The sequence below is a fragment of the Papilio polytes genome, unplaced genomic scaffold, assembly GCF_000836215.1.
Source record: "Papilio polytes unplaced genomic scaffold, Ppol_1.0 DF823177.1, whole genome shotgun sequence".
NCBI lineage: Eukaryota > Metazoa > Arthropoda > Insecta > Lepidoptera > Papilionidae > Papilio > Papilio polytes.
The window spans coordinates 2907926-2977689 of NW_013526027.1; the positions used below are offsets into that span (position 1 = coordinate 2907926).

At 33.3% G+C, this 69764-nt stretch overlaps 7 protein-coding genes across 10 annotated transcripts; 4 read left to right on the forward strand and 3 right to left on the reverse strand.

Annotated features, from left to right (window-relative positions):
- Positions 1–12795: 12795 nt before the first annotated feature.
- LOC106105053 lies at positions 12796–23592 on the reverse strand. 3 transcript variants are annotated; one of them, XM_013285276.1, is made up of 8 exons: positions 23374–23592; positions 23030–23194; positions 22380–22613; positions 21814–21931; positions 21219–21332; positions 20288–20391; positions 19798–19893; positions 12796–12964 (listed from the first exon to the last, which is right to left on the reverse strand). In XM_013285276.1, the coding sequence occupies exons 1-8, from the start codon at positions 23502–23504 to the stop codon at positions 12892–12894; spliced, it is 1035 nt and encodes a 344-aa protein (XP_013140730.1). In that variant the 5' UTR covers positions 23505–23592; the 3' UTR covers positions 12796–12891. The 3 variants fall into 3 exon arrangements, with proteins under 3 accessions (XP_013140730.1, XP_013140729.1, XP_013140731.1); XM_013285275.1 differs by having other exon boundaries at positions 19798–19896; positions 23374–23591; XM_013285277.1 differs by having other exon boundaries at positions 19798–19896; positions 21859–21931; positions 23374–23590.
- A 385-nt stretch (positions 23593–23977) lies between these two features.
- LOC106105271 lies at positions 23978–26178 on the forward strand. The gene is made up of 4 exons (XM_013285566.1): positions 23978–24193; positions 24354–24983; positions 25101–25262; positions 25694–26178. The coding sequence occupies exons 1-4, from the start codon at positions 24160–24162 to the stop codon at positions 25852–25854; spliced, it is 987 nt and encodes a 328-aa protein (XP_013141020.1). The 5' UTR covers positions 23978–24159; the 3' UTR covers positions 25855–26178.
- Positions 26179–26642: 464 nt separating this feature from the next.
- On the reverse strand, positions 26643–27888 carry LOC106105273 (nucleoside diphosphate kinase 6). Its single transcript, XM_013285567.1, has 3 exons — positions 27579–27888; positions 27257–27417; positions 26643–27009 (listed from the first exon to the last, which is right to left on the reverse strand). The coding sequence occupies exons 1-3, from the start codon at positions 27785–27787 to the stop codon at positions 26864–26866; spliced, it is 516 nt and encodes a 171-aa protein (XP_013141021.1). The 5' UTR covers positions 27788–27888; the 3' UTR covers positions 26643–26863.
- A 115-nt stretch (positions 27889–28003) lies between these two features.
- On the forward strand, positions 28004–31379 carry LOC106105243 (U5 small nuclear ribonucleoprotein 40 kDa protein). The gene is made up of 6 exons (XM_013285523.1): positions 28004–28203; positions 28331–28457; positions 28570–28773; positions 29072–29314; positions 30136–30314; positions 30794–31379. The coding sequence occupies exons 1-6, from the start codon at positions 28087–28089 to the stop codon at positions 30971–30973; spliced, it is 1050 nt and encodes a 349-aa protein (XP_013140977.1). The 5' UTR covers positions 28004–28086; the 3' UTR covers positions 30974–31379.
- A 73-nt stretch (positions 31380–31452) lies between these two features.
- LOC106105244 (nucleoporin-like protein 2) lies at positions 31453–33269 on the reverse strand. The gene is made up of 3 exons (XM_013285524.1): positions 33057–33269; positions 32478–32710; positions 31453–32295 (listed from the first exon to the last, which is right to left on the reverse strand). Exons 1-3 carry the CDS (start codon positions 33148–33150, stop codon positions 31624–31626), a joined length of 999 nt encoding a protein of 332 aa, XP_013140978.1. The 5' UTR covers positions 33151–33269; the 3' UTR covers positions 31453–31623.
- Positions 33270–33617: 348 nt separating this feature from the next.
- On the forward strand, positions 33618–41220 carry LOC106105245 (stimulator of interferon genes protein-like). 2 transcript variants are annotated; one of them, XM_013285526.1, is made up of 8 exons: positions 33618–33691; positions 33957–34021; positions 35271–35321; positions 35654–35892; positions 36296–36571; positions 37875–38043; positions 38867–38980; positions 39499–41220. In XM_013285526.1, the coding sequence occupies exons 2-8, from the start codon at positions 33958–33960 to the stop codon at positions 39585–39587; spliced, it is 1002 nt and encodes a 333-aa protein (XP_013140980.1). In that variant the 5' UTR covers positions 33618–33691; position 33957; the 3' UTR covers positions 39588–41220. The 2 variants fall into 2 exon arrangements, with proteins under 2 accessions (XP_013140980.1, XP_013140979.1); XM_013285525.1 differs by having other exon boundaries at positions 33691–33780.
- Positions 41221–41573: 353 nt separating this feature from the next.
- Positions 41574–48072, forward strand: LOC106105191 (nucleolar pre-ribosomal-associated protein 1). Its single transcript, XM_013285454.1, has 3 exons — positions 41574–41870; positions 42110–46808; positions 47006–48072. The coding sequence occupies exons 1-3, from the start codon at positions 41669–41671 to the stop codon at positions 48012–48014; spliced, it is 5910 nt and encodes a 1969-aa protein (XP_013140908.1). The 5' UTR covers positions 41574–41668; the 3' UTR covers positions 48015–48072.
- Positions 48073–69764: the final 21692 nt, after the last annotated feature.

Consider the following 69764-nt stretch of genomic DNA (forward strand, 5'->3'; position numbering starts at 1 on the left):
ATGTCCCTTGTTCTTACTTGAACTCGATAGCACCCGATGGATCTTTTAACTGTAAACAATGCATTTTATAAAAGGTTTCCTTAACTTGCAAAGTTTTCTGACTTTTCTATATACCTTTAAAATATGCTAGCGGCTTAAAATCGCCCGGACGATTTTTTTAAACTGAAAAAATAACTTAGTTATACATGTGAACTCTATTTTCCCTTTAGCATATGTAACAATCACCTAAACTGAGAGTTTTAAATTGTTAATTTTAACATTTATTGGAATTTTCTGTTCAAAATCTACTAAGGGCACCATCATCATCAACTTGCCCTTATCCCTTACGGAGGGTAGGCACAGTACATGCTGCTCTTCCATACATCTCTATCAGCCGTCATATCTGAAACCACTCCTTTCTTAAGCATAATCTTTCACACAATCCATCCATACTTTCTTCGGTCTTCCTCTTCCTTTGTAGCCAGCCACATTCATTCTTAAAGTAACCATTTATATTCTTCTGAGTACAATTGGATTGAAGTATCTTAACGTCTTCATATCAATTCTGCTACATAAATTTCTTGAGAAAGATTGAAAAAAACAAAAGAAAGCTTTTCTTGAAAGCTTCTAAATAGACTTCATTGCTTTCAAATAAAGCGAATTCCCATAATAATAACGAGACATTGAAGAGCGGGAAATGTCTTTTGTAAAAGTGTTGGCCAATAAAACCCTCCCCTACCCTGCCTCGTGCCCCGCACTGAGCGTTCTGACGGAAGGGTAAGAATTCATGATATTCACGTAACAGTGGAGTTTTTATGTTTTTCGCATGAAGATTTTGTGAGATTTCCAATGCATTGTGGGAAATATATTCCATATGTTTTTGTTAAAGCGAAATATTATTTCTAGTGGCTTTTTGCGGATTTCTTTATTGTTATTGGGAATTGTTACTTTAATATGTGTATAGCTTTCTAAGTAAAATATTTGAAAGTAATAACTGAAATGCATAACTGAAGTCCATATCTTAATGTCATGCAAAATGTATGACAGACTAGCTTTCGCCCGCGACTCCGTCCGCGTAGAATTAAAAAAAAAAAAAAAAAGTGAGTAAGTAGCTTATGTGGTCTTCCAGACTATCCTCTACATTTATACCAAATTTCATCGAAATCTAGTGAACACTTTAGGCTACAAACTGTAACAAACATCCATCCATCCATCTAAAGTTTTGCATTTATAATATTAGTAAGAAGTAACATTAGTAAGATTGGGATATTAACTGTTTTATACCAGAAAACTAGCTGTTCCAGTGCGGCTTTATCCGCATGAAATGTCAAAATTCAAATGCACAAATGACAATTGCTGCCTTGAGCAGCAACTTATGGTCTCTTTCCCACATTAGGATTTTTACCCAAAATATTTACCTCCTAAGTTTAATGGCGTGAAAATATGTATATAGTCTAAAGCGTGACGTAAGTGTAGAACTATCCAAAAATATGCTGTAATTGCTGACATCTTAGGCAACAAAGAAGTGTGTCTTTACGCTTTATTATAAAAAGTTAAAAATTGTTCAGTTAACACGTGTTTTAACTCTTTGATCGCTGATTGGTATTATGGACATCCAAGTTATATTTCATCATAAATATGTACTTAATCATAGAGTTAATTCCAACCCATGAGTTAAGATAGAATGTATTCGTGCGAGACAGTTCGCGCCCCGACCTAACAATTTATGTTTCAAGGCTCACCGCTCAAAAGTTGCCAGAGAATTCCCAAACATGAATTATTAATGAAATTTCGTTTCGCCTCCTTTGAACCCATGAAATATTTATGGCCAAATAAATAATTATAAGATATTTCGAACCGTGAGGATGGTAGAGCGTCGGTGGCTCAGGACTTGTAATCTGCAATTCCTGGGTTCGAATCCCGAATTGTACCAATGTTTTTCGATTTCCGAATTTCGTGTACATTTTGACGTGAGCGGTGAAGGAAAATATCGTGGAACCTGCACATATCTGGGAAGAAATTCAAAGATGGATCAGCGTGGTTGACACCTAGTCACCCTTAAGTTTAGGGTTTGATGTGTCGTGAGATGATGGATGATGCTTTCTACCTCAAAGTATGAAATATGTGTAAGTGTTAGAGAAACACCCTTTTACCCTCAAAATAAATCGGTTTCCATGAATCTAATCGTGTAAAGTATTCATTGAGTCCTATACCGACATAAAAATTCATTGGAAAGCAATATTTAAGAAAACACTACCAACATAAAGGTATTACTCCTTGTTATCTTTCCCTATAGAAAGAAAATAGTTTGAAAACTCAATTCGGATAGTCAACAAATTTGAACTAACGCTCGGATAATTTCTGATTACTTTTCATAAAACAAGAATGTAAAATCCTTCTTTCAGTGCACGTGATTTTTAACATAACACGTAGAATAATATACTACGTGATTACTCCTTACGTTGATGCATAAATATAATCGTCTCCCCGTACTTAGAGCGTGCCAACACTTTTGACAACAGTTGTGCGATTTTCAATTGTTTCGCAGCCTATCCAACTGTTTAGTTGCACAATTAAAAATCGTGTAGTCTGCGCACCTCTGAGCTCATAGGAATCGAAGTGAGACTAAACAGTTCTGCGATAGTTTAATCAAACGTGTGCCCACGCTCTTATCCTAGAATTATCTTTTATCTAGAATATTCTATCTTCCATTATCTCTGTTACTCCCTTCTTTATCATGTCAACTATCTCCATCCGTCTCTTTATATACCTAACTCTACCGGTGTACCCACACTCATTAAAAATAACATATAAAGTAACGTTTTAATTTGTTTGGGAAAAAATTAAAGTAACATCATGATGAAAACAAATTTAACTTAAGTCGAACTTAACTGGCGTGCAAGGTAACTTACACAAAAGAAAAATGTAATAAATTCTAACCACAAAAGCGGCGTAATTAATTAAATAGAAAGGGAACGGTTCAAGTTAAACCGAGCGTCGACTTTTCGTAATTTAAACTTGTACCAGAACTTTACATCGGCTTTTCAACTTTAATAACTTAGAATATAATCTTACTGTTAGATAACGACCCATCATTTGCTAACTTAGAGGCTCATTTTCGGGTTAAATCATCTTTAATAATAATAATAATATATAATAATTTATTTAACTCATGTAACAGAATATTACACATATGATATTTACAAGAACAATACATATTATATTACATTACACACACACACATATAAAGAAAAAGGAGAAACTAAAATTAAAACGATCTTTAAAAATTGTAATAAAATCATTTAATCTATATCTATAATATTATTATAAAAAAGAAAGATTTGTATTTTTGTATTTTTGTTTGTATTCGGTTCAGGCAAAAACTACTGCGCCGATTTCAAAAAGTCTTTCACCATTAGAAAGGTTGTTTATCTGTGAGTAACATAGGCCATGATTTTATTTTTTTTTCCATGCAGGCGAAGTCGTGAGCAACATCTAGGTTTTATATAGAACTAGCTGATCCCGTGCGGCTTCATCCGCATGGAATTATAAAATTTTTGTTTTATTGTTTAAATTTGTCAAATCATCAAGAGCAAATGTCAAAATGATATGACATGACGAACCTTGACTAATGGGCTTCCTTGAGTTGGCAGCAACTGATGGTCTCTGCCCACATTAGGGTTTTTATTTAGAATATTTACCCCCTAAGTCGTGAAAATATATAGCCTAAAGCGGGACGTAAATGTAGGGCTTTTTATTTAAAAAATAATTTTTCTAAAATATGTTTAATTGCTGACATCTTAGGCAACAAAGAAGTGTGTTTTTACGCTTTATTATAATAGTATAGATAGTACAGATAGACTTACTTAAATAAAAAACAGGTAAATAACGTCTGGAACAGATGTATTCGGTAGTATAAAATTTTTGACCCTTATTTGTTGCGTGTTAAAAGACAATTTGGTTCCCTACCTTACGCACCAGCAGGTTGCTGTTATGGACAAAGTTAAATTACATTTCTAATTCTAACCCAAAGGTTAGTCACCTTAGATTAATGTAACCGGGAAATCGTTAACGACGCCAGTTTGAAATTTGGACAAAAAAATAATACAAACGTGTTGCAGCCAATAAAATATCGCAGACTAGTACACTGATAAAAATGCAATAAAACACGTAACTTACAATTTGCACAAACAATGCGTCAATTTGTTTGTCAAGGAAAATTACAAAAGAGCGGTGTACACGATTTGCAGGTAACATAGATAAGAGATAACGTACATAGTACGGTCATTTTGACATCTGCCGAAAACAGAAAATCGCTGACAAGGATCTTAACACCTGCAGAACCATGTTTCAGGTCGTTGACATTGTTAATTGTGATTTTTAATTTATAACCCTACGAGCTGTTGCCCGCGACTTCGTCCGCGTGGTATTAGAAAACATACAAAATATAAAAATTACAAAAAGCTACGTATCCCTCGGGAACCGAACATTTCTCGGGGATGAAGCTTATCCCATGTGTACTCCAGACTTTGTTGTATATCTGTGCCAAATTTCAATAAGATATGTTGAACCGTTGCAGAATGATCGAGTAAACATTAAAAAACTAAATTAATGAATCCCACGGGAACCGTAACTATTCCAGGTATAAAAGTAGCCTATGTGTTCTTCCAGACTATCCTCTAAACCTGTGCCAAATTTCATGGAGATCCGTTCAGCCGTTTAGGCTACAAACGCTAATAAACATCCATCCATCCATCCATCTAAACTTTCGCATTTATAATATTAGTAAGATAGTAAGATGTTTTGTGTAAAATATTACAAAAAAAGCAGTCCGTCATTTAAAAATTGGTGCCTGAATTCTTTGGTCCATCTAGTGGTTTTACAAATTACTTACAAAAAAAATAAACATCCTTGCTATCTTTATTAAGCTTCTGATTAAATATTAATTTGATAAAGTAGTGGTATTCCCTTTTAAAAGGGGAAAGGCATGCTCCAAAAAATAAGTTATCAAACATCGTAACTATGATAAAATGACATCCCTTAAGTAAATATACATGTCCAGTTCCAACTGACATCCAATAAAACTGGATATTAGAATATTTTATGTTCAGAACTAGGGCTGCCAGAAAACATCCATTTCATAACACTCACCCGAAGACGTCAATCGCAAACTATCATAGCAAAATATCTGGTCAAGTTAGTGGCAGCCCTATTCCAAACTCTAAGTTGTTTAATCTGCATAAATATTTCAGCAAAACCGCCAAGCGTTGGGAAAATATGGTATTTTTATGACCGCTATGTTTTATTGTCACATACGTTTTGGTTAGGGTACGAGACAATGAGACCCCTATAAAGAAGGAAGGGGTCATATTTATTCAGAAAAAGATATGTAGATAACAATCAATTTACAGAAAGACGTTAGTACTTAGGGTTTCCAATCATCATCATCCACTTGCCCTTATCCCTTATGGAGGGTCGGCACAGTATGTGCTGCTCTTCCATACATCTCTATCAGCCGTCATATCTGAATCCACTCCTTTCTTAAGCATATCTTCCTTCACACAATCCATCCATACTTTCTTCGGTCTTCCTCTTCCTTTGTAGCCATCCACATTCAATCTCAACACTTTCTGGTTTATGTCCCCATCATTTCGTCGCATTTCATACTTAGGGTTTCCAATGATTTAAAAAAATCGGTAGCATTTTTCATTGACATATTCAGTCTACTTATTGTTTCTTATACTTTACTAAGTATCTAAGCATTTATATCAAAATATATGGCTTTCTTTATTCCTTGCATTACAATGAGTGGGATGAATATATTTTCGTATGACTGTTTCACTATACAAACGCAAGATTTTATCTGTACTATACTAATATTATAAAGGGGAAAGATTTGTCTTATTGAATTTTTGTATGTATTCGATTCACGTAATAAGTTATGGGCCGATTTTAAAATTCCTTTCACCATTAGAAAGGTAATTTATCTGTGAGTAACATGGGCTATCTTTTTTTTTATTTCACCCGAACGAAATCGCGAGCAACAGCTAGTGTATCATATTTTACACATTCGTTTTAGAAATCGCCTAAGACGTCCTAATGTCACAGAGTAGACAAGCCTTAGTAAGTTATGTTATTTAAAGCGTAATTTATCAAAGTGGGACGCAGAAAATGTTTATAGTTCATTTAAGAAAGTCTTAAAATTGATGAGCAAATTCATAATATTTGCATTTCTTAAACCGCAGAACGAAGAGGGCGCTATAAAATATACTTTTAATTAACTCGGTGAGCTGAGGGCTCAAGGCCGAAAAACAAATTAATTCTCACAGTGTTGCCAGGTATTGAAACATACAATAACTTGGGTAAAATTATAAATATGTAAAGGAAATTAATGATTAACAATTACTGTTGTCAATTAAAAAGAAAAACATTAGCTCCCAATTTAAATTAAAAAAAAACACAAACTGAATTAAGCATACAAATTATAACAATAAATAACGCCTAATTAATTTTAGGTATGTTTCAATGTTAAAAGTAGCTGATTTTTTTTTTGTTAATTTTTATTGTAAATGGCAACACAAGCCTGGCCTTGGTGAACGAAGCGCCAATCGTCCGTTTCGTTCCCACTCACGTAGCCGCGTACAAAGCACAAATGGCGTGCTCTAACACATTTCATACTGTAATTATTTTTATCAGATGTACACACGAGGAACACAAACGCTTTGTTTTGTTGGAAAACTGATATGATTCAAATGAAGTTATCCAATTAAAAACTTAGGAGTATAATTCGGTTTAATTTCGTTGATTTTTTTTTTGGTATGACGGATTTTGAAGTTTTTCTAACATAACCTAACACTGTTAGTACTTTAGTGTCATCATTGCCTAGGTCGTTTTTAGCTCATTTTTCATTTGAATAGAAGCAGGGCTTATAAATTCCTTATGAGTAATATTTTTTTTACATTCTACGTAACACTTAACACTAATGAAAACCGAAATAGTCGATAACTCCGTTTAGGTTAGTTAAGTCGTATCTTAATTAATACAGGCACCGAATTCGAGCACATTTAGTGCAAATTGAAATATCGCGGTCGAACGCGGGCCACATATTAAATTATGGAGTCCATTCATTGCCCGCCGCAACGCCGTAACCGAAATGCGAAGTAATCAACTTTAAGGTCGAGCTCACGTTGCATGAACTGAGCGGGTACGTATACTAAGTTATTCATATAATATACATAGCTGTATCAAAAGGATTCTACGTAACCCTGATACTTATATCTTCAATATCCATAGATGTAGCTGGTTAAGAGTCCCTTTAATTCACAGAAAATAACACTAGTTAGCCAAGCTAGATATATTAGTTTTATAACCTAACTTTTATAGTTTAAGATAGCGATTTAAAAAGTGTAGTATTTTTTCTGATAGAGGAAATCCAAGACACTATATTGGATAGTATATTTATCTGTACAAAATTATAAAGAGGAAAGATTCGTATGTTTATATGTAACGAGTAAACTCAAAATCGAACGGAAGAAAAACTTGGACTGGTTTATAAAAAAAATTACTATTAGAAAACTTGAGTAACATAAGATTGTTATTTGTTAAAGTAAGCAAAAACTACATTTAAATAAATTGAATAATATTCTATAAAAATTAATTTCTATTAAATTATTTTACAATCCGCTTCTCTTGTCAATAAATGGTATACCTTTAACAATTCCCTCACCATTAAATTACTACGTAGCACCATTAATATAATTTCGTAATACATTACAAGTTTGCTTCGGGCGAATATTAAAACGGAATAACAAAACATTAAATGGATTGAAAGCTGGCAAACTTATAGTTTATTGATTATATTAGTAATTACAAAAATGGTGTTGATACTTTGCTTGTTTTTGTTGAAACATTTCAAAATGTTTATAATAATTAAATTAAATTAGTTAATATATAATATGGTGAATAATATTTGGAACACGACTTATATTGATTTGAGGTATTTTTAAGTGTAAAAAGTTAGTTTAACACCGTATTTATTAGAACACATTCCGAATGTGTTTAAATGTGTAACTGTCGATGCCTTATTGTGCTTTTAGCGAGTGTAATGATTAGAGCAGGGGGACTTTTGACTAAACTATCGCACAACTGTTGTGCGATTGTCGATAATTTCGGAGCCAATTCAACTGTTTAGTTGCACAACTAAAAATCGAGCAGTGTGCGCACCTTCATATAGGAACCAAAGCGAGACTAAACCGTTGTGAGGCCGGTCTTAAACGATAAATTGCAGATTACTTACGCTCTTTTAAAACTAAACAAATCCATTTTCTGATTTATCAAACAATGAATTTCGTGCGGTCACAAACTAATCTGTACTAATGTTATAAAGAGGAAAGATTTGTATTTATGTGTTTAAATAACTCAAAAACTACTGGACCGATTTCAAAAATTCTTTCACCTTTAGAAATGTAATTTATCTGTGAGTAACATAGGCTATGTTTTCATTGTTTTTTTTAATTTCACGAGGACAAAGTCGCAAGCAACATCTAGTAACTAATATGTATGTAATAATATAAAAATATTTGCAACTCCTACTTCCGTGTCTACTAAAGGTGACATTAACGTGGAGTTTGCGTTATGAATATAGATTGTAAGACCCTGAATGGGTCCCCACGGTGCACTCTAATTACACGGGGTCACTTCTCTTTGTAACCAAATACAAAATATGTAATACGCAGTAATTATGTACAAATTGTGAGTCATTTTAATATCACTTATGATTCTATTGTTAAGGGCTAGATAATATATTACCACGATAATATCTATGAGAGGACTTTGAAAGAACATTTGCAAATTACGTTTTCATTAACATAACCTCTTTGTTTAATTGTAAAGCATGTTAATTTTTACATTTAACCGACTTACAAAAGCAAGGAAGTTCTCAATTGTTTTATATTTTTTTTTATTACAATGTATGGTAAAGACGTATTCTCGAATGTTTTTTTTGCGACAGAGTCAAAAGTGTCTTAGATTTTTTATTCTGCAAAATTATATTAATTTAGGTAATTATTTTTTTTATTAAATTAACATTAGTATTTAATGAGTTCTATTTTTCTAAAAAAAACTTTATAAAAACTAAAAGCTGATCACGCAGAGCTCACGCTATAAAAATTCCCTTCCATATTCCAACGTTAAGCTGCGAAAACCTTTTGAATAAAATAGATTTCCATCCCCAGGAGGTGCGGAGGCTCAGAGGGCATTTCCCAGCAGTGCCTTTATTTGGGACCTTTTTAAGGCCCTTTATCAATCTTAAAACGTTTTTTCCCTTTTCTCTTAACGAGAAACACTTGTCGAATTTTCGCTTTCTTCCATACCTCGAATGAGATTGTCGACGAATATTGAATAAGTTTCTACATAAAATAACCGGCGAGGAAATCGAGGACAAAGATTTTACGTACGGTAATGGAAGCATTTATAAATACTAATATTATAAAGAGGAAAGATTTGTATTTTTGGATTTTCGTATGTGTTGAAATAACTCAAAAACTAGTGAAGCAATTTCAAAAATTCTTGAACCATTAAAAAGTTATGTTACCACTGAGTAACATAGGCTATATTTTAAATTGACGCGGGTGAAGTCGCCAGCAACAACTAGCTAAATAACTTTCGTTAGTGCATTAGGTTTGTGAATATTTTTTATATGAGACTATTTTCTTAATGTAATATTAATTCTTATAAACAACACATGCATTTGTATCAGTTTTTCATCTCGTAATATTTCCTTAACTTAGAACATTAATCACCATTTTTGTAAATGTTTATTCTATTTACATTTAGTTACATCATCAACATCAGCCATTATCTACCCACTGTTGGACATAGGACAATAATCGTTGACCACCTCTGTGGTCCCAACGCTCGTTTGCTCTCTTCTCTTATAAAAAAAAGTTACGGTTGAGTTACAGTCTTCAATACGTTACATAGATATTTAACTTAACTTAAAAAAAATAACTAACAATACTTAAAACAGGTAGATTTAAAACCACAAAGAAAGATTGATAAAATATATACAAAATCTCTTTATGTTTCATCAGAGAAATAAATAAACACAAAATCCACTGTAATTCCATTTGCGATCAAAGAATCTCAAAGACCCGCCTCTTTATAAAAGGGAAGGAATCTGTTAAATTTTTGTTCATGAATTACATTATGCTTTATATCTATACTACATTTATATTACGTAAGATGAGTTTCCACTGCCTAAACGTAAATGTATAAAACATTTTGATATCCCTCTTATTCTCTTCGTAAAAAAGTAATAATAATTATATTTTTTCATGTTATGTGTGAAGTCAACCAACCCGTGCTTGGCCAGCGTGGTTGACTATGGCCTAGTCACCCCATATTAGGGTAGGCTCCGAGCCCCTCGGTGGGGACGTATAGTGAGCTGGTGATGAATGAATGAATGAATGTTATGATAAGCTTCTTATTGGTGAAAGAATTTAAAATCGGTTCAGGTTCAGTGGTTCTTGATTTTTTTTTAATACATCATACTAATCATATTTCATACTAATATTATAAATGCGAAAGTTTATATGCATCGATGGGTGGATGAATGTTTGTTAGAGTTTGTAGCCTAAACGGCTAAACGGATTTCGATGAAATTTGGTATGGATGCAGAGGATAGTGTGAAAGAACGCATAGGTTACTCACCTTTGTTTTTTTTATTCCATGCAAACGGAGTCGCGGGCGTTAAGTTAATACAAGAACATTTTTTTTTTGTATAGACAAAGATAATATCAACACTCTAATGTGAACTTCTACTTTGATGAACGCTGCAAATCGTAAATTAGCCAATTTTATAGAAACCAATGAGAACATGAAAGGATCTCGATAAAATTTTGTAGTGTAGAGCAAAGTCTAGTGGTAGACGTAGAAAGAGATGGATGTATTGCGTGAGAGATGACATGATCAAGAAGGGAGTGATGACTGAGATGACGGATGATAGTTATGTGGAGGACAAGAATCTGTTGCGCCACTACGGGAATAGGATAAGGAGAATGATGATGAGTGTAGAGCAAAGTCTGTAGAAAATATAGGCTACTTACTTCTGTTTTAATTTCACGCGTACGGAATCACAGGGGAAAGCTAGTAATGAAATATTTCTTTGTATGTATGCTTTGAAAACGACGTGTATAGGTGAGGTAAGATAGGCTTACAAGAGCTACCCGCTGCAAGCTGTCACGTGCGGGCTTGATAGGGGATGCGACGTGACGTCATAGTTAAGCATCAATCGGATAGGGTTACCACGATGTAATACATCTTCTGATATTTCCTACAAAGTTGTGAAAATCCAACAAATGTTTTTAATTAAAAGAAACTCTATTCATAAACTTAAATTTAGAATGTTTAATTTAGAATTTAAGGTTTTAAGTTATTTTTTGGTGTTTTAATAAGGTTACAGTTCATTCAATTCGTCTCATATGTGTGTCATAACATAACGCTGGTATAATTACTGTGTAAAAAACAATCTGCTTTATGGTCAACCTACATAACACACCTACGAAAAAAATGCAAAGTCCGCATCATCCATCGCTATGGTCCCACGTAGCAACCAAACGAGCTCTGTCACTCCCCCAAGACATATCTACTAATCCAATACGACACCTGTACAGACTCTGTAATGTAACACCGACAATAGTAAGAAAAATGTACAATACCAGCTTTTGCCCGCGATTCTGTCTGCGTGAAATTAAAAAGTATGTGTTCTTCAAGAATACACTTCACATCAATACCAAATTTAATCGAGATCCGTTCGGCAGTTTGGCTACAAACTCTATCAAACATCCAACCATCTAAACTTTCGCATTTATAATATTAGTATATTGTTTGTTAGAGCTTATAGCCTTAACTGCTGAACGGATCTTGGTAAAATTTGGCATAGATGTAGATGATAGTCGGAAGAACATATAGGCTACTTACGTTTGTTTTTTTTTTAATTCCACGCGGACGAAGTCGCGGGCGAAAGCTAGTTTGTAAGATAAAGCTATCAATACAATTTTACACTTGCGTTATCATCGACGTCATATTTATCCCTACAATCTTGTAACAAAATATAGCTTCTTATCTATAAACGGTCAATTTTTTCTGAAAAGTCGGATCTTTCAGGTAAATCTATCTTAGTTGATTTGACGGTGGAGGAGACGCATAGGAAGGGGAAATGTCCTCTTTAACTTTGTCTCTTCCTCCGTCAATTAAGTATAGCTAACGCACCTGCAATTGCGGATGTTTATGGGCAGCGGTTGCTTTCCATTTCGGTAGATTCAGGTGGCCCCTTGCTTATAAAAAAAAATAAGAAGAAGAGAACTAAGCAGTTCCTAGTTTTGTAAGATGTATCTGAACGATCGGACTGTTCTGATAAAAATCGTGTGTCCACTAATGAAACTGCGCCTTTAGGTTTCAAGTAAATTCTAATATTTTCTAACAGATTCAATATCACGCTGTCACCGACAATTTTATGCAGCCGCTATATTATAATGTTTTATTGTCGCTCTGTATGCGCATAATCATGTAAATATCAGAGATATTACCCCGGGATCTATCAAAATGTCAGCCGACACCAGCCTCAGTAGTACCAACATTACGGTGGAAATTATAAAAAAGTTGTGAAGGAAACGTTTTGACACAAAAGAAATATAAAACTTATAAACTGTAATGCATACTTTCCGGGTTTTAAATAGTTTAGTGTACAAGTGAGTTATAATGGTAATTTAAAAAAAAAACTTGAAAATATTTGTAAAAATCTTTATTTGAAATAATTAAATATGCTAAGAACGCATTAATTAAAACTCAAAATACTGACTCATAACTGAAAATAGTAAATTGCTGAAAATTTCTTTCAGGAAACTTCAGTAGTTACTTCTTTTTTACATTTTCCACTGACGATAATTCAACCTTCTCAGAGCCCACCTCAAATTGTGTATCCAACCTGTAGAAAAAGTAACCGATTAAAAATAAAACATTCCTAAATCAAATTTAAGAATGGTTTCAGCAAGAGAACGGTACGAGAAAAGCGCGCGATACTTCCTAAATTGTCCAACTGCGAAAATTTTACTTTACTTGTTCAATAATCTATATCTATACTAGTGTTATAAAGAGAAAAGATTTGTATTTTGTATGTGTTGAAAAAACTCAAAAACCACTTGACCGATTTAAAAAAATATTTCACCATTAGAACGGTAATTTTTCTGTACGTAATATAAGCTATGTTTTTTTTTATTATTTTTTTTAAGTCACGAGAGAGAAAAATAAGGGGCGGGAGAAATTTAAACAACTAAGAAAAGATCCATCAAATAATAGATACAAGTCTATTTCGCAACATTTTCAAAGCAATCTTCATTTTAAGTGTCGTATGATCGGTCGCTTAGTTGATGGGAAAGTTAGGGTGGTAATACACTACAGTGTAACAAAACAAAGGTAATTTATAATCGACTAGGAGTAAGGCTCATCTCTATCATTTAAATTGTCTGTCTAATACATTTTAGCTTATAAACTAAACGTTTAAGTACATAAATTTTATATAAACATAATATTTAAAGCTAAATTTGCTTTAATGTATTGTTAAAATGTAATTCTAACCAGACAAAATTATTGACAACTAAATAATCAAATAAAAAATGATGTTACACCCTAATCTATCAACATCCTAACTAAACAACTAGTTCAAGCAGTGACAAGGAAGTCCATTAAATTGTCCCCGAAGCTCCAATTCGTTGACCCCGTCCATTCGGGTTCGTTAAACCTCACCAAACGAGCATCAAACGAGACAAACTGGCAACTGGGAACCGCACAAAGAAATCACTGCACCCTTCTCTGATATTACACATTCATCAATTGCAAAGTCATTTTTAATCATATCCCTTTATAATAAAGTTGATAATCCCAAAGTGAAAGTTTTCAGGTGGTCAACACGTGCAAAATCATAAAAGTGTACTGAATTCCTTTTGTGTACTTTTCAAATACTTTGTTAGGCTAATTTTTACAAACAGTATACTGCAATGTTATGTGATGCATTTAACTATGATTTCGACGACTCTTGGTCCAGTAAACATTGGAAAAAGTAAAAGAAACAAAGGAAAATTTTAGAAACAAAAATAGATTAGCGATACTTCGCTAATCTATTTTTGTTTAAGGGATATAAAAAATGCATAATTGACGTCCAGTATATTAAATTCAGAAATTTCTTGTCAAACAATGTACGTATTTCAAGGAATTATTTTCACTCTCAAGAGAAACATTCTTCCCTTCAACTAAAATCGTTATCGATTATTCAATTATTAATTCGATATTTATTTTAATGATTGTCGAAATAAAACGTATAACTGTTTCTAAACGATTAAAAAAACAAAGAACTGTCAAATTTTATTGCGCCAAAATTAAATGTAAAAAATCAATATTTAATCACAGCCTTGTTATGGTTAAACACAAAGAACTTGTACTCAAATGGCATAATGTATTACTCTACGTACCCTCCGTGAGGTAACTTGTATCAAATACCAAGTACAATTTATCCCACCTACAGTTCTCTCTCGAAGTTTCCAGAACCTTCCGACCCAGTGTCATTGACATAGGGTGAGTGCCCGATAACCTCACCGTCGCAGGTTCGAATCCCCTTTTAACCTGTATAATATAACTGCGATTATGCGCCAGCGAGCATGCTGTATAAAATCACTCGTTTAAAGCCATTGTCCGAATTTCAATACATTTGCTGGACGGCTCATGAATTTTGAACAGTTGAGATCTAAACATTCGAATCTTGTTACCATGCGATCATTTCTACGAATAAAATCAACAAGGCATGTTAACAAGATCGATTATTAAAAATAAAAAAAGGAATGAATTCCGTGTATTCCATTATCTTAATAATTTTAACTAGCTTTTACTTGTAACTTCAAACGGAATTATTTTTTTCCGATTAGCTTTTCTTGAGAGTAATTTATCCCTATATCGTTTTGGAGTTACTTGCTGATGTTATCTTGCTAACAAACATATTTTTCGCATTTGTAATATGAAAATAATAAAGTAAAACAAAACATATCAGATAAATGCGTACTTGAATAGTTACATAGTAAACTATTTTTTTATTTAAAATTTACTACAATAATCGACATGTCGGTTTTTAAAAGTAAACACATTTATACAAATAAGTGGGGACATGATCACGCCATACGATAAACAATTTTTTTCTGCCTTCAACCTTCATATGGAGTAAACAATATTATAATAAGTCTGGAACCCTCGCTATTGTATTTACATTCTGTTTAGGATTTTATAAAGCACTTGATATTCTATGTCCCTGTTGTAAAAAAATACTATATTATTCAGACCTTCACTCACAAATACGTTATAAAAGCTTATATAATGGAAATAAACTTTTATAATATAGGAAAACGAGCAAACTTCTAATTTAAATCCCTTTTCTCTTTACCACCTTTTTCTTATGAGAGGATGGGAAGGGGAAGTGGATTTAACGATGGAGGAGATGCATAGGAAGAGGAAATATCCTCTTTATGTGCGTCTCCTCCTCCGTCGGATAAGGGTAGGAAACGCATCCGCAATTGCAGATGTCTATGGGCAGCGGTCGCTTCGCCATTTTGGCGGATTCAGGTGGCACCTTGCTCGTTTGCCATCTTATGTTATAAAAAAAAAAAAACGGTGAACTGAATTCGAAAGAAAACAGGAGACGCACAGAAAGAAGATATTTCTATGCTCTTCTCTGCTAAATGGACCTCTCCTTACTATTCTTTAAACAAGAAAAGGTGTTAAGGGAAAAGGATTAAAATTAGGACTAAACACGCACACATAAAACTCGCAATTGGTCCTACTTAAGTCCTGTTAGTGTGGTCGTGGTATTTTAATGGTCTAGTGGACAACGTACAGATGTTTTTATACTCCGCCGTTGTTAAAACGTTCAAACAAACAAGACAAGAGTAGTGCCAACAAACTCAGAAATATGTTACTTACTTACATAATAGCTTAATGTATATTTATCATACTAAACCTACAATTGGTTCCCTTAGTGACCACTAAACAACTGGGTACGGGAGTTATATCATACTAATATTATAAATGCGAAAGTTTAGATGGATGGATGGATGTTTGTTAGAGTTTGTAACCTAAACGGCTGATCGAATTTCCATGATATTTGGCACAAATGTAGAGCATAGTCTGGAAGAACACATAGGCTACTTGTTATTCCGGGAATAGTTACGGTTCCTGTTGGATTCATTAATTTAGTTTTATAATGTTTAGTCGATTATTCTATAACGGTTTAACATATATTAATGAAATTTGGCACAGATATAAAACAAAGTCTAGGTACACTTGAGATAAGGTTCGTCCCTGAGAAATGTCCGGTTCCCTAGATACCCGTAGTTTTTTGTTATTTATATAGTTCGTATGTTTTCTAATACCACGCGGACGAAGTCGCGGGTAACAGCTAGTGTGTAATATAAATAAATGAATAAAAAACCTCAAAGATATGGTAAAATATTGCAAATACATTATCCTACTCGGTATCCTTCGACACAGAGACAATTTGTTTTTCAGTCGCTGTATATCATTTGACAGGAATTATACAAGTTGATTCTGATTAGGGCTGTCACCTTTTGGTGTGTATGGAAGTTATTTAAGTTCGTATGGAGCTTATGTGGGTTTATAACACATACACGAACTCTTAAATAGTTTTATAGCTTTTTACATAGATATCTTTAGGTCACAATGAATAGTGACACAAAGCATCATTTCTTCTTCCCTAGAACTATCTATGTCGTTTACAAGGGAATCAAGTTTGCACAAGTCCCAAGGGAGTATATTTTCAATGTTGACAGCCCTAATTCTGATCCGTATTTGCAAGTCACCTTCAAATTTCCCGGTCAACCACTGGTGCAATGTGACACGTACGTCGGACATCGATAATTCATAGATTATCATATTGAGCAACAATGTATCAAATTAACATAAGAATCCATCATGTTAAAGATATAAGGGTTCGACCACACTGTTATGCATCAGAAATATCAAACCATAAAACTATTCATTCAAACAAAACGTTTGCCATCAAATACAAATTAAAAAAAAATGCTTACTGATAAAAAGGGTAAAATACTTCGTAACGAGCAAATCCCTCTGTTAAGATTATCAGTTTCCTGTCACATAAACTATATCTAATGAATTCAATCCGTTCCTAAATTCTATGAATCTATTCGATTTAAGAATTGTCAAGCAAGATGCTTTATAAAATGTAAAAATATATTGAGAAATTTGAAACGCTCAAGGCTCCATCCCGGAGTTAACGTACAGCTCTACACCAAAATTGAATTTGAGAATAAACGGCCGTAGCGAGGTTACATTTGAAATGGAATTTTAAATCACACGCCAAATACGTATTCCAATGATATTTGATACGATGAGCTGTCGTTCCATTACACGAACTCGTGGTGTATGGAAATTGATGGAATTGTTTATTACTGTTGGAAATTCAATCTTAGGATTATTCTGAAGAACATATCTATACTAGTATAATAAAGCGTAAACACACACTTATTTGTTGCCTAAGATGTTAGCAATCTCGGCATATTTTCGAATAACTCTTTTTATTATAAAAATCCCTACAATTACGTCACGCTATAGGCTATATATTTTCACGCCGATAAACTTAGGGGTAAATATTTTGGATAAAAACCCTAATATGGGAAAGAGACCATAAGTTGTTGCCAACATCAAGGAAGCAAGGTTGCCATGGTTTGACATTATGTCATGTAATTTTGACATTAGCACTTGATCATTTGACAAATGTGAACAAAAAAATGAAATTTTTATAATTTCATGCGGATGAAGTCGCATGGAAACAGCTAGTTCCTAACTAAATTATCAATATAACTAACGTATCTCTAACATAAATATGAAAATTATCCTCAGGTGTTAGGTAAAATTCCTTTACGGTTACGGTACGGAGTTACGTTGCAACGACTGGTCAAATTGACCATAAATTTAATGCAAAGACTAATCAAATATTTAGTTGAGTAAAGAAGTTTAAATTATTAGTAACCTCGCACCCTCTATTACTTATAATTCTATTCTTATTCGAGAAAATACTGATCTTCCTTTTATGTTCTATTTGTGTAAACATGTTTCACTAATTTAACACAAAACACAATGCTTGTTAACCAAGCAAGTAAAAACAAGTTACAATAAAACGCGCTTCACCTCTCTCATTGTACCATAGACAATCGACAATCGAATAACTTTCACTGAACACGGCGACTGAAATATAAAATGGCGGCAACAAAAGTTGAGAACAATAAATATCAATCATGGCGACGGAATCATTAGGTTTACGCTTCGAGAAACGGCCTGAGTAAAACAAAAGAACTGTCATATAAACCAATGCACACACTCCGACAAATGAAAACAGTCGTTTGCGCCGTCATCCATCACAGATATTACAGACAAAGGCTTTTAGCGGGACAAAAGAGCGCCAACCCTTCCGGCGCCATTTTGTTTTTAACGCTGACGCCGCTCGGATTCGCTTTCTATTAATTAGAATTGCTCATTCCCTTAATAGTTTCGACCTTTACGACTCCAGTGACACATTTGACAGCAATGCGAGATTTACACATATGCTGCAGTTTTTAATACGTGCCTACGACGATTGTACTTATTATTCTTTTTAAAAAAAACTGGCAAAGATCCAACTTTTTCTGCCTTTCAAAATGAAATAACAGAATGCAAACGAACACGTGACCCGAGCCGTATTACAGAAGAGGGCAATTTTAAAAATTACGCTCGACTTACATTGTAATGTAAAATATAATAAATTGAATTGAATTGCAGCTGTTGCAAAATACCGCTTGCTTGACTTTTCTTTGTTTCATTTCACCTTACTCGGAGACATTTTATTAATAAACTCACATTTTTTATTTTACGGCCGCACGTTTATTTAAGTAAATATATAACCAATGTTATATTCACGACTTTCTTGCAAGTTTTAAAAAAAGTAGACTTTAAAAATACAATATATAACCAAATGCAAGCGGCATAATGCATTGATAAAGGTTTTTTCAACTTTTTCAAGTTTCTTCAACTCTCCCTCATCTCATTGATTATAATTCACCATAAGATTTAAACAGAAAGGAAGACAAAGACATGAAGGAGAGTCAACGCACTTCGTCTATAAAGTGTTTTTTCCCTATATCAGGTCACCGTTTCCCTTAACAACTGCCCTATTGTTGATTTGCACGTGTTTATAATCTGTGCTTTGGGATTATTGTACTCTATGGTTCCCACTCTTTTATAGACGTGTTTTGTCATAGGTTAGAATGAGTGGAGGTTTATTATTACTCTAGTGAATGTTAACTTGATTTTAAACAATGATGTTAACTTTATTCAAAAACTGATGTATTTATTATTGACTAGCTTTTGCCCGCGATTCCGTCCGCGTGAAATTTAAAAATAATATGAAAGTGATGAAAAAATGTAGCCTATGTTACTCACAGATAAATTACCTTTCTAACGGTGAAAGAATTTTTAAAATCGGCCCAGTAGTTTTTGAGCCTATTCATTACAATCAAACAAAGTTTTTCTCTTTATAATTTTGGTATAGAAGCAGTCGACAAAAGTAGAAAATATATAAGGTGTTATTAAAAAAACTTATTATAAAAGGATTGTTTGTTTTCTTTTGATTTCTTCTTAGAAACCGGAGTATCAGAAAAGCAAATACTAACTTATCCGTAGTTCTTACACGCAGTAACAATCACATACCTCAAGTTCCTAAGGCGGCAATCAGAGATTATGCTAAGCGGAGATTGAGAGCTGGAGGAGAGGGGGGGCAGAGTGGCGCGCGACCGCGTTGTCTGACTGCTAAATAAATACAAGGAAGAATACAACCAAGAATAGAAGAATGGTATGAAAAAGAACATAACCTTGAAAATATAGCTCAGTATATAAAGCGATGGTGTGTTGGTGATGCAGGGCGTGGATCAAGGGTTTCAGCACTTGACTTGTAATCAGTTCTTGGGTTCGAATCCTGTCATGTACCAATGTGATTTTCGATTGTCGAAATACATTATTTACCCATTCTTATATTCAAGGAAAACATCGCGATGCCTGCACATATGGAAACTATTCAAAGATATGTGTGAAGTCAACTCGCAGTGGGCCAGCGTGGTTGACTATGGCCTAGTCCTAGAGCATCTCAGTGGGGACATATAGTGAGCTGGTGATGATGATGGTGCAAACTCTGAAGGTGTACCTGGGCGCGCGCGGCTGCACGAAGGGCTGTCGGCGGGAATGCGAGGACTTGACGGAAGACGCGCTGCCCAGCGTCGCCGCGGACTGCGCCACGCGCGACAGCTTCTGAACAACGCGACGACCTTGTATCTATACTCTATACTATTATAATAAAGCGTAAAGACACACTTCTTTGTTGCCTAAAATGTCAGCAATTACAGCATATTTTTGAATAATTCCTTTTTTATAAAAAGCCCCACACTTACGTCACGCTTTAGGTTATATATTTTAACGCCATTAAACTTAAGAGGTAAGTGTTTTATATAAAAACCCTAATGTGGGAAAGAGATCATAAGTTGCTGCCAACATCAAGGAAGCAAACTTGCCATGGTTTGTCATGTCATGTCATTTTGACATTTGCAATTGATAATCTAACACATGTAAACAATCAAATTTAATTTTCATAATTTCATGCGGATGAAGTCGCACAGGAACAGCTAGTGCTTATATATTTATGAAGAACTCAACAGAAAAGAACGCTACAATAAGTGGCTTCAAGCGAGATACCGTATTTTTATTGCCTCTGTTAATATATTCTTTCAAACGTTTCGATATTGCCACTACTACATGGTTATTATTAGCTGTTGCCTGCAACCTTGTCCGCGTGAAATTAAAAAAATAATAAAAAACATGACCTGTCACTCACTAATAACGTATCTTTTTAATGCTGAAAGAATTATTGAAATCGGAATAGTAGTTTTTGAGTTATTTCAATACATACAAAAATACAGATTTACTCTTTATAGTATTAGTATAGAGAAAAGACACTGGTGCAAAAACAGAGATATTTTCAAAATGTAAGGTGCAAGACCTAGTTTTCGACCACTTTACTTTGATACATCATCGAATTTTAATATACACAAGAACCAGGATATTATTACTGCAACTTATACCTTAGGTGATTCAGCCTTCAACGCTTTATCACTAGCGTAGTCTGTTACTTTCTGCAGCACCTCACTTTCTGCTACTAAATTATCATCGGAAGTAAACACTGAAGTGGTGCTACTCTATAAAAAATAACAGTAAAAAATTTACATACATACTTCGATTTTCACCTTACAAATAGTACTTTAGTTAGACCATTAGATTTTTTTTTATAATATAAGGTGGCAAACGAGCAAGCGGCCTGAATCCACCGTAATGGAAAGCGACCGCTGCCCATAGACATCCGCAATTGCAGATGCGTTGCCTACCCTTATCTGACGGATAAAGAATAAGATTAGACAAACTAAAATATCACAGATATTGGCGGCTATATTTGTTTATTCAATTTCTAATTAAATTCTGCACATATTTAACCGACTTCGAATAGAATTACGTTCTCATATAAATCATTTTGACTATCATTTTTGACTATGTACCTAACTTAGATGCAACTTTACTGTTTAAAATTCAGTGGCGAGTCCAGGCTTTTAGTAAAGCTAAAACCCTATCTTTCACGATTCATTTAACTTGAAGGCAGAAAATCCAGTCAAGCTTTAACAGTACCGCCACTGAATAATTGTATAGAGATGGATAAGATTGTATGGATACTTCATAATCCTGAGATCCTCCAGCCTCACTGCTCATGTCCTCTTCTATCGGTATGTTCACTCTTCCAGGAAACCTTAATAAGAGAAGAAAAGATATCTCGATACTTTTTAGATACATTCGTTCTGGGTGCGTTACGTATTGTAGAGTTGATGGAAAAGTTTCTAACACCGAGAAATTAACTGTTCAAATATAAAAAAAGTTCAAAAAAATGTAAAAAAAAAAAATTCTTGACCTCATTTTTAACTCCAGTAACATCCCTAAAATGTTATTATAATTTTACCCAAATGTAATCATAATAAATTACTAACTGTTGCTGTCCTCGCGAAACTAAAAAATAATAAAAAAAATGTAGCCTATGTTACTCACAGATAAATTAGCTTTCTAACGGTGAAAGATTTTTTAAAATCAACCCAGTAGTTTTTAAATACAAAAATACAAATCTTTCCTCTTTACAATGTTAGTATAGATTATTTCTTCTATAATCAATATTTATAATGAAAGCAATTGTTTTTTAAACCAACCAGCATTCTTCCGGTATTTCCTCTATAACCGGATATTCCAAAGACGTAATACTAAAGCCTTCCTTAGGTATATCTTTAGTTTCATCTTCCAACACAACAAGCTTCTGTCGACAGAAAGGATCACGGGGCGAAGGCTCTGGAGGCTCATCGGGTTGCCAGGATGCTTCACGCTTCGGTATAAAACATGCTGGCGATGCAGACACCTCTTCTCCGGGATCGTGACGATAAAAATACCTACAAGGGATTTTTTAATAATACTAATACAGCAGAACTTCGATAAGTTAAAGTCCAAGGGAAACACAAAATATTTTAAGTTATAGAGGTTTTAAGTTGTCGAGGGTCTTTGTAATAGAGGTTTTGGGCTCTGATGGAAAGGGAACATATTATTTTTTGAAGTTATAGAGGTTTTTATGTCATCGAGGTTCCACTGTATCTATACTCCAGATATCTTTTACAAGATTGGGGTTCTCTCTACATGTTTAAAAATTTACGACAATGTGGCTGTATTTTAAAATCATTAAATCAGCTATAATTTGGACTAAGAACGTACCGTCATCATCATTAGATAAACTACAATATATAAAATAGGAGAAAGCTCATTATACCACTATTGGTGATTTTTTTTTTAATAAAGAAATAATGGATCATACCAATCGATGATTTTCAGCCAAGCTTTAACAGCACAATGTACGGTGAATGCGACATTTTGCTTCTTCATGTAGTTAAGGTAGCAGGTGTTCAAAGCTGATTCGAGTATTTCCTCTCTGATGTCAAATATCATGAGATCGTTTTCCTCTTTTTGGAAAATATCAACCCTATTCGCGTTATGATGTAATAAAAAAAATAATGAATACTTATGAAGTAAAATTATAAGGATATAAACGTGTTTTTCTGTCTATAATCAAAAACCATGATTCCCATAGGATATTTAAAGTTAATATTTCAAACAGGAAAACTATAAGTTTTAACTATAATAGTAAGAAAATGGATTTACCAAGTCCTCTCTGGTACATCCTTTGGTAGCGCTGTTATAAACTTGGAATCCTCAAAAAGAGATAGTTTTTTACCTCTCCTTGTAAGTGTGTACTTACTTTTATTAATAAAAGTCCTACTGATTGCGGACATAATTATTTTATTTCGTAAATTGAATTTAACAGCCAAGCAGTTTTTCCCTTGTCACAAAGTTCAAACTTCAGAAAGGACAAAGAGTATAAATATTAATTCTATTGCTGCAACCTATAAAATGTAAGTAATTAACAAAATGTAAAAAAACGCATAAAACATTATTTCTACTCGATTAATCTATTCAGATTATTTTTTACGTTTACGTAAACTATCTAGTTAGCAAATGTTATTTTGACGAAACTACTATTAATTTATCTTTAATTGGCTCAGATACCTAAATTAGATTTACGGTTATCAAAAAGTGATAAGTTTATCAGCGTGTTTAATGTAATCCAGAGCTTGATGATACAAAAGCTTGGCACGATATTTTTTTTACTACACACTTCACAAGGAACCATTTTTAAAAGAGGAAGAAACCGTGACCGGAAATGTTAGCTATGGTTTTTTGATTTGACAAATATTTGAAAAAGAAACTTGACATTAAAACAGAACGCCAAATACAAAAGTGACAGTTTTTAATTGCAGAATATTTGATGTGCAAAAAATGTTAAATACTTTAGTTTATTAAACAGTTGATTTTATTAAAATGACCGTTAAATAACGAGTGTAAATATACAGTAACTAGACTGTGGCTAGTTCCTATTGTTTACTAACAATGTATACTTTGAAAGGTATATTCCCGGAGCCCAGTAAGTGTCAAAAAATTCGTTTATTTGAATATCTTAATTTTTATTCTCTTAATGCACGACCACAATGATATATCAAGAACAGTATAAATAACATTTATAATTTAAAGATGTGTTTTCTACCTTATTCCCATATGTTTCATATCAACGATGTTTTTTCCAGAAAAGGAACAGAAAAAAAACTTTATCAAAGAAAACATGAAGCAGCTTAAATTTCTTCAGGGTAAATCGCCACGAGAGCAGGAGTTGGCTGTAAAAAAAGTCCAACAGCCGCGGAAAATGACCGCGTCTGCGGACAACAATTTAAACATTATTAAGCCAACATCATCAAGTAAAAGCAAACCGTCACTTGTTGTATCCAAAAATAATTCACCAACTTTACGAAGAAGGCATCCCGATATACGCATAAAAAAAGGCGACATGGCTGAATTTTTAAAACGAAAAGAATTGAGAAATAAAACTAGAGTAAAAAATGATAGCCCAGATGAGAACGAGGATGATGATTCTATTTCATCTGGTCGTCTGAGGGACATTGGTTGTCAAACTATTGAGTCGAATCTCGCACACAAGTTAAACGAAAGTACAAAACTAACAGTACTGTATCCAAAGCAAGATTTTGACGATAATGACAACAAAGCCAACGCTAGTGGAGATTCAGCAAGGAACAGGAGGTCATCACCGAGTCCGAGGAACATATACCGATCTGGTGATGAAGGGTTGGACATGGATAAGACTCATAGTCGCTTAAATGCTATACTTGAGAGAAAAGGAAAAGATCCATACTTACCAACGGGTATTTATTCTAATTAAATAAAATTTACAGTCATATTTGTTTCAAAAACTAGTTTAATCACTGCAATTCTATTAGTTTAAAAAAATATGTATGTCTAATTGTTAATTCCACTTCCAGGTTACCAGAAAGGAGTTTTGCCAAAGTATTTACGTGACCGCAAAGAGCAAGGGCCTAAGGAGATAGAAGGGGCCAAGGCCGATGACTCCTCCACCTGCCCTCCTGGACATGTCCCCTTGCCTGACACCGAGAGAAAGGAGACATTGAGGATGCTTAGAAACAGTTTGTATCTTTATATATATCTGATAACTCTCTCTCTCTCTAACCTGTATCCCATAAGGTAGTGGGGTTGGCTTTCTTGGTCAATCTCAATTTTACATATCAACTAGCAACTTATGCCTGCCTATATCTGCTCAGGATTCAAGAAAAACAAAGTTATGTGTTCCTCAAGACTTTGTTCTCCATCTGTTTCAAATTTCATCGTAATTTATTAAGCTGTTTTAAAGATATAAAGCAACAAATGTTCATCCTATTGCAATTTTAATATTAATTTAAAGTTAATGAAGTATGCATATTAATCTCTTATTTCTAAGTTCATTAACTTAGGATTTTTGCTACAAAGATGAACTTTAGTTTGTTATATTATAGTTTTCAGTTAAGTTTTCTATTTATTTCACTTTATGTTGATATATCAAAATAATGTATATTTCCAGGCTTTGCAGAACTCGTAAGTGAACTAAACAAAATGCCGGTGAAGACGGACACTCTGCGGATGCGAAATAGAAAAATGGAGTTGGAAAAGCAACTCGCGAAGCTCGAAGAGGGCATTAAGGTGTTCTCCAGACCAAAGGTCTATGTTAAAATCGGAGAATAACCTCAATTTTTATCAAAATAATCTTGATTTTATTGACTGCGTTTTGAGAATTTTTCTTTCAAAATCCATCTTAAACAGTTTCTATGGTGTGCTTTATTTTGGCTAAATTAGTTTGCCAAAATGCACTGCATTTTTAAAGATCTCAAATTCAATCCGTTCAGTATTATAGTTTTTAAATTCTTGTGGAATTCGTAAGGTTATTTGTAATGTAGTATTAATAATTGTATCTTATATGATTCCTTGTAATTAATATAATGACATTTGTTTATATGGTGTACAGTGTTTTGGAATTTTAAATACATGTTTTATGCAGTTTACATTTTATACTGTTTGTATATATTTTCTGAAACTACTCGAACATTGCTGCTTAACGCCTAGTCAAAGACTAGCAATTAAAATTTCATTTTCTCTCTTCTGATCTAAATTTTTGTTTAAAAAAAAAAGATCTAAGCATAATTGTCACTAACAATCTGTCAAGTCAACATTTTAATGGAATTTGAACTTAAAGTATGGCAGAATTTAAGATGCTATTACATATTTGAATAGGCTGTAATACCAGAGCTTCACACATTAGTTAAACTCCTATGAAACTGAAAGATAACACTATGTTTCTAAACATCGAATTTTGATTTGCACTCACATAGCATTCAATAGCAAATCCATAAAATCATTTCATATAACCAAAACAAAGAAAACACAAAACTACAATAATGAGGATTGAAATATTAGCTAGAACATTTAATTCTAAAATTTTCAATAGAAATTATATTTCTATAATATTTATACAATAATAAATTATCACATAACTGAAAGAAAATAACTTTGTACTAATCAGTAAATCCCCTACATACAATCAGTTTGTAGTTTTAAACAGTATGGCTTCGGTTAAAATTGTGCTTGTGTAGAAATTAACTGTCAGTTGAACTGTTTTAAATCTTTGTTTATGAATGAAACAGTTTAACTTTTCAGTTAAAATTGACAAAACTGAGTGTATGTAGTTTCAAATTAGCTACAATTTTCTAACATGTTGGAAAAGGTATTTGTTAAATATAATAGGTCCAGTCCTAAATCTTATTTCATCATTGTTGTGCCATTCGTAAAATGAAAAGTCAGGAAAAAAGAATTTTATCTCCCGTTCAGCTGATACCGTTGAATCTGAAATGATGAACATGTGATTTAAAATTTCTTACTTAAACATTTTTAGGTTAATCTATACTGATATTATAAAAATTTGTATTTTTGTATGTATTTGATTCATGTAAAATATATTGGGCTGCTTTTAAAAATTCTTACACCATTAGAAAGGTGATTTATCTGTAACATAGGCTATATTTCAATTTAGGCAGGCGAAGTCGCGAGCTACAGCAAGTTGCTAATAAACGCAGATATAGCAATTATTTACCTGATCCATGAGCTACGTTTCTTGTGTCAGATATCCCAAACATGCTTCGCAAGCTGTAGGGCTCCTGAAATTGTGCTTTATATACTTTAGTAGGACCTAGCATTTTCCTCCATAACTCTATGGCATTCTTGTGTGCTATCACATGCAAGTCTATATATCCACTGAAATTATAAAAGAATATTATTATAATCATGTAGGCGATTACTTTTAATGGGAGAATTCTTGCTACTTTCCAAACGAAAACTAGACAAAACTTCATGGAGTGGTTTCCCATAATAACTTACGATTTAAATGTATGATACTATAATACTATATGTCATACCTGGCCATGAATGTTACTAGACGATTAAAAAAGAATTTTCCTTCATGTTCTTGGTAAAAATCGCCAGCTTCTTTGGTATCAAGAATAATTCTTCTCGTCCTCACAACCACAAATTTATTTTTTATTACATTCCTTATATATGAAACTGCGACTGGATTTTTCACTGCATGCGGCTTAATTATAGCTAGTGTCAGTTGTAATTTTTCCATGGTTTGTATGTAAATATTCACATCTTTATTTATAAATTAACTATTTTAGTTTTCGAAATTCCCAACATTTTGAAATTGTGCTCTTGCAAGAATATTGACATCTGACAATAGCGTTTTGTTGCTAGTCTAAAAAATATATTTTTTTTTTGTTATGTTTAATCTTTGCAAAAACATGGTTCCATTCTGGTAACATTAGAAAAACTATTTTGTCTATGTGCGTTTTGATTGACATCAATTTGTCAAAACAATTTGTTGATAAGTTTGTTTTTTCAGTTTTTCACAAATTATATTATTAAAATATGCCTGAAATGGAGATAAAACGAAAAGCAGATGATTATTCAATGGTGCCTGCAAAAAAAATCCGCCATGAGATTTCAGTTGTGGGAACAAGAGAAAAGGCTGTTGTAACCTCTAATGTTCGTGTATTATTCTTAATTCAACCCGATTTACTATCAATTTAAATTTAATCTCATTAAAATTAGTCACCCTAATTATACTTAGCTTTTATAACTGTCTGATGATGAATTATTTTATTTTTTTAAGGTACCAAGAACCTCCAACCTGTACGCGCCTATAATGTTACTAGAAGGGCATCAAGGTGAGATTTTCTCGGCCAAGTTTCATCCTGAAGGCAAACACTTGGCATCTGCTGGGTTTGACAGACAAATATGTAAGTATACCTTTAACTGTGCTTAAGACATATGTAGTGTAATGTTTAGTTTGAATTACAACACTAATTTGCACTTGCTATTTATAATCAAATAAAAATTCTTATATTTCAGTTCTATGGAATGTCTATGGTCAATGTGAGAATGTGATGGTGATGAAGGGCCATACGGGAGCTATAATGGAGCTCTGCTTCTCTCCTGATGGATCCCATCTGTACACCTGTGCCACAGACAATACAGTGGCAGTATGGGATGTGCCCACCGGGACTAGAATTAAAAAATTAAAAGGACATGCCAACTTTGTCAACAGTGTTTCAGGTAAACTATTATTCAATGGTAAAAGCAATGTCTTTATTTTTTATTCTAGATGCTTCTTATGAGATATTTTCTCTTTAGATTTTAAAAAACTTGTAACAAATTCACAACAATGTTCAATGTTCAATATTCAATGACTACAACTTCTTCAGTTCATTTTAGTTATTCTGTGAATTTGTAACACTAAATGTGTTAAGATACCTTATCAATTATGGTATGAATTAAAAGTGTTTCTTATTTCAGTTTTTATAAAACATAAGTTAAGTATAATATTTTTTTGTAAAATATGCATATTTCTCAGGAGCAAGACGAGGTCCAGAATTATTGGTGTCAGCATCTGACGACAATACCATTAAATTATGGGATGCAAGGAAAAGAAATCCCATAGCCTCATTTGACAATGACTACCCGGTTACCTCAGTCCTGTTCAACGACACAGCGGAGAAGATAATATCAGGAGGATTAGATAATGTGGTCAAAGTATGGGATATTAGAAGTAATCAGATATCTTATAAAATTAAAGGACATACTGACACTATCACAGGTATATCTGACTATACTAATATAATATAGTGTAACATATTTCTTAGTTATTTAATATGTCAGCTATCATAGCATAAATTTTGAATAATTTCACCTTTAATAAAATAAAGGCCTACACTTAGGACATGCTTTAGGCTATATAGCAAGGGTCGGTATTGTTGTTTGAGTATTCATTACAGAATGTAAAGAATTATATGAAGTTCATTTTCTAGTTTAAATTTATAAATCTTTAATTGCAAATGTCAAAATTTAAATGCAACAATGACAACAAATCTCGGTATTTCCAAACAGTTACGACTTAAGGGCCTTAAAGAAAAGATTGTATTCCTCCCTTAAAGGCCAGCAGCGCATCTGCAGTTCCCTTGGCGTTGCGGATATTCATGGGCGTCAGATCACTTGATATCAAGCGATTCGCTTCTCGTTTGCCTGCTTTTTTCTATTAAAAAAAAACAAAGGCTTTTGACATTGGTTAACAATTTCCTCTTATGACAATCTTGCTTGCTTGCTATTGGTTAGTTTTTATCCCTTTCTCGCAATGACAATTTGTTTAAAGAATTAAGCCTACAATTTCTTCGGGTAACGCATCTGTAGTTCCTCTGGTGTTGCGGATGTATAGGCGTCGTTGCCCACCTCTGTGGTTCCGCCGCTTTGCCCCCTTCTCTTATATAAAAAATTAAACTGAATATAGTCTTTACCATGTCTTAAAGTTTTGGGTTTTTATTTTTGAAAAAAGATTCAAAAGCATACTATGATTGAAATCCTATATAGCAAATTAACAAAGAAGTGTATTTTTACGTTTCTATGATGTTTCAATTTATTTAGGTTTATCACTATCCTATGATGGTTCATATCTACTGTCGAACTCAATGGACGGTACAATACGTATCTGGGATGTGCGGCCATTCGCGCCCGCGGAGCGCTGCGTCAAACTGATGTCCGGACATCAACATAACTTTGAGAGGAATCTCCTAAAGTGTGCCTGGTCTGCTGATGGATCTAAGGTATAGAATTCCTACGTAATTTTATTTACATATGACAGAATAAATAAACTAGCTTTTAACCCCGACACTGTCTGCTGGAATTAAAGAAACAAAAGTAAGTAGCCTATGTTCTTCAAGACTATGTTATACATCTAACAAATTTCATTGAGATTTATTCAGCAGTTTAGGTGGCAAACTATAACAAACAACCATGCATCCAAACTTTCGTATTTATAATATTAGTAAGATATTAATTTTCAATTAATGTCTTCATATTAATATTATAAATGTGAAAGTTTAGATAGATGGATGTATGTTTGTTAGAGTTTGTAGCCTGTGAAGTGGATCTCAATGAAATTTGGTGCAGACGTAGAGGAAAGTGGAAGAACACACATACTTACTTTAGTTTTTATTCCACACTGAGTCGAGGGCAAAAGCTAGTACAATTATATTTTAAACTGTCTGGTTATGTAGTGTTCAAAAATTTATTGTTTGTATAGGTAGCGGCAGGTTCATCGGATCGTTTCCTTTACATTTGGGACACGACGTCACGTAGAGTGCTGTACAAGCTTCCCGGACACAATGGCTCAGTTAATGCCGTTGACTTCCACCAGACAGAGTCTATCGTACTCTCAGCCTCAAGTGACAAGCAGATATACCTCGGAGAGATTGACCATTGACCTGATTGGAATATAAATATCCTAGCAATGAATGGAAGTAATTTCTTTAACCCTTAAAAGTCTTATTTTTTAAATCAAATTTAAAATATGTAAGAGTACTCTTCTCTGTGTTCACTAATGGGGAGAAATAGTAAAATAAATATTTTATATGTTGTCATTCCAACTTGTTGCCTAGAAATCCATCCTTCATAGGTAGCAACATTTTCGTGATAGGCTCCTAAATGTTTTCTAACTTGAAGATTATCAGTCAACAGTAATGTACACAGCCTAAATATTAAAATAACATCTATTGTAGCCCAATGCGATTTATAAACCCGGTATCAAATTTGAATCTTCAGGTATTTGAGGGTTAAGTATAATATCTTGTTGTAAAATAATTTTAAGATAATTAAAGAGTTTTAAATCACATGATTTTTTATTGCACCCAAATTCTTTTTTCTTTATCTTTACACAAACACCTATTGTACTCAAATTGACCCTTTTTTAATCATTAAAAATGTTTTTTCATTTATCAATGACTCAATCATAGAATAAAAAATGTATTAAAAACATAGCTTAATATCAAATTTCGTAAAATCATGTTCAGTACACAATTGTTATTCAAACTTAAGGATAATTACACAATATACATCTATATTAATTTAAAAACTTCAAACACATAATTCTCTTGGCGGTGGCAATTCTGGTATAAAACCTAATTTAAAGTCATTGCACTTAAAAGCCTCTAAATCGTCTTTAGACAGATCTTCTAATTTACTATAAATATTGTCAACAGTATCTGATTTCTGTTCAAATACATTGTTAAAAACATTTTGTGTTTTTTTTCGTTGAAAGACATCACTTGGATCAGATTTTTGAAAAACATTAACCGCAGGTTGATTTGGAAAAACATTTTGTTTAACCGGCTCCATTGGACCAAAAACATTTTGTGTCGCATTAGCGAAAATATTAGCTGGATTATTTGTTGGTCCAAAGAGTTTTTGCGTTTCCTGTGCAAATAAAGATTTTGGTGTTTCATTTGATGTAAAAATGCTTGTTTTAGGACCGAAAGTAGCTTCTGTGGCCTCAGCGAAAAGAGATTTTGCCCCAGTCGGTTGAGTTGGTCCGAAAACATTTTGATTTAACGTCTGGAAGCCAGTGTTCGTATTACTTAAAGCACTTCTGAATAAAGATGATGCATCATTTGCTGTACCGAATGATGTCTGAGGAATTATCTCTCCTTTGTAAAGGCTTCTTAGTATTTTTATTGTATTTACTGTTGGTTGTAGCAATTGTTCATATTTATATCTTGTTTCCTTATAGAGATTATCAAAGTATGCCACCTGAAGAAAAAGAAATATTACACTATTATTTACTAGGTTTTACCTGCAACTTTGTGGTAAAATAAGAGACTAGATCAAGTAAACAATGAACATATGTGACAATGCAATAAAAAAATGTTACTGTAAAATTTAATATTACAGATTCTGCAATTTTTGGTTATTAATAATTTAATTATACTTACAGCTTGATCAACAGTATTATTTGCTTTAGCTTCATATATGAATAACCTTGCTTCTTCAGGTGAGAGATCTGTCAAGCCCGGATATCCTGGCTTCTCTTTGTAGGGGGCGTAACTGGATAAAATCCATTGCCCACCCTTTAGCGCTGCTTGGATATCAGATTTCACTTGATTTACTAATTGTTCATCTGTCACAACATTTGACTGGGCTGGCGCTGTTTGGGCGGGAGGATTGGCTGAAAGCAATAAATAGTCATGTAATTCAACTGAAATTGATAATCTACAGATCAGCTCACTGTTTGCAGCCAGCACAATTTGTATCTGCATAGATCATTTATGACTCAGCTAACTTAGTTATCATATATTTCAGGCCATGAACAGCTCATATAGTCGTCGGGCTGCAGCTCGACAGTTTGAGGTGAGCTGATAAATATTACCAAGAAGTTACATGACAAATACTAGTAGAGAGAAGCATTTCATACATGTTGGTTGTAGGATCACCATTTAGTGCTGGAGATCAGAATGCTCTGGAAATAGTAAACATTCATTAAGAATTTGAAGCAAAAACATAATTTTACAAACCATGATACGAATATTTGGAGCCATAAACATGTTCAAATCTGCAGTTTTGTCCATATCGGCAGTAACCTTGTTGGAAAAACTTACAAACCACCATTATCACGTATTAAAGGTCATAAAACATTAAATTGAATCTTATGATACATTAACTTTAGAAACTTTAAAAACATTGAAACTGTAACGTAAATATTGAAACACAAACTTATAAAAATTTCGTTATAATTCAGTTTGTTTTGTCAATGTCAATGTCAAGTTGTGACTGTCAAGTGTCAATAATTTTGACATTTTGTATTTTACTTCTTAAAAAGCATAAACGATAAAAACATTTAGTTGTATTGATTGTTTTTTCACATAAAGTTGAAAATTGCTGTACACACAATATCTAAAATATGCGATATAACAAACCAAAAAACTGTACAAGGATGACAGAAGAAAGTATATAATAACAATACGATTGAATTTGAAAGTTATGTATTGAATAATGAATAAGGTTATTGATTATTAGTATTACACTTTAAATGTGTTATGTATTTTTTTTTTTGGTATAATTGGCTTATAAATCATCGTTGCACGTGCACGTACCACTATGAATAAATAAATAAAAATGAAAATGTCAAAATCTTATCTTTGTTTTAAAGGTTAATAATATTTTATAATTCCTTTATTTGCGTTAATATGATATTTCGTTAATATATATAATATGTACTGATTGACCAATAAATATAAGGTAATTACAATTAACTTTATTAAAATATCTCCGGATTCTTTGATTGTAGTAATTGGAATTTATCATTAGTTTTGTTAATTGTTTTATTCTAGTTTTTGTATATATTAATAACAGTTTAGACATAAATAAACGTACATTTGTACTAAATAAAAATGTCGTTTTTAATTTATTTTCAGAATGACTGACAAAACTGTGTATATTTATGCCTCACAATGTATATTTGTGTGTGCAATTACATATGGTAAGTACAATAATGAATAGAATAACAATATACTCCATGGAGTTGAGGACATTTATTTCCTACCCATTGTGGCACTTGACACTCAATATAATCAGGCCATCATTAATAGGGGTACCAGGTGCTGATAAGACTAGACAATTTAAAATAAACAATTAAAAATGCTGACGTACTAACTGGCTGGAGACAAACATAGATTAAACATAAATGACTTGCCATTTTTCATTAAAAAAAAGTAATTCATTTACTCCCAGATGTTTCTTCAGAAGATGTAAAACGGGTAAATTTTTATATGAAATTCAAAAATCAAACAAGAATTACATAGTAAGGATTGAAGTTGACATTTAGATTAGAATTTTGCCCTTAACTAACTTGTAAACAATTCATATTAAAGAAAACAATGATATCATTCATTTGAATTTCTAACTAAGAGTGATAAGGAATAGTGTTGAATGGCAGTTTAAACGGTACAAGTCATAACATTAAGTGGGTAACAAAAAATATTTAAAACATAGTTAACATTAAAATCATACTAATATTATAAATATGAAAGTTTAGAAGAATGGATGGATGTTTGTTTGAGTTTGTAGCCTAAACAGATATCAATGAAATTTGGTATAGATGTAGAGGAAAGTTTGGACATAGGCTACTGACTTTTCCTCTTCTTTATTTCTAAAGCTAGTAATTATATAAAAAGGTAATATAAGTAACCCTTTAATGTACCAACAATTATTTCTTTGGGATAAATTTAAATCAAATTTTACCAAGGACATTTTACCAATTATATAATTACTTTGCATTAACTTTCAAATATGATCAAGAAAAAAGTGATGACTGAGAAATTAACATGGAGGACAAAAACATGGTGCACCTACAAGAGTAGAGAGACAGGGAGATGATACTAAACATACATTTAGGGCCTGTCCCACCACTGGCTGATAGAGTATCAGATAGCTTATGACATCACTGTCAGCTAAGGGAACTAAATCTGATATTTACATCATATATTTATATGTTCATTTGTTAACAGACAATTTACATTAGAGGACAGATCCTAAATCTTGCATTCATATCCACAATCACATCCGCTTCAGCTTATGAAATAAACCAAATTTAACTGTCAAATTCCTTTGGGATCATGTTTGAAACAATAGGTAACAGTTCACCAGTCAAGTTGTAATAGCGCCTTGTGATTGTTGAAACAAAATAATTTAGAAAAGAATGTTGATATTGTTGTGTTTATTTTTTTTAGGCTATCAAGGTATACATTTAGAGAATGCGCATAAATGGATAGCTATTGTTGGTAAGTAAATCATATGTCCCCACTGAACTCGGAACCTACCCTAAGTTGTGGCCATAGACACATGCTGCACTGCGGGTTGACTTCACACATATGTTTGATTTTCTTTGCTGTATGTAGGTTCTGTAATTAAAATGCTAGCTTATTTAGATTGTTTGATGGAAATATATAAAAATCTTTTAAATAACACTTTAATGTTACCGCTACAAGAGTAATAAAAAACAAAATTACTTTATTAAATGATTTTGTGGAGTTATTTCTTTAAAACTTCGATAATTAAATTCAATTTATTATATCATGTTCGATTTATATGTTATTAGGTTTTTTTTTTCCAGCGCGTTACGTCGTCTATATGCTGATAATAAAGGGTTCCCGGGAAGCTTGTGCGTTAGGTTATTCTATACTACAGGCTCAAGAAACATTGAATATAGAGGATATTATCAAACACAGCAAGAAATATGGATTTATATTCATAGCATCGGTAGTTATTTTGTTGTATAACAAACAAAGGATCCTTGATGAGGACTTCCTGTTATGGTTTATAGCTTATTTGGTCACTAAATATCCAGAAGTGGTAAGTAACTTTATATGTATTTACTTCTTACTAATATTATAAATGCGAAAGTTTGATGGATGGATGTTTGTTTGAGCCTAAACTGCTTAACGGATTTCGATGAAATTTGGCATAGATGTAGAGGATATTGTATTTTCTAATACCACGCGGACGAAGTCGCGGGCGAAAGCTAGTATTATATAAAAATGCAATACTATAAATTCTTTAAGAGTAAATAGATAGATGAATGTTTGTCAGTTTGCCGCTTAAACGGCTAAACGGATTTCGATGAAATTTGGTATAGCTGTAGAGGATAGGTTGGAAGAACACATAGGCTATATACTTTTAATTCCAAGCGGACGGAGTCGCGGCCGAAAGCTAGCAGTAGTATAGATGTAAAGATTTTTATTTACATAACTTTCAGGAGTCTAATTTGGTGAACATAAATTACGGCGTAGGTATGGCGTGTAGTTATTTCGAAGGATACTTAGTACACGTGATACCAAGCGATGGGGCAAAATTCGTGGGTTTTGAAGAGAACATGGATAAATACGCCGCTAAACAAGGCATTATTTTCCCTGTGAAGAGATTGTTTATTATAATAACGAAATCTATGTACTGTCCGCCTGATTTGAAGCATTTTAATAAAGCTAACAGAGAAGATCTGCCATATCTAGAAGCCTGTCAGGTTAGTGATGAGGTTAGTGGGTTGTTCCGTTTGCTTGCTTTATGTCGCAAACGCATAGCTCGTCCATTTTCAATATTTAATTTCATACTTCACAATTATATTCTTTACATCTAAGATCATAATTCTTAAGCCTATAGACGCTAATTTCACCATTTTATTAGTTCTTTAGTAATTTGAGGTTATCACCATCATCATCACCATGTGGTATGGTGATCAACATAAATGCTTCAAAGGGCAAATAAAATAATTTGACGAATAACATTTCTTCAGCTCATTTTAATAGTTAAAAGCATTAGGGACCTTTCACACAGACAGAATCGTAGAGCAGACTTTAAAACAAATGCAATTAACTGTGGTAGAGCCCGCTTTAACATCTTCGCACTGTAGGGCCGGCTCGCCCGGTGTAATACCACGACCACACAGAAAACAGACGTGAAGTGGAAGCAATTCCGCGTTTCGTCTGATGAGTGTGGTGCCGGAGGCCTAATTTAAGTTTTTTTCTCTTTCCCTTTCCACCCTTTTCTTAAGAGGAAAAGATGGGAAGGAAAAGTGGATTTGATGGTGGAAGAGACATACGAAGGGGAATGTCCTCTTTATGTGCGTCTCCTCCTCCGTCAATTAAGGGTAGGCAACGCATTTACAATTGCGGATGTTTATGGGCAGCGGTCGTTTTCTATTTGGGTGTTTTCAGGCTGCTTGCTCGTTTTGCCACCTTATATTATATAAAAAAATGAAATTGTGATACGTTTGAAGTTTTAATATTACGTCTTTTACGCTTGTTCTTGATATGAAAATACGCGTCAAATAAGTTTAAACCTTGTTTTAATCGTATAAAGATCAATTTTCTCTACACTCAGTCTGAACGGACCCGTACTCGGCTACTCGCTCTCCCTCTCTCACTCTCACACACACTACATCGTTCATATTACTAAGCGTCGCATTCACTCTTGCCTTTCAACTTGGCTAGTTTCATCATCATCATCAACTTGCCCTTATCCCTTACGGAGGGTCGGCACAGTATGTGCTGCTCTTCCATACATCTCTATCAGCCGTCATATCTGAATTCACTCCTTTCTTAAGCATATCCTCTTTTACACAATCCATCCATACTTTCTTCGGTCTTCCTCTTCCTTTGTAGCCATCCACAGTCATTCTTAACACTTTCTGGTTTATGTCTTCATCGTCTCGTCGCATAACGTCGCATACCACGCTAATCCTTTGCTTCTCAATTTCTCCACCACAGGCGCTACTTTCAAACTTCCTCTAATAGCACAGTGAAAATACATACTGAGCTTACCTTTAGTAATATTTACAGTCTTTAGAAGAGATAGAGAAGGACATAGCGGGCGTGAAAAACCGTACGTACCGAAACTCCGCATACAAGATATACCGTCCTGGTAAACCGCCCGTGTATCTATCCGCGGAGTGCGCCACGCCGCTGCACACGCTGCACCGCGTGCTGCAGAAGACAGCGTTATACGAAGGTAATTATAACAAAGGTCCTTAACAGACTGCAGTAACCTTTTTTAAAAGGTTACGGAGCAAATCTTCAAAAGGTAATCTTTCATTCTGGGTTTCTACCCAGGGTTATGTGGTTTATGACCCACTAAAACTGTCGGCCAGCCTCTAGTGCAATAGGGGAGGACTCCGGGAATTTTCAGTAACCAATAAACCTGATTAAATGGCCTATGTGTTCTTCCACACCATCTTCTACCTATGTCTTTCATTGTGATTCATTTCGCCGTTTAAGCTACAAACTCTAACAAACATACATCAATCCAAACTATCTCATCTATGCTATCTATACTATCTGTACTTCTATTATAATAAAGCGTAAACACACATTTCCTTGCTTGCCTAAGATGTCAGCAATTACAGCATATTTTTGAATAATATTTTTTTAATAAAAAACCCTACACTTACGTCATGCTTTAGGCTATATATTTTCACGCCGGTAAACTTAGAGGTAAATATTTTGGATAAAAACCCTAATGTGCGAAAGAGACCATAAGTTGCTGCCAACATTAAGGAAGCATGATTGCCAAGTTTTGTCATGTCATGTCATTTTAACATTTGCTATTGGCAATTTGACACATGTTAACAATAAAATAATTCTATGCTAATGAAATCGCATGGGAACAGCTAGTTCAAAATAATAGTAAGATGTGAGTTTATAGCCTAAACTGCTGAACGACACTCTATGAAATTTATCCCAGATGTAGAGGATAGTCCAGAAGAACACATAGGCTAACTGTTTTTTTCTAATTCCCCTAACGTAGTCACGTTTAAAATCTAATTATGATATAGATTTAGCAAAGGTGAACGTACCCGAAGTGGTGTCAGACTTCTGCCGCACGCTGGGCGCTGTCATCTCCAAGAGCCCCGAGTGCAGGGACAAATGCGAACTCGTGTATTACGACGGTAAGTTACTACAGAAAACATTGTATTCATTTCAGGCTTCATTTTAGTTCTCTTCCCCTTTTCATATATTAATACTAGTGCCCGCGACTTCGCCCGCATGGAATTAAATAATAAAATATGTAGCCTATGTTACTTACAGATAAATTACTTTTGTAATGGTGAAGAATTAAAATCGGCCCAGTTTTTATGTGAATCGAATACATACAAAAAATACGAATCTGTCCTCTTTATAATATTAGTGAAGTGAAGATGAAAAGGGGGAGTGGATTTGGTGGGGATGGGAATGTAAAGGAAATTATCTGTGTGTGCCCTGATTAGACAACGCTCTATAAATGCGGATTTCTATATAGCGGTGGCTTCGCTATTTTGGCGAATTCTAGTACCAATTACTTATATTGTGTTATAAACAACTAAGGTTTTAAAAATTGCTATTTTAAAATATAGTCACTCAAAATGTCACAATTTTTAGTTACTATGAACTGTAAAATTTGCATTAATTTAATATTTTTTACCCATAGATATGGACCCCAAAGCAAACTTAGCGAGCATTTTATTAGACAAGATACGAGACTTGGAGCCTAACTTCGATAACTTAAAGAAAGAGTAACAAGACTAGTTCTCATTACTGATTAACATCTAACATGTTATCTAACTTTGTCATTTTTATGTGTAAGTTAAGTAATGCGAACTCACGGGTATGAAAATAATTAAAACAATAACCATATTGTGTAATATAAATTCCTCTTAAGTATAGTTTTATAAAAAAAATAATTGATAAGAGAAGACATGTTTTTTAATTAGATTTATATCAGCGCTAAGCATTTTTAAGCATTTTACCAAAACGTGACGTTTTTTCTATTTTTTTATTTTGTTTTAATTTCTTATGTTATACTTACTGTACTTTATATAGTTTAAGAGATTTTTAGAAAAGGTGTAATAACAAATTGGCCACCAAATTATTATAAATAGCTTTTGGCCGCGACTCCGTAGGCGTGAAATTAAAAAATAATAATAAAGAAATGAAAATACATAGCCTCCGTAGGCGTGAAATTAAAAAATAATAATAAAGAAATGAAAATACATAGCCTATGTCACTCACTGACAATTAACCTTTGTCCAATTAACCTAACGGTGATAGAATTTTTTAAATCGGCCCAGTAGGTTTTGAGCCTATCCATTACAATCAGACAAACAAATCTTTCCTCTTTATAATATTAGTATAGATTACGCGATTCAAAATTATTCAACTGTGATTCTGATATTTTTCGAGATTAATCTTTAGTGTTATCATATTATTCATTTCTCCTGGAACCTACAGGCGTAATTACGTTTAAATCTAACCAATTTGTTTAAAATTAAGTACAAAGTGAAAACTAGTCTTATCTATGCTAGCTGATGTCGGCTTCATCCGCATGTTATTATAAAAAAAATATATTTTATTAATTACTTTCCGTTCATTTGCAGTGGTCAAATGACAACAAAGGCCTTTGCTATTGGCTAACAATTACTGTTGCCATGGTAACCTTGTTTCTTTAATATTGACTTGTAGTTTTTGTCCCCTTCTGACATAAAATATGCTGAGATTACATTCTACATAGCAAAGTGTGTGTTTCCGGTTTATTTTATTAGTACAGATAGATTATATTGTAATTACTAAGTGTGGATTATGTTTTCAGGTTTCGCCCTTAAAACATATTTTAAAATTATTTAAAAAGTACATTCTGAAATAAGAAGGGGGTAAATTCAAACTTTTATTATAAGAATTATTAATAAGTGTGAGTTGGTGCTGTTTGTAATGCCTAGTATATATTGAAGTATACATAGTACACATTTTGATACAATTTTATTCCGTTTTTGTATGTAAGTTTTTTTAATGTACGGCCAATAAGACAAATGGTATTTTGATGTTACTGTACAAAATGGCCGTACTCAGAGTAGTTTAGTGGACACTAGTCCCTTGATCCCTTCAGTATAAGAAATCGTTAAACGACTAAGTACGGCAGTGTTTGTACATTTTTATGTTGTAGTTATAATTCAAAATTGTTAATTCAGGTACAATTTCTTAAAGCTCTTTACTTGTACTGTTTACCAATTATAATAGATTTAGGTTTTAACAAATTTATATAACATACTTTAATGACAACTGTTTCGTTATGTACTTACAAAGTACATTTATATTTGTTTTGCTACGATTCTGTTTTTTTTTTTTGGTAGTAATCTTGGAATCAGATTTAATAATTTTTAAACACATGACAATTTTGTGATTATCAAGTTATTAAACATAATTATTTTTGTAAATATCATTAGTTTTATTATTCCTCCTAGAAATACTACATAAAATATATTAAAACAACATATTGAAACACTATTTTACTAAGTAATGAGATTGCTCAGATCATTATGTATTTTCGAGCCATGTCATTATACTTACAGTATTAAGATGCAATGAGAATATAATTATTTGTAGATTTTGTTTAGTGGCACTCTTGTAATATTTTTTTTTTCAAATTACTTTAGTAACCCTTTGTAGAAACGTTGGCTGAAAAGCTATTATTTTTTACACTGTGGCACATGACAGTTGTCTTTGATTTAAAAGTTTAAAACGTCAAAACAAACTCACGTGTGTTTTGCATGTTTGGTGGTTGGAGTTTAGAAGTATTTAAATAAATTAATGATAGTATTACAAAAATGGGTAAACGAAAATATGAAAACACGGAAATAGAACCTTCGAAGAAGGTTAAAAATGATGATTTAGAAAATACCGATGAGATGGTATCAGAGCAACCTCTAAATCATGAAACATTACAAAGTAAAAAGGCTTTACAAAGGCATAGTTTTGATATGAAACATTTTAGGAAAGAATTAGCTTCAAAGCAGGGCCAAACTATGGGTAAGTGTGTTTTTTATATGATATTTGTTATGGGCAATAATAACCTAAAAAGAGTTTAAAACTACTGTTTTAACTTTGCTTTGCTATTTCTACTATTGAAAGATATTTATTAATTTGTAGAACTTATATTTAAAGATACTTAAAAGTGAGTTATTGTCAAATTTATCAATTTAAACAATTAATTTATAATCTTGTCATATTACTATGCCTCTTTTCTTTATAATTTGTTCTCTTTTCAGTGTTAACACAGTTTCTGAATGTATGCTTGAACCCAGATAATGAAGTTGATTATATACATGAATATCTTAAGATCGGTGGCAATTCACATGAGATACTCCGGCAAATAACACAAGATAATAAGAAAAATCTCACTTTAGCAACACCGGCTTTTCATCTATTTCACCTTATCATTGTTAAGGTTCAATCTTCCTTGCCACATATGATTACAATTACTGAAGAAGCTTGTCGCTACTTCCTCAACACATTTATACCAACAGTTGAGATCATGATAAGTGAAAACTCCGGTCCACGGCACAGAAAAATCATCCTCAATCTACTAACATCTATGGTAACATTAAATTCAGATTTAGGTGTTGAAATTCTCAATCAATTACCATTGACACCGAAACATTTACAATATATTCTAGAAAAACCTAACTATAAAGAAAAAGATAACGTCAGAACAGCATTTGTACATTTCATGACTTCTTTTTTAATTGAAGGCCATTTACCTCTAATAAAAGCATTGCTTGAAAAACAAGGTCTTCTTGGTCTTGTCATACCAGGATTGGTACACGATGAAGCCGAAGCTGTATTAATATTTTTAAATATTCTTAAAAAGAATATCATTGATAATACATTAATATCAAAAACATTAAAACTTAAAACATTTAATCAACAAGTTTTATATAATATGTTTAAAGTATTCTCATGGAAAGGACCTCCGGAAATGAATGGTGAATTAAAAAATAAATTACGTCCGGAAATAACAATTCTATTATCTGATATTATGGTAACACTGTTCACATCCCATAGACTAGGTCTTTATTTTATTGATAACTCATTGGGCACTACAGATGTGAACAAAAATCCAAATTTATATAAAGCCTTGCTCGGATTAAAAAGACCATGGGAGAATGAATATGAATGTGAGGTAATACTGCAAATAATACATAAATGTCCTGATTTGCACAGAGCTATTATAAGTGTTGTCGATCAGAGCTTTCAGCCACAACATTCGCCTATTTGGGAAAGAACAGTAGAATTTCTTATAAAATTAATTGAGAAATTAAAACCCGAGGATATTGTGAGTAAAATGCATAAGTTAACACCTCTACAAACGGCAAATTTTGTAAGATTTATAACACTTCCTGTGCCTTTATTAAAACATATTCAACCAAATATCGGACAAGATCAAACAATATCTTTATATTGTGCTAAAGTATTAGTGAAAATGTTACAAATGTTGAAGCGTTATATTCAGATTTTAGAATCAATTGATAATCAGACACTTGTTGTAGAACTTAGGAGTAAATTGGAATATTTCGTCCCGAAACATTTACCTCCACCAACAGCTATAGTGTCATTAATTAAAAATGTTATGAGTGACTCAAATTCTGCAGACGCAACACAAGATTACAGATTACCTAAACCTGATGAAGCGGAATCTTTACTAGTACTTATAGATTTACTACTTCTATACAATTCTATCCATCCAGCATTCTTTGAATCACTTGAAGGGAATATAGATATTAAAAGCATCCTTGATCATTCAAAGACCATTTCTAATACATGTTTATTGAAATTTAAAATAGTCTCATTATGGCTTATGCTGGACAGTTCTACAGTTTCCACTAAAAATCCAATGTTCAAAGATCTATTCCGTATAATGTTAGATGTCTATACAAACGACAGTGATAATACTTGGATAGAAGCGAAAGACACTTTACATGTGTTCTTTAAGAATACAAACATTTTTGAAGACGACGAAGACGAAATTCATCTTATTTTATATGCATTACGTAAAGTTAAAGTTAACCCTATATCTTTAATTGGTGATATTGTTGAATATGCTATAACTAATAAAAAAGAATTAACTGCTTTAGTGAGGAATCAAATTAATTCTTTAGAAATAGAAACAAAAGACGAGAATCTAGAAGCACTATTTAATGGACTGATGAAAAATAAATGCAATGACGATAACGTTTTTATGGAAAATAAAGTACCTTCGCCATTTGTTGTCGCTTGCATACAGTATACGATGCCTAACAAAGACGCAAAGAAAAGCTTAAAGCAGTTTTTATCTCTATACATAGCGAATTTACTTCATTGCAATTATTCTCCAGAACTGACAGAAATTTTAATGGGAGATTCAAAAGTGGACGTAAGAAATTATGTCGCAAGTTGGATGGGAGAACCGATTGCTTTACAAGATGGCGTCGTTGGAAAAGATAATGTTTTATGTAATTTATCCCGATCTCTCATTGCTAATGAAGATTTAGCACTCGAGGAAATATTTACTTTCCTAGAAAAGTCTACAGAAGAGGAAAAAGACATAGAAATTTCGGGTAGTTCTTTAAAAATAGCACAAGCTGTGGACAGTTCGGAATTGTTAATATGGGCGAGATATCTGGTATTTTGTGTTGTGAAATTAACACAAATGAATAGATTTACGGAAGTCGAAGAAGATAAAATAAAACTTTATATTGATTGTTTAATTGACATTTGTAAAAAGCAGCACATGATACAAGTTTCACGAAATATTATTCTGAATATGTTTAAGAATTCACATGTACTAAAAATTTATACACCAATAGAACAGAAAAAGAATGAAAGCAACGTTCTTGTGACAAAACTACTTCTCCACGTGTTGACTCAATATTCAGAAATCGTCAATTATTTGGATCGTAAGAAAAATATCTTACTACCCTACCAAATTAAGAATTGTAAAGAGATTATGAATATATTAAAAAAGATTAAAAAGAAGAAGTATATTAAATCAGAACAGACAGTAAAGGTTCTTGAAGAAGTTGGATTGCGCAGAAAAGACGACATGATAATTTTAAACCATATATTTAACGCTGACTTAAATACTTGTGTTAGTGAAGACAAAGAGCCAAGTCTGTTATTAGTTATACTCTGTGTTATTATAACCAAGTATTCAAAGTCAATAAAATTAGATTTACCGCAAGACGCGTTGTTGAAATCATTAAAAATGTACTGTCAGTTATTAAAGAGTTTGGAAATAAACGTAAATTTAACAGACTTGGAAATAGCGTTGACCAGTTATTTTGATAACAAACCGCAATCGGTTACATGTGTATCTGAAGATATTTTTAGATCATTCTTTCAAACGAATACGGTACGAAAATCAACTTCACAGTTGGCTTACACTTTACTTAAATTTGATGAAAAGTTATGCAAAATTTTCAAAGAAGAAATCGATAGACCGCAAATATTAAGCCAAAGGGAATTAACATTACCCTTAGGTAATGCCGTTTTAAATCATAATACATTTTTGTTAAATAACAAAGAATTTTTGACAAAAATTTATGATGAATACAAATCTAATATTAACAAGTATTTGGAAAAACCTCATAAAGCAGGCCAAATATATTTAACAACTTGGAAATTTATCAAAAAGTTGATTATCGAATGCATGGATGTAAAGGATTGCAAAAAAATTCTAACAAAAACTCATAAATTTGAAGTGGTCGATATTGGCCATATAAATTTATTTCAATCCGTATTTCTAAAGATTTGCATAGAAGAAGATAATAAAAAAGACTACTTGATTCATTATTATTTATCTATCCTACATCTACTAACTACCGCTATTAAAGAAAATGTAGAAATGAACATTGTAAATGAAATAGTACATAATATAATACAAGTAACCCAAGTTTCTAAACACATAATAGGATTCAATATCGAAGAGAAACAAGATTTTGCTAAGATAACAGAAAATAATGTATGGCAAAACTTTTGCAAAGCTGTCTTAAAAGCTTCTTTAAGAATAAAGACTGCTAATGAATCTATCGAATCTGGATCAAAACTTTTGTGTCTACTCACGAGACTTATAAAGTTATTTTATTCGAAGGACCATGAAGATATTATAACACTATTTGACATGGTAACATCCCACTCAGAATTCTTAAACGTAATGCTAAGTCATCACAGTCTCGAAATCAAATCAAGATTACTGGAGATTCTTTTCGCATTGATATCTATAAATAAATCAGTGATGAAACCACAACAGATACCAGTGTACTTGAGTGCGTATGGCGCGACCACAGGTTCATGCGACAAGATTATATTATCTATTTTACATTACTACGAAAGCAATCAACAACCCGTTAATGAGTATAAACCATACGTATGGGGTGATTCCGCTGCTAATTATTATGCTGTACGCAAAAATAGAACCTCTTCGTTATGGGGACATCCGACCCCAAATCAAGTGTTGAATTTATTCGATAAAGAGATCATAGAAAGGACTGTACGAAATTTTCCAGTCAATCAAAAATTAGAATACAATTATGAATTGCCTGAATTCAATGACGGTGGAGTTTCAAACAAAAAACACTCATTCAAAAACGTTTTAAATGAATCTAACATTAAACCAGTAAATGACAATGAATCGGCAATCAAATGCTTAATTGAAAAATCTCGATTTGAATTAATCATGATGAAATTAAAACAGAATGATATCACAGAATGCTCTCACGTAGATCCTGATGCAGAAATATATGACCCAGTGTTCGTATTTTCTTTACTCAGTCATCTCTTAGCTCCAGGATCAGTTGCTTCGTGTTTCAAGTTACTGCGAACTGGTCTACTGTCAGTTCCTGTGATGGCGTTAAGTTCCCACTGCCCAATGATGAGATCAGCAGCTTATCATGTTCTTCATAGATTTTGTATGCTGCTGGAAACTGAAACGTAAGTATTATTGAAGTATTTGCAAAAAATATTTATACCAATATTATGAAAAGGAAAGATTTCTATTTTTGTATGGATTTAATCCACGCAAAACCTACTAGACCGTACTCATATTCCAGCATTAGATATTCACAGTTAACTTCTAATGAAGTCTAAATATTAACTTGTCCAATAATTTATTTTAATTCTTTTTCCAGAAAACACAAAAACGACAAACTCTTCCTCGGCGATTTCATTACAACGTTACGTATGAGTTTATCTACCGCCATAACTGATTCAGCAAATAATGGACAGGACAAAAATCCTCGTCTACCCGCAATCGGTGCCTTGTATTTAGCTAAAGCATTAATGGTATCAACAGCACCTTTTGACCCACTTTACAAACCAGTCAATAATTTCTTCATAGCGAAAGAAATTGTTGATCTTACAAATGTTCCAGACTTCCTCAGTCTTTTCCACGACAGTGATGTAGAATCTATCGATAGAAGACAATGGATTCTTGATATAATTAAGGATGGAACTAAAACAATGACCGATGTTAACGTGGTATTTAAAAGTATGTGTTTGAAAATGATGATGGACTTTTATTCGACCGAATTATGTGATCGTAAAACGAGAGAAAAGATTATAAGTGCTCTTAATTCTATAATAACAGTTCCAAAGGCATTTGACATTTTAATTAAGGGTTATGGGTTTCTATCGTGGTTTCATTACGCTGTGAGGCAGATACGGAAAGACGAGAAATGTGTAGTCATACAAATGTTTACTTTAATCAAAAGTATGTTGTATAGTTTACGAATAGATTCACTTACAAAAGTTTCTTTAGTAAACAATGTTAACGGTAAAATCGAGACAATAAGTGTGAAGGTAGATAAAGAAATTGAATTTAAAATCTTGCTTATTCTCATTGATTTATCTAATTATTTAGAAGGATTAGAACTTGCGGATATATACGAATATGTGGGTATATACAAAATTGTTTCAAAGAAAACTGTTAAGTTGTTAACTAAGAAACAAATTTTAAATTTAATTAACAAATGTGTTTCTTTAGTTAACGTTGACGAAACGGTACATTTGTTGTCTAAAGCCGTTGCTAATGGAGCTAGGATTTTAAAAAGTAAAAATGTTCTCAACTTAGAAGATACCTCGATGGATACTTGTATATTTAAAGAATTAACAATTCTAGTGCAAACTTATTTAACTTAAGAGTTTTAAGTCTGTTTTATTTGTAAATAATTATTGAAATAAATCAGTTTTTAATATATTTTTTGTATTTTATTTCGGTGTATAATTTTTGCAATTGTATTTTGTATAGGATATTTTACGTTTATTACTCTTTTTAGAATACTTAGGGCCTGTCTCACCAATTTCGATTTTGTTCCCTTATTTGACTGTGACGTAATTTTTAAGCTATCTGATCCTCTATCAGCCAGTATTATTTTGTAGTGTCGTTATTTTTTATTTTGAATCCTCCAATACCCCAATAACTTAAGGTAATGTTAGGTGTTCTCATTTCCATAGTAACCGTGTTTTATACAAAATGCTAACAAACTTTTTCTCAGACCGTAAACTAAAAATGTATAGTAAAGTATTATTTTTTTTGTAAATAAAAAAGAAGCATAGTGTACTTGTGTATAAGTGATAAAGTTTTGGTTGTGAATTGAAGCAGAAATCAACTGATTTTACATAATTAAAAGACTGAATTTGGTGAGCACAACTTTATTTTTTAGACAATGTTAACAGTTGCAAGGAAAGGTCACAGATGTTGGATTTCTTCCAGTCCAATTGTTTATTCAAATTAAATTTTATAAAAATACTAGCTTTCGCCCGTGCCTCCGTCCACATAGAATAAAAGAAACAAAAGCCTATGTGTTCTTCAATACTAACCTCTACGTCTATACCAAATTTCATCAAAATCCGTTCAGCCGTTTTGACTACAAACTCTAACAAACATCCATCTAAACTTTTGCATTTATAATATAACTAGCTTTCGCCCGTGACTCCGTCCGCGCGGAATTAAAAAAAACAAAAGTGAGTAGCCTATGTGTTCTTCCAGACTATCCTCTACATCTGTGCCAAATTTCATCTAGATCCCTTCAGCCGTTTAGGCTACAAACTCTAATAAACATCCGTCCATCCATCCATCTAAACTTTCGCATTTATAGTATTAGTAAGATATAATAGTATATTTCGCTACAACAATCAATATACACATCCTATTCTGTTGCTGATTTTAATAACTACAATTTAATTGACAACCTTTGACAGGCGACATCTTTTCGCACCGAGAGCATACATGTATTCCGAGAACAGATATTGACAGCTGGTGTTATGGTCTTACACCATATGCAGCTGTACAAGTCCAGTCGGCATGATCGATGAGACATTCCGACACGGGAACTCGTTTGTTACTCCCATCACTTTTAAGGTTCCCTACTACCAGGTCACCTGTAAAGAATAGCTATATGCTATTGGGAATCAGTTAATATGTCCCTAAATAGTCACTTTACTTCACGAAAAATACGCACTAAATGACCGTTTTAACGATTAAGTTATTGAGTGCACTTTTTAAATATTTTTATTAATCTTTGTTAGGTAAAGGGGGATTTTTGTCTTTGGAATGACGTGTCAATTCCATAGTGCTACTCTTAGACTTTAAGAAACGAGCTTCCATAATCGTACAGCCGCTGCATGCTAGGTCAGTCAATATTGACACAATGCCTACATCGGACGGGTTGAGCTTCAACTCCCGGGAAAGTAAAGCGCTCCCGTCTATTTCTCTCACATTCCAACTAGTGTTAGATATCTTCTGGCTTTCTTTTTTTGAACTCGTGGGTTCAATTTTAACGATAATTTCGTTAAAATTAAGTTACTACATGTTTTATGTACCTTAGATTTTAAGTTTGTATTGTTACTTTGAAATACTGCATTAAAGTTGATGACGGTATTTTTTAACTATACGGAACAATAATCAGTGTTCCGATTCACGCTTGCTCACTTTTTGAATTGTAACAGTTCAAGACAGCAGTTTTTAATATGCGAGAAAAAAGTACTTGTGATATATCGTAAGTGTTGGACTGTAAATCAATATTTTTTTATTTATTTGTATCGTTATTGGACTAGATTTGTAATAAACTAGTTTGTTAATGTTACTGCTACAAACAGACATTAAATAGGCCGCGCTTGCTGTGGACTTGGTTCGAGAACTCTACACTAAAACGCAGTTAAAACAACCATTATATCTCCAAGTATGTCACCCAATAATTGTATCTTGATGAATAGTTCAACTAAGTATCTTTTATTTGACAAAAATAAGCCATAAAGCTTGGTAAGAATTCTTTGCATAACTTGAACAATTTGATTCAAGGTCATTTTTCTAGTGTACACTTGACCTAGTCAAGATCATTGGTTGGCGACGCCCATAAACACAAACCATTGAAAGGGACTCTGTAGTTTTATTTACGTCGGATAAATGCACCTCGACAGCATCATTACTTTTCATATATTGTATATCATTCGATACGTATTCATTCTAGTATCATCAGTTCAATCAGTCGGGTTTTTAGATTTTTTAATTAGAGAATAGTGTTTCTTTCATTAAAAGAAGTCATTATAACAACACCTTTCAACATTGATCATCAAGGAGTCGTTTTACAGAATCCTTGTGGAATTTTAATCTTGATATTCCGCGGTAGAGTCGGGTCTGGCGACGTCAGATGTTATCAACACCGCATCTCGTTAGCGGCACAACACTAACAAGACCTGCACTAGTAATGAATAGTGTTGTATGACAATGTATCTTGCTATGTCACTTTTATCGATGTTTCTATTTTTGAGGAAATCATGAGATTTTAGTTTCAGGTGTACGAACGCGCTAATGGCGTCTGAAATTTAAAAATGTCCCTTAAGTTATTAACGTCTGCATGATTTGTTAGATTTGCCATTACCAGAAGGTTATTTAGTTATATAAAAACGTAGAAAAGAAACTTTTTACAATAGCAATCTATACTAACACAAATAGGAAAGATTTGTAGTTTTGGATTTTTGTATATATTGAAATAACTCAAAAACTACTGAACCGATTCCAAAAATTCTTTTACCATTAAAAAGCTACGTTATGACTGAGTAACATAGGTTAAGTTTTTTTACAATTTTTAATTTTACATGGAAGATCATGAGCAACAGCTAGTAAAATATAACCTAAAACAAGATTGAAAGGCAGACCGTATCGACTATATTACTTAGCATAATTATGTAAGAAATTAAGATTTATCTATACAATAATTTGAATAGACGTAACGAACTCGTATATCAAATAGACAACCGGTACAAACCACGCCCACGTAAATACGTTTACTTAAGTCCCCATAAATAAAGCTTAACGAAGTATTACGGATATTTTATTACGCGTTATTTATGAGATAAAGCAAATTAAGCTCGAGCACTGATTTGATTGCTTATTTTTATTACTAGATAAAATACGAAAATTTGCACAAGCAATCAATACTAAAATTTTTAAGCTTCGTCATAAAGGGTATTGTAAAATAAATGTTATTAAAAAAGACTGATTATTGCTGGGTTTCTGAAGTTCCCACTTATATTTTCATTAGCAAGCGGTACATAAATGTTAGGTTGACCTATGTTTCAACGGACTAAAACTCACCTTTACATAGTTCAGAAACCCAATTCTTGATTTTATCAAACCAAAATCACTAACGAATGGTTAAACGTAGCTGGGAAAGCCATAAACCTATGATACTTCGCGGTAAAAACACGCTTAACATGCCGAAATCGGTAAAAACCATATCTAATTACATACATAATTGTAGAACCTTTATCTCAGTAGGAGAAAAATATTGATATCGCATCCTACTTTCACGTTATTTTTTGTTAATATTCAAACATTCATTTAACACTAGCTGTTGCCCGAGACTTCCACGCAATATTAACATAAAACTATAATCCTATAATATGCCCGTCTATATCAGCTACCCTTCAGTGACAGTCACGTCGAAATCGATCCAGTCGTTTCAGAGATTTCTCGAAACATACACGGCTTGCGCACAGACAGACAAAAAAATTTGCTGATGCAACGCAAATACATCATCATCCCCTAGATGGAATTTTTCATTTGATATCACAGACACTCCAATTTTATTATATGTTTAGATATATAATATCTCTAGTATAAAACTATAACAAATGTTTATTTAATACGTTAACTGATATGAATAATGCTCTCAATTTACACGTGAACATACACGGGTGTAAAATGATCAGTGTTGCCAGTTATATTTATTCAATTTGTCAGTGCGCCGCCGCGCTATCGCAGCGCTATTAATTACGTCCGACAGCTGCTTGTAGCGCTACTAGTATTTCGCACCTTGTGTGCACCGGCCCTTGTTGATATTTTGTTTCAATGCAACTTTACGCTATGATAGATAACGTTTTACATTTATGTTAAATAGTCTGTATCTATACTTCTACGAATATAATAAAGTGCAAACACACTACTTTGTGGCGTAGGATGTCAGCAATAACAGAATATTTTTGAATAATCATTTCTTTAATAAAATACACTAACGACACGCTTTAGGCTATATATTTTCACGCTATTAAACTTAGGGGTAAATAATTTGGAAAAAACCTTCAAATGGGAAAGGGACCATAATCTACATGCTGTCAACATTAAGGAAGCAAGGTTTTTGTAGTAACGGTGACTGTTATCAAATGTCAAAGGCTTTCTCGATGGAATTTGACACAGTTGTAGAACATAATCTGAAGCATAGGCTACTCATTAAGTTTGTGTATTATTCCAGCGCGTGTGAAGTTACGGACAAAAGCGAGTACTATCATAAATGCTGCTTTACTAGACCATATGGAACGGGTTTTCATACGTGATTTTTGAGGGCCTATTGTCCTTTAACCCGTATTCATCTCTGTAGAGACGATAGTAAAAGGTGTGGCATGCATTTTTATATAAACATAAAACATATAGCCTAAAGCATGACGCAAGTGTAGGGCTTTTTATTAAAAAAATAATTAGTCAAAAATATACTGTAATTGCTGAGACCTTAGGCAACAAATAAGTGTGTGTTTACACTTTATTTTAATAGTATAGGTGAACGTAACTAACCTAACAATTAATATTTACTGTTGAATTAACCCTTTAAAAATAATACAAGTGCAAGTAAAGGTAATGTTAGAGTGCAAGTTGTACCAGCATATGTCTTGCAAAGGCAGTTTGTTTCTGGCAGCAAGTCGTTACACACGGCTGTAGTGCAGTAGTGGTTTTTAAAAAAAATGCTTCGCTCAAATCGATTTAAAACTCTTATTCTTAATATTTGTTCGGAATAGTTTATTTGATCGGTGTGTTAGTGTTTGTAGATTTAGTTTTGTTTGTAGAGAAAAACAACCCTTTGTCGCTAACCTCAACTTTGAGAACACTCCCCTGGTTGCCACAGCCAGCATCGGTATCCTCGGCGTTGACATATCTAGTGACGTCCAATTCCGTGGTCATCTGCAAGGGAAGGCCAAGTTAGCCTCCAAGAAGCTTGGTGTGCTCGGGAGAGCGAAGCAGTATTTCACGCCAGCCCATCGTCTGCAGTTATACAAAGCACAGGTTCGGCCACATATGGAATACTGCTCGCATCTCTGGGCCGGAGCCCCTAAATACCAGCTCCTTCCTTTCGACCGCGTGCAGCGACGTGCCACTCGAATCGTCAACGACCGGGGTCTCACCGATCGGCTCGACTCATTGGCTCTGCGAAGGGACGTTAGTTCCCTTTGCATTTTCTATCGCCTCTACCACGGGGAGTGTTCCGAAGAATTGTTTGGAACTATACCTGCCGCTGAGTTCCGTCATCGCACGAGTCGACAGAGTGCCAAATATCATCGATACCACCTCGATGGTTGGCATTCCACAACGACGAGGTTTTCACGTACATTCTTACCTCGTACAGTCGCGTTGTGGAACACTCTGTCCTCAGCGGTATTTCCAAACAGTTACGACTTAGGGACCTTCAAGAAAAGAGCTTACTCCTCCCTTAAAGGCCGGCAGCGCATCTGCAGTACCCTTGGCATTGCGGATGTTCATGGGCGTCGGATAACTTAATATCAAGCGATCCGTTGCTCGTTTGCCCGCTTTTCTTATAAAAAAAAAAAAAAAAGACCTTTTGTAATTTGAAATTGTAAGAAAATGAAATTTTTGACTTGATCAATTTTAAATTACTTTTATATATATGTTATATGGTAAATGTGTAAAGTGGCTATTGCTTTGTCGCATCTATGTGGAAATAATTTTGCAGGTAAGTTTTTTATTTAAAAATACTAGCACCGCTTTAGATTACTTTCATACCTTGTTTTTTAAAGGGAACGACATAAAACAGATCTATATCCTTTTATATACTAGTGTTCAGTGTAAACCTACGGTTATCGACTCAAATTTTTATAAATGTTATGGGATTTTCTTTCTCAACTAGATTTTCAAATCTTAGTAACTTCGCTATAACTGGTTATAATAGAATGATATTTGGGTGTTTGTTCTCAAAACATAGTGAGCTTTCACTGCTGGAGTTCCTTGGTTTGTGTAGTTTGTTAGCGCCCCGGGCCCGGCCAGATAGCCTCGTACGGAACATGTACAAATTGTGAACGCCTATTAGACCATTATGAAGCCTGTTGTACACAGCGCGCTCTGTTAATATACGATATCTTGTCTGTTCACTTAAAAGTAATTAAAAAAGTGTTTGAAAGTATGAATATAAATAAATAGTTCTTTCAAAATTTATGTTTTTATTAGCAAACTCATCGGGTCATTAGCAATAAAAATATGGATTTGAAAAATGGTAGTAAACTTTTAAAGAAATTAATGTTTTAATATATCCTATTATCGACATTTTCAAGGTAATTGCTTGCTCTATTTTTTGAAATGATAGAATGATTTCTTATGAAAATCGGCATCTAAATCAAAACGTTTTATAGCTTGCTATATTTTAGCATCTTATAGCTTGCTGTGTAGCGTCAGTTTAATACCGGAATCAAACGTTGCTTTTAATATTCCTTTAATGATTTGGCCTAAGAGGCGTTAAATTGCTTTTACAAACACGCCGACTATTGTTCATTGTTATTTCTAATCTAACATAGAAACCTTTCAAATGTACAAAACCACGCACTCAACGAACCAAACATATTCTAAAAAATCGGTCGTTTGTATAACTTTATTACCATTGTCCCTTTATACTACACTTTTTACAGTGGTAGTGCCCGCTTTAACATCTTCGCACGAATGGGCCGGCTCGCCCGGTGTAATACCACGACCACACAGAAAACAGGCGTGAAGTGGAAGCAATTCCGCGTTTCGTCTGATGAGTGTGGTGCCGGAGGCCTAACTTTAGTCCCTTTTCCTTTCCACCCTTTTCTTAAGGGGAAAGGATGGGAGGGAAAAGTGGATTTGACGGTGGAGGAGACGCATAGGAAGGGGAAATTTCCTCTTTATGTGCGTCTCCTCCTCCGTCAATTAGGGTAGGCAACGCATCTGCAATTGCGGATGTTTATGGGCAGCGGTCGCTTTCCATTTCGGTGGATTTAGGTGGCCGCTTGGATTTAGGGTCGTTTGTCACCTCGTATTATAAAAAAAAAAAAATACTACCATTTGATAATACTCTGGAAATGTTCTGCGTAAATGGTTAATACGAATGACAGTAAATACTAGCAAGATTTGTTTTTTGTAGAGTTTAGTCACTAATCGTAGGTATAATAACCATTCGCCCATTGTCGAAATTATTTTTAATTTTGATAATAGCTTTTGGGTGTTGCCAGTGTAGAGTGCACGAGCTAGAGACTAAAAGACTAAATCGACTGGTAAACGACGATAAATATTGTATGCATATGTTTTACTATCGAGACATTGGAACGTATCTCTAGGAATAAAAGTTATCCCAATGATTATGAAATTTTTAAATAATAGTATAATTACCTTTGGTGTCAATATGGACAGGTATCGATAGCTGACACATTTGAACATCACTTAAAATTGTATGTTATTATACTTGCTATAATGCCGACGTGGTACTTATGTAATTAAATATGAAAGCAGGTGTTTAAAATGTTACAATGAAGGGCGTGCGTACTTTTTTTAATACTACGATTGAGATATAATTGGAGCCGATTTGAATTTTACAACACTAGCTGCTGCTCGCGAAACGTCCGCGTGAAATTAGAAAAATATAGCCTATGTTACTCACAGATGGATTACCTTTCTAACGGTAAAAGAATTTTTAAAATCGGTCCAGTAGTTTTTGAGTTTATTACATACAAAAATACAAAATGTGGAAGATGAGTAAGGGGTGTCAAGAGGGATGTGGTTCAAGACTGCGGCAAATAGAAGTCTCTAATATATCTACCCCTCTGTGGTCGGTCGTGAATTGGGTTAAGTGTAATACAAACTAAACTATTCTATTATTAAGAAACTAGAACTTTGTAAATCTAGCAATATTTATATTCAACTTTGTTTCTCTACGGTAAAATTTAACAAGATGGAATCACCATTTCCTTATAGGAAAATGTAAATAATAAAGATGTCGTGAAGACATGCCGATCTATATAGAGTTGATTCCGTTATTCCTTTGCTTTTATGTCAATTACATGATTTTATTACAAGATTTTCTGTCTTTCATATAAAAAAAATTACATTCTTTTCTTGATTCATTACAAAAAGCTTTACCACTAACACTTTCTGTATGAGGCCTATGTCCAACTAGGACACACAGATAATAAATAACAAATAAAAAAAACCGATAAAAGTGATGATAATTTAATTAATTAATATAATGTATCAATATTCAATTCAATTTTTGTAATGCGACAGTAATAATTAACACATAATTTATACCTTCAATTCAGAACTGAGTGTTTCCCGTTGAGCGGATCGACTTACCAAATCCATTGAATCAATAAGTCCAATGGGATTTTCTTTCCCGTTGGATTGATTGATCGCTTGGTCGTTCGACTGAACGGGAAACACAAAACGAAGCAAGAAGCAAGCCTATCATTTCCTCAAAGGGCGGCAACACATCTGTAGTTCTGGTGTTGCGGATGTCTATGGGCGTCGTCGACCACTTTTGTGTTCTCGCCGCTTATGCCGCTCGTTTGCATTCTTTTATTATAAAAAAAAACGTACCCGAACGTGTAAAGCATTACCTCAAAGCATTTTACCTGTATAATAGTAAGAAATCATGTAAATAATTAAATATAACATCTTTTTTAATTAACACATGTTGAGATAAGCATCTTTGTTTCTTTAACAGTGTATTTGCACCGCGTTGGAGTAGATTTTATCTCATAAAGGACATCAACAAGAACTTGATAATCGTGTCTTAATAAGCTTAGTGTAAATACTAGATCAAGATAGTTATGGAAATTAGTATTAAAACTTGTATGATTACTATTATAGGTAATGTTAGGAACAAAATTAGTACCGTGCTATAGAATTGGCGCAACTCTAGATTATCGGTATAAACGTCACGTCCCTAGCTGACAGCTGTCAATGTCACTAGAAGTATGGATAGATTTGGCGCGCATCCTAAGCCTGGCGAGAAGTATTGCTCTGAGTTTAAAGCGACAGTATCAATTAAATAAGTTGTCTAATAGTAATGAGTAAAAGGTTAGCATGGTATGGGCATGTTATGAGGAGGGATGAATCGCATGTTACAAGGAGAACGTTAGTTATGAGTGTGGAAGGGTACATCGGTAGAGGTAGACCTAGAAAGAGATGGATGGATTTTGTAAAAGGTGACATGATCAAGAAGGGAGTGATGACTGAGATGAGGTATGATAGAGTTATGTGGAGGACAAAAACCTATAGCGCCGACCCTGCGGGAGTAGGATAAGGAGATGATGATGATGACTTGTATAGTTACTTTTGTAAATAAAACATTTTTATTTATTCACTAGCTGTTCCCTTGCGGCTTCATCCGCATAGAATTATGAAGATTTTATTTTATTGTTTACATTTGTCAAATAATCAATAGCAAATGTCAAAATAACATGACATGACAAACCCTGGCAATCTTGCTTTCTTGATGTTTGCAGCAACTTATGGTCTCTTTCCCACATTAGGGTTTTTATCCAAAATATTTACGCCTAAGTTTAACGGCGTGAAAATATATAGCCTAAAGCATGACGTAAGTGTAGGGCTTTTTATTAAAAAAGGATTATTCAAAAATATGCTGTAATTGCTGACATCTTAGGCAACAAGGAAGTGTGTGTTTACGCTTTATTATAATAGTATATATATGTACTATATTATTTAATAGTATGAGTTTATTTATTTTAGTAGAAGAAACGAACATTTTGAAATAAAGAAAATGTATGACGACTTGAAAACTCGTGTTATATATTCATTTTTTTAATATAATTTATTGAAGAATGCGATGAACAATTAAACGAACCCTTAATATATGAAAAGTACAAAAAAATATAAACAACATTTATTTTAATTTCAATTATTTGGGCGAAGTCGCGAGCAACAGCTAGTATATACTAATTCTATATAAAATTATAAATATGATAAATATACGAGTTAGGTAATAACAAATAAAGCATGCCTTAGTCCCTTCCATATTTATTTGCTAATTTAGTTCAAAGACTTACTTTTTTTATCTACATATATGTTAAAATTGTATAATTTTTACGCGGTATATATTTCATTGTGTTCTTACAATATATTTGGAGCAGACATTAATGGTATATTTATTTAGAGATTTACGAGCGAACATAGTTAAGTTATAAATAACGTTTTAACTTAGCGTGGGTTTAGTCCGACCCAAACAAGTCACGCCGGGGCAATATAGTAGTTTTATTAACGCCCTCTACAAACCGATAAGGTAATCTTTTTTATTTGTTCATTAAGTACTTAAGAGATTTAAAAGTGATATCGATTTAATATTGAAGTTCTGACTAACATTGAATTGGTAACCATTTCTTACGAATGTTTGCCATTCGTTCAACTTGTATGAAAATGTATTTTCATCTCTATCGTTTATTATGAACTAAATAGAGACAGTAATACATTTTTGTACTGATATGTTAGTAGCGAAAACTGAAAGAAACTTTAAAAGGTATCTCATTGTAATCTGTAAATGCCTTAAAGGCAAACAGTGGCCATTCAGTCACCATAACTAAAAAAATCTCACTGTATATATTCTAGTAAGTTTGGTTTTTTCTTTTGTTTTAAAAGTGCTGTGAAAATCGTATTATAAAATTCAGGTTTAAACGTTTTTCTTATTTAAATGGTTTTAGGGAACAGGCAATATTACGTGGCACTAAACACGAGTAGACAGGGTGATGGTGCGGCGGCGTGGCCTTTAATTAATGGACACTGGGTAGAGCACAAGGACCTCTGCCGACGAGCGCAGACAAATTACAGCGAGTTTTATGTTCTTAAACATTCGAATGATACATTTATCGCTTAAAAGAAGATAAAACGAGGCTCTTATGTAAACTAACCTATGTTTGAATCACATATTTTAAAATACTGTAAATATACAGTTCTTTCTCTTTCTAACGTTACTTTCTTTACAGAAGTAGTATTTATAAAATTAATTTAATAATATGAAACTAGGATTAAATCACAGTTATTTCTATACAATAATAAGTTAATTGCAAGTAGGTTTCCACATTGAAAATGTTTAGATTTTATGATTTCTGAACTGTGAAAAAGTACGAAACAGTTTATTGTTTACAACAAATATAACCTCAAAAATAAACAAAATAATACTGTGATAAATTTTGTACTGATTGTAAAAATAACATAAGACGCGAAAATGAATTGTCACCGTTGAAATATAATAAAATATGTGATTCTTTATTCAAAAACATGTGTATCCTAGCTTATTTTGTACAATTATAATGAAGAATAAAGACGGGTAGCTTCACACTGTCGAAGGCGTTGCCAATAAATGACTTGCGGATACGTTGTCGGCTGCGAGTTGATTAGAGACAAATTACCAGCTCTCATCATAACCTCTAAAACTTGATTGTGTCGATCAAATTGGTTGTAAAATTTTATGTGATCCATTCTTTGTCGGAATTTAAATAAATATCTCGAATTAAACGTTGGTTTTCACTGTATTTAAAATGTTATTTAGAATGACAACTGTACAAAGATTGTTTCTATTTGATTTTCATAAACACAAAAAAACACACAAAGTTTATTATTATTTTTAAGAAGAATTTAACACCCAAGATCTAATTTTAGTCTGTTTCTTTTTCCCACCCTTTTCCTATAAAAAGGTGGAAAGAGAAGCTGATTTGACGATGGATCACGAGACCAAAGATTATAATCATGATTAATTTAAATGACTTCAAATCCTACACCTGCATAAAAATTTGTATCAAAAATGTTTTAATCAGAGTTTCCACCCAAAGCAATACCCTCTTGCAACTTAGATCACACAAAACGTAGTTACAAGTTACAAGTATATATAGCTTAAGTAATAGCACGACTTAAAGTCCACAAATGGAATAAAAAGCCTCCCCCGCGATCCAACTTGTCTTTGTTGTGGTCACGAACACTGGGGCCTTGTGAGTTCAAAATCCAGCCAATATAGTCATTGTTGCGTTTGACTTAAGATTTATAGTTGAGTATATCGTCGAGAGATGTCGCTTTGTACATTCACGTACAACTAAGGCATGACATCTCTATAGTGTGTACAAGTTTTTCCATTGAATATTTTAGCGTTCGAACGATCGTTTTTGTCACAAGACCTTCAAAGTTATGGTTATACGAGGGTCACATATTTCGTCACAAATCGATGTAATTGGAAAATAATAAAATAAAACAATAATAAAGTCTATTTTTAAATAGATGTTGCCAGCTATTGTCCGCATTTAGTTTAGTAGCCTAAACCACCAATTAATTGTTTATTAACTAGCTTTCGCCCGCGACTCCGTTCGCGTGGAATTAAAAAATACAAAAGTGAATAGTGTATGTGTTCTTCCAGACTATGCTCTACATCCATGCCAAATTTCATCGAAATCCGTTCAGCAGTTTAGGTTACAAACTCTAACAAACTTTTTTTTTTATGACAGGTAAGGTGGCAAACGAGCAAGCGGCCACCTGAATCCGCCAAAATGGCGAAGCGACCGCTGCCCGTAGACATCCGCAATTGCAGATGCGTTGCTTACCCTTACCCGACAGAGGAAGAGACGCACATAAAGAGGATATTGCCCCTTCCTATGCTTCTCCTCCACCGTCAAATCCACTCCTCCTTCCTATCCTCTCATTATAAGAAAAGAGTGGTAAAGAGAAAGGGATTTAAATTAGGCCTCCGGCACCACACTCATCAGAAGAAACACGGTATTTCTTCCATTTCACGCCAGTCTTCTGTGTGGTCGTGGTATTACTGGGGGCGTGCCGACCCTGCAGTGCTAACAAGTTAAAGCGGGCACTACCACTGTAAAATCAACATCCATCAATTCATCTAACCTTTCCCATTTATAACGTTATTATGATTATTTAAAACAATGTCTTCGCAAAAACTTGATCACTCTATCTATTTAAAAAACTGCATCAAAATATTGCATAGTAACGGAGCGTTTGCACACCTTTGACCAAACTATAGCATAACTGTTTAGCTTCTCTTTGATTCGTATTAATTTATATGAAGGAGCACGCTACTCGATTTATAAATGTGCAACTAAACAGTTGAATTACCTTCGAAACATTCGACAATCGCACAACATTTGAGTGATAGTTTATTCAAAGATGTGCGTCCGCTCTTAAAGATCTAAGCATACATAGGGACAGACAGGTTTACAGTTAAGGTACCTGGGTCGAATATGGTCATCTTAAAGTTTGGATTCATGTAACTTTTATTATTCAAGACTTGGAACAAAAATTCATCGTTTCGTATAAGTTATAGTTTATCATATTACAATATTTACATTAATTTAAAACTAAAATTGTAATCACTTCTCATTACTTTTAATATAAAGTACTACAGTTAAGGTCAGTATTACTCATATTGGGTAAGCAGAGTCATTAACATATTAGCTGGCGTGAGAACTGGGGCCTTTGTTTGACCTTAAATGTTAACTACGATACGGTACTGCCCGTTAACTTTATATAGATCAAATGCTGCATGTTGGTTATTGTGATATTTTTATAATGAAACCGAGTTTATTTGCCTTTAAATATCTCTAATTAAAGGTAATTTTATAAATTGAAATATAGTTATTAATACTTTGTGTAGAAACATGGAATTTACTATACTAATCTATAAATGCGAAAGTTTAGATGGATGTTTGTTAGAGTTTGTAGTTTAACGGCATAGGCTTTAGTTTTTGTTTTTTCTTAAATTAAACGCGGAGTCGCGGGCGGAAGCTAGTAACAACTGAAATTAAAAATGATTTTAACTTAATTTTCTCGAGCTTTATTTTAATTTGCAGCTTTGTTACTGCTATTTTAATTGTCAAAACATATATTCACGGTTGTCCAGAGTCAATAAAAAAGGTTTAAAAAAACCTTTGTTATTTTGTTTGGTAGGTTTTATTTATACCCACATTCGAAATTGAAACAAGGTGGTGTTGTGGCCAGCAATAGTAAATCACAATACTATCTTATCAGTAGGAATACAAGGCGGGTTTATTGCGTGCGTTGGGCGCCCGTGTCCGATAGCAAAGCGGTAATGGAAATTAAATGTACCTCTTATCTCGCCCGCATCGACTCCGGATATAGAACACAATGGTGGAACAATGGACGAGTTAACCCAGATATAGTATTTCGGTATCTATTTGTACTAGGGTTGTACAAAGGCCATTTTAACGGAAGCGGATGCGGATGCGGAGGTGAAGGGCTTCACCTCTGCAGAAGCGGAGATTAACGGAAGTGAAATGGGAGGTCAATAATAAAATATTAATTGCGATTTATTTAAGAAATAAAAGCTAAAACCACTTTAATACAAAATTCAGATTGGTACATAATTACAAGATATAGTTTATTATGCAAATATAATGTATAACAATTATAGGTAGTTGACATATCATGCCCGCGCGAGCCGCATAAACGATGCCTAATCGCCCCACTCGCATTAAAGACGTAAATTCACCTTCGTTATAACTCCGCATAAGAAATAACGGAAGCGGATGCGGATGCGGAGTTATCATCTCTTGCGGAAGTTCCGCACTTGCGGATGCGGAAGCGGAGTTCCGTTACAACCCTAATTTGTATAGCCATTATTATAACTGGCTAACTCACATGTGTCGTCACAGATAGATGGCAGTAGTGAAATTGCAACTGTCAAAAGTTCAAACAAATAAAAATATTTTTTGTCGTTTGTAACTAATAAACTTCAAAACTACTAAAACTATTTTAATAATTCTTTTACCATTAGAAAGCTATATTATCACTGAATGATATAGGCTACATTTATTTCTAGATTTTTTTTTAATTCCGCTCTTACAAAATTAAAGACATAAGTTAGTATTCTGTTATATATTAATATTTATATTAACTTATATCCATTAAATAATACTAAAGATAAACATATTTTTTTGCTACGTAGACGACCACACAGAAGACAGGCGTGAAATGGAAGCAATTCCGTGTTTCGTCTGATGAGTGTGGTGCCGGAGGCCTAATTTAAGTCGCTTTCTCACCCACCCTTTTCTTATAAGGAGATGATGGGAAGGGGAAGTCGATTTGACGGTGTAGGAGATGCATAGGAAGAGGAAATCTCTCTTTTTGTGCGTCTCCTCCTCCGTCGTTTAAGGGTATACAACGCATCTGCAATTGCGGATGTCTATGGGCAGCGGTCGCTTCACCATTTTGGCGGATTCAGGTGGCCGCTAATTTGCCACCTTATGTTATAAAAAAAACTAGGTTTTTTAGCACAGATTTTTTCTCCCCTTATTTTATAATTATACTCAGCGTCTCTTCGCCGTAGACACGACTATAGTAAAGTTGTTATAGTTAAGAGTGCATTGTAAGTAACAAGTGGCTACTCCAAACAATATGTCCTTTAAAGGCTTCTGTCTTTTCCGGTCTGGATAATTTAAGAGGGTAGAAAATGTTAGCCGTATTAAAAAATGTATACTCCATCTGTTTTTAGAATAAATAGATTTTTATTTTAAAACTAGCTGTTCCTGTGCGACTTCATCCGCACGAAATTATGAAAATTTTATTTTATTGTTTACATTTGTCAAATTATCAATTAGAAATGTCAAAATGACATGACATGACGACAACCTTGCTTACTTGATGATGGCAGTAACTTATGGTCTCTTCCCCACATTAGGGTTTTTATCCAAAATATTTACCTCCTAAGTTCAATGGCGTTAAAATATATATCGTAAAGCGTGACGCAAGTTTACGGCTTTTTAACAAAAATATTACTATTCAAAAATATGCTGTAATTGCTGAGATCTTAGGCAACACAGAATTGTGTGTCTACGCTTTGTTATAATAGTATAGATAATAATGACAGCATTTGTGTTAATTTTATTTTTTTGTCACTTTTTCTGTACTCTGTACACATCTTACTTTTTTATATTATAAATGCGAAAGTTTAGATGGATGGATGTTAGAGTTTTGTAGCCTAAACGGCTGAGGGGATCTCGATGAAATGGCAAAGATGTAGAGAATAGTCTGTAGGAACACATAGACTACTTGCTTTTGTTTTTTTAATCCACGCGGACCGAGTCGCGAGTTAAAGCTTGTAGATAAAACAAAGTCTACAATAGTCACAGAAAAAAACAAAACACACCACCGAGGCCTTCATATATTAAAAAAGAAACAAAACGTACTTTAGCTGTCCTAATTGGTTTTTGATGATACTGGCTGATGATGATGATGATAACTTTAAAAAAAAAAATATCGAATATAGCAATAACATTTCAATTTGTTAATAATAATGCCGGATTTTAATAGATCTACTAATCGCGAATTTTGTTTGTATACGAGGACTATTGCTATCTTTTCCTTATTCTTACAGAATGAATGAGATAGCAACAATGTTGGTAATCTTTAGTTTACCTTGAGACACGCATATTGCTATCTTTATATTTTACGAAGTGTGTGAAAAGGATGGCACTAGTAACTCGCTCGACTATTTATGGAAGAGAAAACAGTCTGTCATTATCGTGATTGAACGCAGAAACTTGATAAGAAAATCCATTCAATTTGTAAGTAAAGGTTCCTTAATTAATAGATGGCATTAAAAAATTAAACTCTTTTTTTTAATGTTATAGACGGAACTGTGTTTAAACACTAAATAAATACGTTTAATGAATAATTTTAATGAAATTAAAAAATAATATAAAAACATAGCCTATATTACTAACTGATAACGTAGCTTTTTAATAGTAAAAGAATATTTGAAATCGGCCCAATAGTTTTTGAGTTATTTCATTACAATTAAACAAAGTAAAGTTTTTCCTTTTTATAATATTAGTATGAAAACATAGAAGAAATCTAATATATAACAGTTTTTTATAGTCGTTTTATAACATTCTTGTTTCTTTTAATAAATATGAATATTGCTAAGTGCAAATATAACCTAAATTTCAAATGTCAAATTTGCACAAAATTCCGTTTTGGAAACTAGTGGAAATCCCCGGTAATTATTATAATCTGTGGGTGTAGAACAATGTTATTTGCATTAATAATGCTCGGTTGTTGAAGTTTCCATTTACTTTATTTACCTAATGATTCGTTAGTATTTAGTTAAACTAAATTTCAAACGAGTAAAATTCAAGTTACATAGTTAGGAAACGCATTTCAAGAATTTATCGAATCAACAATACTAACGATTCGTTAAACGTATCTAAAAACTGGCCATAAGGCTTGCTAACAATAACAGAACTATTTGTAGAAGCAATTTACCGGCAGGCAATTTAAATTAATTTACGAACAACTACCAATCGCATTTATAAGAACAATTTTACACTACGCTGTTAAGCGATACTCAGCTAATTTTTTTTATAATTCAATTTATCACCTAATATTTATCATACTAATATTATAAATGCGAAAGTTTAGATGGATGGATAGATGTTTGTAAGAGTTTGTAGTCTAAACGGCTGATCGGATTTCTATGAAATTTGGTATAGATGTAGAGAGTAGTCTGAAAGAACACATAGGCTATTGTTTTTGTCATTCCACGCGGACAGAGTCGCAGGCAAAAGTTAGTTTAAAATAAATAGGTTATTAACTGCTTATAAAATTACTATAAAGGCAAATAACGTTGTATGTCTCAAATCTATTTTATGACCCTAATTTTAAACCAATTTTCTGACAATAGACAATAAAATATTTGGATTTAAAATGAAAAAAAAAAAACAGCCTAAAATGTTAACAATTCAACTTCACGGCAATAAATAAAATTTTCACAGTTAATGAACTAACGGCGATTTTAAAAATGAAACAATAACGTTCCATTTCACGCTTATTTCGTTGTGTAATTGCTTTATTCGATCATTCGATGTAATTATTCGATTCCAGTTTTATTGTGTATATCCTTTTGTTTACAGACATCGTAAATTTATGTTCTGGCGCCATTTTAAGCCTTCTTTCCACTGCGCTTTTACCCGTTCGATAGCTATTTCAAAACGCTAAGTAAATGTAAATGATTCACAGTACGATCAGGTTGCGTGCACAGACGCCATTTTGTCAATATTTTTTTAACTGTTGTTTCAATTAATATGCAAATTGTTATCATTGCAGTTTATAATTTGATTGCTAATATAATTGTTTTCATGTGTTTTATTATATGAGTCAAATTGAATAGAGACCAAGTACCGCACTCAGCGTTAAATGGTTATTCTTACTCTCTATCCCTAAGTGAATACTTAAACACTCATTGCGACACTAAGTATATGTTTGCAATTTAAAAATTGAATAGCGAAGTTCGTTAATTTAAGAACACACATTTGTGTTCAACTTATAGTTTCGTAATGTTCGTTTAATTTTCCTCACTATAATAAAATACAATTATAATTTTGAAATATCATTGAAGGAAGTTTCAAGGTGATTAAAAAATTGCATCTAGAAAAAAACAAAACGTCGATATTCCTATTTTTGTACATTCTTATTTCTGAATCCAGCGTGGTTTGCGTTGTAACATAATACATTAATCTAGTCAGGTTTGTTTACTGCACTGGTAACGCCGCAATGAATTGTAATACCTACATAGCTTTTATAGTGATGTTCTAATTCAACCAGAAAAATAAAATAAATAAATGTAACTATTTTAGAGTTATGCTCATGTACAACCAACTTTCAATATGTATTTATTGTAAATTGTTTTCCTTGTGTACAAAGTGTAAATAAATAAATAAAATTTTAATTTAACGCATAACAGAAAGAGTCGAAAGCAGTTAAGTGTGCAGAACACCTTCAATGTGTAAAAGAGAATCAATATTTTTAATCATAAACCCGCGAATTTCACGCAATATTAAGATAAAGTAGCCTATAATATGCCCTTCTATGTTAGCTACCCTTCAGTGAAAGTCCGGTCGAAATTAGCCCAGCCTTTTCGGATTTTACCCGGAACGAACGTGGCTTGCGGACAGACAGACAGACGTATTTTTATTATCAGCAATGCAAATACATCGTCTTCCGAAATCTGGAATTTTTCTTTTGATGTTACAAACAGACACTCCAATTTTATTACATGTATGATCATCAGCCTATCTACCTACTACTAGACATATTTCTTCCTTAACACACAGAATGCGGTCCATTCGACTTCCACTTTTTCTTCTTCCACTTTCGATGATTAAATAGCACTATAAAATCAGGAGTTAACCGCACTAGGGCCGTGTTAGTCATAAAGTAAGTCCCTACAACGTCTATGCCAGCTTTAATTACATCTCATGGAGCACAAGAATTATCGCATTTGTTTATCTTGCGCCGTTTAGTCGTTATAATTTATGAGTACGCTCCACCTACGTATATTCTACAGAGTCAAAAACTTTAGGTAAGTTAAGCTTGTTACGTGTTTTTGTCTATACATTTTGTTTTTTTTTATTTTAAACAATAAGGTGGTAAACGAGAAATAGGCCACCTGAATCCTCCAAAATGGCGAAGCCACCGCTGCCCGTAGACATCCGTAATTGCAGATGCGTTGCCTACCTTAAACTTACGGAGGAGGACACACACATAAAGAGGACATTTCCTCCTCCTATGCATCTCCTCCACCGTCAAATCCACTTTCGCATCCATTCCCTTTCTTATACGAAAAGGATGGAACGAGAAAGGGTCTAAAATTGGGCCTCCGGCACCACACTCATCAGACGAAACGCGGAATTGCTACCACTTCACGCCTATCATCTGTCTGGTCGTGGTATTGCACCGGGCGAGCCGACCTATCCATGCGAAGATGTTAAAGCTGGCTCTACCATGTCTATTCTCGCTAATCTAAAATCACTTTGTCTATAGTCTATTTTAAAAAAAAAAACCTTACAGATCGATCTATTCAACACTAATCGATCAGAAGTTGTTCCAAATAACGTCTGCCAGAATTGCATTACTTTTCCAACTATCTAGAAATAACATAGGTCGCTTATTACTAGTAACGGTGTGTAACTCGCCTAACGATCCCTGACTGCAGCTTGACAGGTTTAACGCTGCTCGAATAACCAAAGTAACGGGACATTATTTACCTATATTTTGGCAAACAGAGTAGTTAGTTTACTAAGGTATCACTAAGGGACTGTTAATTGACTAACAAAGTAAATTAGCGATTAACAATTAAATTTAACTAACTAAAAAGAACTTGTTTTCATTGAATATACTCGGAAACTACTGAATTGATTTAAAAAAAATCGACGATGAAAAACTACATTATGACTTAGGCTAGGCTTTATAATAAACGGGACATCAACGGAAAAGGGATAGGGGATATGTACTCGTATAATCTTTTCCATCCAGGCGAAGTAGAGGGGATCGCTAATATTTTAAATTTAGGCTAAACTGACTGCTGTCTTTAGAATTGAAGTCTCAGCATGTCTTAAAAATCATTAAGGTAAATCTCCTGGCAAAACAAAAAAAAAAGAAATGACTTTTTTAATTATAAAGAGTGCAGTAAAGGTTGGTATAATCGCCGCAAGCTCTCCGAGTAAACATTAACACGCTCTTACCCGGTAACCCGACACTCATCGTCATAATATTTAAAAGCCAACTCAAAAATTCCTTTTATTTTCACATTAAGCTCCTTTTACACTTACCGGTATTTTAAAATGTTAATTTTTTTATTAATTATTAATTATTTTATTTTTAATAACTACTCAAAAACAGCTTATTTCGGGTAGTTATTAATTATATTTGAGTTATACATATGTTTCTTTTATTTCACGATGGTGTAAATCCATCTTACTATGCTTGTTTGTCCTAAAATAAATTAATGTTATTCCGTGCAGTGTATAAGTGCTCCTATTCCTTCACTTGCGCCTCACTGAACTAAGATGCCGACGAGCTGCCGACACTTGTCCGGGCTCCTTCCACACCGCAACATGAGGGCTGCTCACCACGTAACATGAGACCTGTGTAATGACGTCACCAGCCCTACTAGTAACAAACATGTTGAATAGTTTGACTGCTTCTTAATGGTTAATTTTTAATTTGTTTATTAAAAACTAGCTTTCGACCGCGACTCCGTCCGCGTGGAATTAAAAAAAAAAACAAAAGTGAAACGAGAGGAGCATATGTGTTTTTCCAGACTATCCGATGCTAAATTTCATCGACATCCGTTCAGTTGTATAAGCTACAAACTCTAACAAACATCCATCCATCCATCCATCTATCTACATACGTATGTAAACATTCGCATTTATAATGGTATGAAGTTTGATTTTTCATGTGTTTTAAAATGAATAACTTAGGTTAAATAAGGTTCATAGAGTTTTTTGTAGATAAATGAAAAAGACGATCTTGTAAGAGAAGGTACGCGCGAGTAAAAT

What these genes read in the sequence shown, in the direction of transcription:
- LOC106105244 (XM_013285524.1), bottom strand. Translation starts at nt 33,150, where the DNA reads ATGGTGGTTTGTAAGTTTTTCCAACAAGGTTACTGCCGATATGGACAA. An exon ending in CTCCAAATATTCGTATCATG is followed by an intron (nt 32,711 to 33,056) that starts GTTTGTAAAATT and finishes TATTGCTTTCAG; the next exon opens with CCAATCCTCCCGCCCAAACA. An exon ending in ATAATACTGTTGATCAAGCT is followed by an intron (nt 32,296 to 32,477) that starts GTAAGTATAATT and finishes CTTTTTCTTCAG; the next exon opens with GTGGCATACTTTGATAATCT.
- LOC106105243 (XM_013285523.1), top strand. Translation starts at nt 28,087, where the DNA reads ATGCCTGAAATGGAGATAAAACGAAAAGCAGATGATTATTCAATGGTG. An exon ending in AGGCTGTTGTAACCTCTAAT is followed by an intron (nt 28,204 to 28,330) that starts GTTCGTGTATTA and finishes TATTTTTTTAAG; the next exon opens with GTACCAAGAACCTCCAACCT. An exon ending in ACATACTGACACTATCACAG is followed by an intron (nt 29,315 to 30,135) that starts GTATATCTGACT and finishes CAATTTATTTAG; the next exon opens with GTTTATCACTATCCTATGAT.
- LOC106105271 (XM_013285566.1), top strand. Translation starts at nt 24,160, where the DNA reads ATGTATACTTTGAAAGGTATATTCCCGGAGCCCA. An exon ending in AGGTATATTCCCGGAGCCCA is followed by an intron (nt 24,194 to 24,353) that starts GTAAGTGTCAAA and finishes TGTTTTTTCCAG; the next exon opens with AAAAGGAACAGAAAAAAAAC. An exon ending in AGATCCATACTTACCAACGG is followed by an intron (nt 24,984 to 25,100) that starts GTATTTATTCTA and finishes TTCCACTTCCAG; the next exon opens with GTTACCAGAAAGGAGTTTTG.
- LOC106105191 (XM_013285454.1), top strand. Translation starts at nt 41,669, where the DNA reads ATGGGTAAACGAAAATATGAAAACACGGAAATAGAACCTTCGAAGAAG. An exon ending in AAAGCAGGGCCAAACTATGG is followed by an intron (nt 41,871 to 42,109) that starts GTAAGTGTGTTT and finishes TTCTCTTTTCAG; the next exon opens with TGTTAACACAGTTTCTGAAT. An exon ending in ATGCTGCTGGAAACTGAAAC is followed by an intron (nt 46,809 to 47,005) that starts GTAAGTATTATT and finishes TTCTTTTTCCAG; the next exon opens with AAAACACAAAAACGACAAAC.
- LOC106105053 (XM_013285275.1), bottom strand. Translation starts at nt 23,504, where the DNA reads ATGTCCGCAATCAGTAGGACTTTTATTAATAAAAGTAAGTACACACTT. An exon ending in GATGTACCAGAGAGGACTTG is followed by an intron (nt 23,195 to 23,373) that starts GTAAATCCATTT and finishes TAACGCGAATAG; the next exon opens with GGTTGATATTTTCCAAAAAG. An exon ending in TGGCTGAAAATCATCGATTG is followed by an intron (nt 22,614 to 23,029) that starts GTATGATCCATT and finishes AATCCCTTGTAG; the next exon opens with GTATTTTTATCGTCACGATC.
- LOC106105245 (XM_013285526.1), top strand. Translation starts at nt 33,958, where the DNA reads ATGACTGACAAAACTGTGTATATTTATGCCTCACAATGTATATTTGTG. An exon ending in TGTGTGTGCAATTACATATG is followed by an intron (nt 34,022 to 35,270) that starts GTAAGTACAATA and finishes TATTTTTTTTAG; the next exon opens with GCTATCAAGGTATACATTTA. An exon ending in TAAATGGATAGCTATTGTTG is followed by an intron (nt 35,322 to 35,653) that starts GTAAGTAAATCA and finishes TTTTTTTTCCAG; the next exon opens with CGCGTTACGTCGTCTATATG.
- LOC106105273 (XM_013285567.1), bottom strand. Translation starts at nt 27,787, where the DNA reads ATGGAAAAATTACAACTGACACTAGCTATAATTAAGCCGCATGCAGTG. An exon ending in CTAGTAACATTCATGGCCAG is followed by an intron (nt 27,418 to 27,578) that starts GTATGACATATA and finishes TTATAATTTCAG; the next exon opens with TGGATATATAGACTTGCATG. An exon ending in AAACGTAGCTCATGGATCAG is followed by an intron (nt 27,010 to 27,256) that starts GTAAATAATTGC and finishes TCATCATTTCAG; the next exon opens with ATTCAACGGTATCAGCTGAA.